General features: G+C 45.0%; 1 long non-coding RNA gene across 1 annotated transcript; it reads right to left on the reverse strand.

Annotated features, from left to right (window-relative positions):
* Positions 1-29072: 29072 nt before the first annotated feature.
* On the reverse strand, positions 29073-51665 carry LOC114486635 (uncharacterized). The gene is made up of 3 exons (XR_003680728.2): positions 51460-51665; positions 49343-49430; positions 29073-29740 (listed from the first exon to the last, which is right to left on the reverse strand). It is a non-coding gene; the product is annotated as an uncharacterized lncRNA (long non-coding RNA).
* Between the last annotated feature and the right edge of the window lie 16550 nt (positions 51666-68215).

Raw genomic sequence — 68215 nt, forward strand, 5'->3', positions numbered from 1 at the left:
CACTGTGATCTCATTGAGATTTCATTTTAAGTTCAAACCAGGGAGTATGCATCCAAAGAAGAGACATTTTGAAACAGTTTAATGCTGGGAGCAGTCCATAAAGGATAACTTAAAATGTCATTCTTGCCTCAAATATTCGCACAGCTCCTATACAAAGACCTGAGACTATAGTCATATTTACACGCATATGCTAGTTTAAAAATAGAAGTTGGATTTCAAACAATTGATCATCTTGAGACATAGCAACTGGTTTCTAACCTATGTGGGGTTGAATTCAACTTATTATTATTTTTTAAATAAATTTATTTATTTATTTATTTATTTATTTTTGGTTGTGTTGGGTCTTCATTGATGCGTGCGGGCTTTAGTTGCTGCAAGCGGCGCGCAGGCTTCTCTTTGCGGTGACTTCTCTTGTTGTGGAGCACGGCTCTAGGTGCACGGGCTTCAGTAGTTGTGGCACACGCGCTCAGTAGTTGTGGCTCGCGGGCTCTAGAGCGCAGGCTCGGTAGCTGTGGCTCACCCTCTTAGTTGCTCTGGGGCATGTGGGACCTTCCCTGACCAGGGCTTGAACCCGTGTCCCCTGCATTGGTAGGGGGGTTCTTAACCACTTTGCCACCAGGGAAGCTCCTCAACTTAACTTTTTAAAAGCCAAGTTTTCATGTTCAGCGTACAGCCTCCAGCCACGGGTTCAGATCTTGCTCTGTGCTGCCCCTCATCTGAGCGAGTCCCTCCTCAGCCTTTCCACTGTTCTCTCTGGAAACTTGTTCTCTTAAATAAATGCCCCTCTACCTGCAGCGTCGGTATGAACACCCCCCGCCCCCCCGCACTGCCTGGTTCTGCTATTCTTTTGAGCCTACTGGGTGGGTGACATCATTTTGCCCACTCCACGTGTGAGTAGGGTAGAAAGCAGGGTAGGGGAATGAGGGGTGCGGGTCCCAGGGCTGCAGAGTGAGGACCTATTCCTAGTGCCACCACCCCCCCCCCCACCAACACCCTTGCCCAGACAGGGCTTTTCCTTCCACGGGGAAAAGTCTGGTGTCATCCAGCTCTCCCACTCCTTGGTTGTCAGGTCCTGGTCAGCTCTCCTTCTGACTGGTCCTGCCTTCTCCCGTTAAGCTTACCTCCACCTGGCTCCATCCTTCCCTTCTTTCTCAGGGACTGCACTCTGGCTGCCTTTCCCCTTCATCAGGGACGTGGCACACAAAACATCAGCTCTTATTCCTGAATTTTCAACCTCCTTTACATTTTTAACTTTTTCCTCAGCATATAAATACATTTATTTTTCTACCGTCTTTCAGAGCCAGCTTCTGCCACCCTGCACTCCTCTCTCCACCCGTGACCGCCCTCCTCCCTTCTCATCAAGGATCCTAGACTCTAGTTCTAGCTCGTAGCCTCCCCAGCCTCCCTTCTCTCTCACTGTTATCCCTGCAGCCAGACTTCTGAATGCCCCTCCCTCTGTGAACAAATCAGATGGTCCCTCTTTTGTTCTTTCCTCTGTCAACATTTGTGAGGTTCTGACCACGTGCAGACTCCATCCTGGACATTCTCTCCTTCCTTAGCCCCCCTGGCGCCTCTTTTTCCTGACTTCCTCCAACCTCTCTGGTGACTTCTCAACATCTATCACGGGATTTTTTTTCCCGTGACCTACGCATTAAGGTTGCTGTCCCTGAAAGGTCTATCCATGCCCTTTTCCTCTTGTCACTCATCACCCACCACAGTGACTGGCGTCTGCATGAAGACCACCACCAAACCTGGTATCGTCAATCCCAAATTCTGTCCTGAGCTCCAGACCGTGGGCCTAGCCATCTCCACATGAAAGTCAGTAGGTCCCCATCTCTGCGAGGTGTCCTACCCCTGTCTTCCCAGGCTTAATGCGTCTTCCTCCACCCCACCACCGATCTCCTCCCTGCATCCCACAAGACACCAGGAACCATCAGACTTCCCTGTTATTCGAATCTCAGCCCCCTTTGTCATTGCCTTTGTGCAGGAGCTTCGAGGTTTTTGCTTTCACCTCCTTCAGTCTTGCCTCCCTCCAACCCATCAAGCACACTCCAGTCACATAGCCAAACAACCACGTCACCGAGAGAAAACTCCCAAAGGCTTCCTATTGCCTCCACCTCCGGAGAAACTCACGTGATTTGCTCCTGACCTATCCTCCTGCCTTATAACCTACAAGAAGTCAGCATCCCGTCCGTGATTCCCCTGCACGCAAAGCTGCACCAGTGCCATGAGCCCTCCATCCCTTTACACACACCGTCCCTGCACCAGAAGCATCACTCTTCCACCTCTCCATCCAGAGACCTCCTACATATGCATCCTTCAAGACTGCTCAATTCACCTGCTTCCAGAAACCCATCCTGACCCCTCCCTGTCCTTCTTGCCCCCTCCTGGAGCATTCAGCACAGCACTGTTGATACTGGATTATAGTGTCTCTTTATCTCTCTGCCCAACCCAGACTGTGCAAGTTTTGGAGGCAAAAACAGCATATTTTTTCTCTACTCACAGCATGTGGCACAATGCCTGCCATACAGAAATTCTTCAGGAAGCTATACATTACTAGTATAAGAAGAAGGAGGATATTAATAAAAATAACAACTCACATTTGAATAATACTTTAAGTCTCACAAAATGCTTTCTCAAACACTCGCTCATTTGATACCAAAAGCAATCCATGTAGGTAAGTAGGACTGAAAATGTTATTCTTGTAGCAAATGTGGATAATTCGTCTCAAAGAGAGGAAATGGTTTGGCCAAGGTGGCAGCTAGAGAGTGACAGAAACCTGTTCTCCTCACTCCTGCTTTGCTGCCTTGGATGCGTAACTGAATCTCTTAGGGCACAAGAAGCACAGGTCCCTTCCATCCTCCTGTCTACCAAACGGCAGAACTAATGCAATTGAAGCCAAGGTCGTTTTTACACGGAAAGTGTAATGATTCTCAATGGAAAAGAATTAAAAAAAAAAAAGAATATAGATATATACATAAATATATATGTATAACCGAATCACTTTGCTGTACGCTTGAAACTAACACAATATGTAAATCAACTATACTGCAGTAAAAAAATAAACAAACTGGGTGGAACAACAACAACAACAACAACAAAAAACTTAATGATTCTCAGCACAAATGAATTGCCAGGAACTTTTCAGAACCAAAAATTATAGAGAGAGAATGGGAAAATAAATCCTAAACTTTAAGAAGTAAGAAAAGTATCCAATTTTGAAGATCATATTTGTGTGGCTGGTGTGAGAGTCATTCTTTAATAGGTGAATGAGTCACACCATGACCCAGAGAAACCAGTGGTTTGCACCTAAGGGTGTAACAAGGGGTTCCGAAGCACCAGCCATGGGGGTGGCCACACCAGAACAGCTGCTAATAACAGGACGGCTATTTGCAACAAGATCAATACAGTCTCTGTAAGCAAAATGTCCCAGAGCCACGAAGCAGTTTCTGAATTTCCAGATATAGTTTGTTTGGGCTTTTCTTTCCTGTCTGTGACTGCCGGTGTTTGCATCCCAGTTTTGTGGTAGATCAAAATGAGCTAGAAGAGACAGTTTGTTGAGGTCACCTGCAGCTCAGGATGCGATACCGGAAGCCAGGGGCATCCGGCACCAGTGGGTCACCGGCCCACAGAATAGCTCTCCATTGCAGCTGGCTAGTCATTCACCAGGGATTCGTGTAGCACCTACTTTGTGCCAGGCGCTCTTCCAGGCACCAGTGTTTCTGCAGTGAACAATACAGGCAGGCCACGGCTCTCAGTGAGCACATATCCCACTGCGGAGAAGACAGTTAAAAAAAAGAAAAGAAATAAATAAGGGAGAGAACGTCAGCTCATGGTAAATACGATGAAGAAACTAAAATCCAGTGCTGTGATAAAAGGGACAGAAGTGTGGCTGGGGGTCTAATTTGGGATGGATGATCAGGGAAGACCTCACAGAGGAGGTGACTCCTGAAGCCAGGAAGGCCAGTAAAACAAAAAGCCCAGCCTGATTTTACAGGTGCAAAAATGTCACCTCTGGCCAGCCTGGGCAAGGTTTGTAAATGGCTGACTGTGGTGCCCGGGGCCACAAAGAGGACCAGTGTCATTTGCTGCTGTTTCATGAATACAATTACTAAAAACTTCTCCCAGTTTGCAAAGCACTTGAAATATTCGAGGTAGAAGCTAATTCAGAGAAAACGGATGCAATTCCTTTGTTTCCTGCAGGAAGAAGTGTGGTCTCTGGCACGAGCTTTGGTTTTGTATCCATGTGTTCATTCCATAGATAAACCTCTGGGCTTTCACCCTGTACATGGCGGTGGACTGGGAACCCTGGGGATGCAGTGATGAACAGACGTGAAGGCCTTTAGGAGGTCACAGTCTAGAGAGAGCCATGGTGTATGGACCGTATTGGAGGAAAAATGCTGAAAGCCGTCATCCCAACACCCCACCCCGGTATAGCCAGGGGCCCTTCTCCGTGGTTCTGTACTTCTCCATTCATTCATGTATAGAATATTTATTGTATACCCATTATGTGCCAAGCCTGGAGATACAAAGAAGAATAAGGCAGATGGGGGTCCCTGATTTCTCAGGACTTAAGTCGTAGCCAGGAGGAGAGAGACAATAAAACGTTAAACAAAGAAATTAAGAAGGTAATTTCTAAACTGATGAAGTCTTCTGAGGAACATAAAATAGGGCATGGGCTAGCATGTTGGTGGGGGAGGGAGGAGTCCTCTGGAGAAGATTGTGAAGGGTGGGAGGATCCAGCAAGTCAAAATCTCAGGAGAGAACATGACAGGCAGGGACACGGTGGGAGAAAGTCCAGCAGCAGGAAAGAGCAACGGCGTGCCGGGGGAACAGCAAGGCCAGCGTGCCTGAAACATGCTGACCAAGGGGAGTGGGGCCCTCACTCAGCCTCAGAAAGGCTGGCAGTTCACATGGGGCTTTGATGGTCTCAGTGAGGGATTTGGGTCCGACCCTAAGAGCAATGGGAAACCACTGGAGCCGCGATGCCCCATAGAGATCAAATGTGAGCCACGTGTGCGATTTAAAATGTTCTAGGAGCCACATTTTTTAAAAGTACAAAGAAACATTGATATTAATATTTTGTCTAACCCAATATATCCAAAATGTTACTTCAACATGTAATCCATGTGCAAAATTATTAATGGGATATTTTACATTCTATTTTGGGGAGCTAAGTCTTTGACATAGGTGTCTGTGTTATACTGACAGCAATTCTCAATTCAGACCAGCCACATTTCAAGTGCTCAGTAGACACCTGTGGCCAGTGGCTGCCATCCTGGCCAGAGCAGCATTGGAGGGTCTAATGATAATCGTCTTCCCAGATAGCCAGGCTCAGGGCTATCTTTCATGTCTCCCTTCCCCTCACACCTACCTGCCATCATCATCCACCAGGAACTTAGATGGTTGCATCTCAAACCACCACATCTATCCCAACAGCTACCCCAGCTCAACTGTCTTCAATATTTTGCACATCAGTTATTGCTACATCCTCAGAATCGGGCTTTTTGCCTTTGCTCTATCTCCACCAATCTCTTGCCGCCGGACTACGGATGTTTCTGCTAAAACACAGCTCCCTCTTCTCCCTTCTCCCCCCCAAATCTTCCATCTCTCCCACTGCTCTCATATAACACAGTTAAAACCCAGGTCCTACTTGGTCCACTTCATCTCACTTGCACCAGTGACTTATGCAAGTAATGAAAGTCATGTAATTTTATTTCCCAGAATATCCTTAAACACTATGAACAGTTGTAAAAACATTGAAAGCTTTCAGGCTTTTGTTTCCACTTATTATTTCCCTTTAATAGTAATTTTTCTCTCTGTACGGAAGTGTTCTCTATTTTTTCTTATTTGATAGTTTTTATTTTGCGAAGATTTTTTTTTTCTTTTAAAGGCAATTCCAGTGACCTGCAACATTTGGATATGAGTTGCCTACTTATTGCTTGAATTCTTGGTAGTTCTCATCCCACAAGCCAACTGCTAGCAAAGGTGATACATGGCAAATATACATCATCAGGATAATGTACGTAATCACATAGGATGTGTGTGTATATAAACATTTAAGCGAAAGTAAATTTAATTGTGTTTTGAGCCACCTATGACATCACTTGAAATTACAAGAATCTCTATGAACTATAACAAGTCCAGGCTGGGAATCTCTAAAACCTTCCTTGACTTTGGTTTTCACCTTATAAGAACAACTGAGCTGCCATCTTTGAAGTACGGTTGAAGGCCATTCCTCATGTTTCTCTCTTTCCCCTTGAAAACATTTAAGGAGCTGAATATGTAATTTTTGCAGACCTCACTCCAAAAGAGCCATCAAAACCAAAATTCACATAATGCCCACATGTCCACACAACTGGTCTTGACTATGGATGTGAGATATTAACTCCAGAAATAGACTGGATATGAATTGAGTCATAAATTGCTATTGAAGGAAGTTTGCACTTACATCCCTGGAAAGTAATATTAAAAGACCAGGGGTTCACAAGCCTGCTGCAGCTGGAGTCCCCGAAATCTTGTCTATCAACTTGATTTGGCTTGATTCTAATTTGGTTTGAGAGCCTACTTCTGTTCTTTGCATGTATTTGAGCATAAATGAAGGTCTAACAGTACTTTTTGCTTGTCTAACAGGCATATAAAGGCACTTCTCCTTGCCAGACCATGGGGTCCAGGGCTTTTCTGAGAAAATCCACCAACAAAGCTCGTAAAACTTGTGGCTCCCCAGGCTGCCTCGAGTTCTGGTCTCCAATTTTCGTATTTCCTCCCAACATTAAACTCTTACTGAGCACCTACTATGTGCGCGCACTGTGTCACTGTGGAGAGACGGATGAATGAGACACTGATCTCTCCATCTCTGGAGAATTTATGTATAAGTAAAATATTTTCAAAAGGGGGGCCCCTAAGGTGATTCAAACAAAATGAGCGCTTCTTTTTTGAAAGGCTGGGATGCCAGCCAGTTTGGCAGTTGAGAGCAGAGGGAGAAGTGAAGAGGTTAGAAGTACCAGGGCTGGGTGTGGTTTCCAGAGGGAGGGCAGAGAAAGGCCAGGTCTGACCGGTTTCATGTGCTAATGAGTCACAGCCATCAATCAGTCCTTGTCCATGAAAGCTGCCTCTTTAAATCCCCTGGAGGGGGCCAGGTGGAGCCAGAGCCTGACCCGGAGACCTCAGCAATGTCACTTGCCCTCATTTAACTCCAGTTTCTTTATCTGTAAAATGGGAACATTGGCTCATATGGTCCCAGGAGTCCTCCCAGTAGGCCTGTCCCCCTGAATGAGGGTCCATACATGTGGACAGTGTGAACTGTGGAAGTATTCATGCCAGATGTTGCAGTTAGATGGCTATGTTCCATGAGTTGCAAGTCTATGTTATCTGCACCCAGACACAGAGCCCCTTTCAATTGCTCTTTTCTCCACCCTCGTCCCAAATCTCTGCCCACTCTTATTTCTGCCTCGTTTGTTTCCCTCTACCCCCCTCTGTTTGGTTCATGTTTCATTCATTCATTCAACAGCTACGTTTAGCACCTTACTATGTAGTGGGCACTACATCGGGTACCCCTCTCTCTCCCAGCCCCACTCTGGGGTGAACTTCCAAGTGGAAAGGGAAGAAGAGAAGGCAGGGAGACTGGGCTGTCCTGCGCAGTCAGGCTGGTCCCAGGAACCTGATGTTGGGCTCCTGAGCTCCAGGGAGGGCCCTGCCACCCTGTGCGTGGGCCACGCGGCAGCAGCCATCCGTTTCCCGGATTCTCGCCAGATTCCCTAGAGGGTGAGGGGAGTTCCTGTTAACGGGGTCCTAGTACACTTCAGGCTCAGCCTTTCAAAATGAAACGGCCACCCGGTTCTTTTCCCTCTCCCGCGCGTTACAACCGGTTCAGGCCCTTTGGCCTCCTAACGCTTGAGGATATTTGGGTTTGTTGATGGGCCCAGAGAGGAGGCAAGTGACCCCAAGAAGTGGAAGGGTGAGTGTGGGCGTGACAAGCCTCAAGGAGAGGGCACTGGCCCCCCAGCAGAAGGTTAAAGCTGAGTTAGGAAGTTGTGCTGGGGGAGGGACATCCGATGGAGTGAGGCCCCTGGTGAGGCCTGACAGTAGCTGAGTAACTAGGCTTCGGGGTTCCGGTTACCTGACAGCAGCTGGCATTTCTCTGCCACCTCCAAGTCACCTGCTCTCCCCTCCCTGTGGCTTCTGTTTCTTTGAGCTGGGAGGGGCTGTTGTGGAATCTAGTTGAGACTCAGAGCTGGAGGACACCTCCCTCAAGGGAGCCAGGGCGAGCCCTTCTCCCCGCTCCATGGACCAAGTGGCGGGCCTGGGGCCCGCCCCACCCGGAGACTGACATCTCTGTGAGGGGAGCCATCACCTTTCCTTCTGTCCTGTGGGAGTCCCGTCTCATTTTTCTTGCTCCTGAAGGGTGTGCCTGCATGTAAGTAAAGAGGTGGTGAAGGCAGGAAGGGGCAGTGTCGAACCAGGGACCCAGGGCTGCCCAAAGTTGCTGCAACTTCCGAATGAAAGAAGAAAAAAAAATCTGAGTTGGGGTGAGGAGGGCTGTTTCAGAAAGAAATGAATTGGGATGAGGGTTGGGATGGTGGGTGTAGAGAGAGAGAGAGGGACAGGGAGTGAGAATGAGAGTGATTTATGGTATTCTGAGAGCAAAAAGTTAGACTCTGGTCCCTTGCCACAGCCTGAGAATCTCCGCATCTCCCTCTCTCTCACTTTCCTCGCTCCTCCTGCCCCACACCCCTCTCCCTCTCTGTCTTCTTTTGCTTCAGTGGTTTGTGTTATCATTTGCCAAGCTCCTTGGGACTTGGTGTGTACTTCAGCCCCAGCTCTAAGTCTTGCCCCGACTCCAGGAATGGTACACATAAACCACTGAGAACAGAGCCCTCCTCACCAGAAAGAGCACACGGGTTTCTGCTCAGCCTCTGTGGCCTTGGACCAGCTCCTGGCATGGGCTCCTGTCTGGAGACAGGCACCCACACAGCCTGCCTCACAGACGCTGGCCTGGCCGGCCTAGGGAGACTCTACCTCCCAGGGGAACTGGCAGGCCATGCCCACAGCCACCCCTCACCCCGGTCTAAGCCAGGTCCAAGGCACAAGGCTTCTCTCCCTGAGGACCAACCACACAACTCAGTGGCCTTGAGAAAGTTACTTTTGTCTCTACAGACTTCCCTTTCTCTGCTTCCAAATAGATCAGAGACTTAACGCTGCTTAATTCATAAAGAAGCTGCATGGAAAAAGACTGACCTGTCCTGAAGTGTTTTGGCTTCCTGAGAAGAGCCCAAGGTTCCAGGAAACCTCCTTGAGCCACATAGACGCATGCGTGCACAGATACATGCTCGTTGCACAGGTCAGCCCCCCCCACCCCCCGCCCCGTGCTCCCTTCGCACCACACCCATTCCCAGGCGGGACGGGGACGTCGGCGTTTGTACACTACTGGATCCCGTGCAAAGTAGTGCTTGGAATAAAGTTAATGATCAATAAATATGTATTGAATGAGTGAGCTTGACAAATACCGCCTGTGTCCCCTCCCTGTGTCAGTCACCATGCCCTCAAGTTGCTAGCGGTCCAGGAGAGAGACAAGCATGTAAACAAATACAGCCAACGCAGAGTGATAAGGGCCACCAGGAGAGAAGAGAATGCAGGGCACCGGAAGGCTCAGAAGAGAGAGTTTGGCTCTGCCCTGTGGGGGGCTGGGGAGACAGGGGTGTGGAGGTTCTGAGCATTGCAGGAAAGGTGGGATTTCATCAGTTGGACAAGAGGGGCAGGGGCTGGTGGCAGATATCTTCCAGCAGAGGGAAAACATGTTCAAAAGCACACAGCCCTGAACCAGCATGGAAGAGTCATGACACCCACAAATCGTCCCTCCCCGGAGCTGGACCACAGGAAGGAGGTAGAGCACTGGGAGGTGAGCAGGGGAGGCTAGAGGCTGGATAAGGAGGGCGGGATCCTGTAGGTCATTGTGTCTCAATACTTTCAAGTGATTCCTATACTAAACTTCAACATTCTTCTTGGACCCTTAAAATGTAATAGTTACTCATCTCTCTGCTGATTGAGAGACTGTCTAAACATGACGGGTGTACAAAACCTCCACAGTAACTCTGAGACTCCCCCGACCCCCGTGCCTGTCTCCACATCAGCGTCTGTATGTTGGAAAGCATTACTTAGGAGGACCGTTTAATTTATCATTCAAACTGGTTCGCTTTGGGGAGTGAAAGGGGTCGCTATGAATAACTGCACCACGGCAACAAGCAAGAACTAGGACCATTCTGGGCCAATCAGGATGTCAGTTCACCCTAGCTAAAGGTCTTAGGCTGCATTGAAGGGTTTTATAGAGGTAAACAGTGTGATCAGATTCGTGTTATTGGAATTGAGTTACTGTCTCACTTTCATTTCTTCACAGAACAGAGGGAGTAAGAGGATAAGGATGGTTCAGATGTTCTCGGAGGCCCTTTCCACCTTTGGCATTCTATAAATCTGTTTGGTAGGCATTTGAACAGTGAGAAGGGTTGGATCAAACATAACCTCAAGGAAGTTTTGGGGGTGGACTGCAATTCAACCTAAACTGTGAAGATCCATACCAATATCCTGTGTTTTTAGTTGAAACCCAATGAATGTACCCAAGAAAAACACTCCCAAGGAAACTCCACTCATCCCCCGATCCAGGAAGGGAAAGGCGATGCCCATGAAAACATTCCATTGAAATTAAAGCCCTGCTGCCAATCAACCTCTCCCACAAGTGCTAGCCCTCCCTCCCTCCTCCTTCTGACTCTGGTAGCAAGCAGGTGAGATGTCAGTGGATCTGTATAAGGATGTGAGCATGAAATGCTTCAGTTAGTGCGGTCGGCTCAACTGCCATAACAACCCTCTCCCTCTAAAAAACCCTGTCTCAGAGAAAAAATCTTCATGGCTCTTCATTGCCTAGAGAATTAAGCACAAACTCTTCAACTTCCATTTCAAGATCCTCTGCAGTATGAAGACAAGCCACTTTCTTCATGCACCTTTTCTTACAATCTAATTGGACTTTGTGATGAGCACACTTTATATTATTCTCTCTAGGTGCTAACTCAAGTTATCTACACCCTACTTATCAAAATTATATCATTAAATTTCATCTCTTCCATGAAGCTTGTCTTTCCTCTTCCCTCTCTTCCTTTCTTTCAAGTTACTTAAACACTTATCTTTCAAGATACGTATATACTATACTTCTAAATAAAGGTATAATTAATGAGTGCTGGTATCTATCTCTGAATCCTCTTTCCTAAGGAACTGACAACAAGTGTGGTTTAAAGAAGTTTAGATTCGCTTCTATGTGTCCCACAGTAGGCTATTTACGTCCAGTTTGGAGGTGCAAAGGAACTAGAATTAGCCAAAGACTTCTGAAAAAGAACAAAGTTGGAGGATTACAGTATCTGATTTCAAGACTTATTTGAATGCTACAGTAATCAAGACAATATGATATTTGTGTAGCAATGAGCAAATAGGTCAATGGAACAGAGAATCCAGAAGTAGACCCCACATATATAGTCAACTGATTTTTGACAGGCGAAAACAATTTAATGAGGAAATGTTGATCTATTCAACAAATTGTGCTGGAACAGTTGGATGAACCATGCAAAAAACAAAAAAAGACCTTTGACCTATACTTCACGTCACATTGAAGAAAGAACCCAAAACAGATCTTAGTCTAAATATAAAACCTAAAACTATAAAGCTTCTAGAAGAAATATAGGAGAAAATCCTTGTGGCCCAGGGTTAGGCAAAGATTTCTTAGATACAACACAAAAAAAGCATAGTAGATTGCAAAAAATTAATAAATTAGACTTCACCAAAATTAAGAATGTCTCCTCAAAAGACACTGTTTTGAGAAATTAAAAAAGAAAAACACTGGTGAAAAAGAGAAAAAAGAATTTGGAGAAACTATTTGCAAATCACAGATTTGAAAAGAGAACTGCACCCAGATTATATAAAGAACTTTCAAAACTCAATAATAAGAACAAACAAACCAATTACAAAATGGGCAAAAGAGTTAGACTCTTCATCCAAAAAGAATATGGATGGCAAACAAGCACATGAAAAGATGTATTCTTAGTCATCAGGGAAATGCCAATTAAAATCACAATGAGATATGCCCCCATGACACACCCACTAAAACCAGTCAAAAACTAAAAAGGCTGACTGTATTAAGTGTTGGAAAGGATGTGGAGTAACCAGAACTCTCACACACCACTGGAGAGAATGTAAAATGGTACAACCACTTTGGAAAACAGGTTTTTAGAAACTTAAACCTATGCCTAACATATGATCCAGCCATTCCACTTCTAGGTATTTACCAAGAGATAGGAAAGCATATGTCCTTACAAAGACTTATCCATAAATATTCAAGTCAGCTTTATTTGTAACAACCAAAAACTGAAAACAATACAAATGTCTATCGATAGGTGAATGGATAAACAAATTGTAGTATATCCATACAATAGACTACTGCTCAGCAAAAAAATGGGAAAACTTGTTGACCTATGCAACAACATGGATGAATCTCAGAATAGTTATGCTGAGTGAGAGAAGTCAGAAAAAGAAGAGTACATCCTCTATGATTCCACTTATATAAAATTCTACAAAATGCAAACTAATCTATAGTGACATAGGCAAATCAATAGCTGCCTAGAGACTGAGGGAGAGGGGCAGAGAGAGTGCTGGAGAGGACAGAGAGGGATCACAAAGGGAGAAGGGGAAACTTTTGAGGGTGATGGATATATTCACTATCTTGACTGTGGTGATGGTTTCCTGAGTGTACACATGTGTCAGAACTTACCAAATTGTACACTTTTTTACATACATTTTAAAAATTGAAGTATAGTTAATTTACAACATCGTGTTAGTTTCAAGTGTATAGCAAAGTGATTATATGATAGGAAACATATATATATGTTCTTTTTCATATTCTTTTCCATTATAGGTTATTATAAGATATTAAGTATAGTTCCCTGTGCTATACAGTAGGTCCTTGTTGGTTATCTATTTTATATATAGTAGTGTGTATCTGTGAATCCCAAACTCCTAACTTATCCCTCCCCCACCTTCCCCTTTGGTAACCATAAGTTTGTTTTCTATGTCTGTGAGTCTGTTTCTGTTTCATAGATAAGTTCATTTGTGTCACATTTTAGATGCCACAAATAAGTGACATCATATGATATTTGTCTTTCTCTGTCTGACTTACTTCACTTAGTATGATAATCTCTAGGTCCATCCATGTTGCTGCAAATGGCATTATCTCACTCTTTTTTATGTACCACATCTTTATCCATTCATCTGTTGATGGACATTTAAGTTGTTTCCATGTCTTGGCTATTGTAAATAGTACTGATATGAACCAAATTGTACACTTTTAATATGAGCTTATTTTATGTCAAGAATCCCTCAATAAAGCTGAATTTTCAAAAGGAGACATATTTCTAAAACCTAGGAGCTCAGAGTCATGGTCTCACTGAAGAGGCACCACCAGAAGAAGAGAAGAGTTTTCGTTTGTTTGTCTACTTTGTTTTCACTGCATCGAGTCCAGCATCCTCCACAATCTGGCCCAACAAACTTAAAATGGACTGCTGTTCCTACAAAGCTTCCATACCGGCTACTGGATCATCCGGGTGGGAGGAGGGGTAAATATCTAAGTCTGATTTCTTGAGACTTGCACCAAATGCTTCTGAACCACAAGTGGTCCCCTGGGATAGGATTGAAGGACTGGTCCCCAGGGCCTTAGAACTGAAAGGGGATTTTGGGGTCTTCTGGTCCCACCTCCATCCCATGTGGGAATCCCCTCCACTTTGGAATAACCATAATCTCCCCTCTGACAATATCTTCCAGGATGGAAAACTCCACTATTCATGAATAGGATGCAAGTAGCTATATTCCAACAGGAAGAAACCAGAGGAGGACAAGAGGAAGTGAGAGAGCTGTCCTCTTGATCCTGAAACCCATCAGGATCCCTATCCTTTCTTTCAATGTGGTTCCTTAGGAATCTTAAATTTGGGAGGAAATCAACATCTTTTCGATAGACAAATACATTTCCGTTGCCCTGTGATGGAAGAGGGATGGGGAGAAAGGGAGATAGATGGATTTGAAAAATGAGACTTGAGTTGCCAACAAATTCTTTTAAAAAGGAAAACAGTTTGCATTTCTGACCCAATGGGCTATTTCTGTTTTGTTGGAGCGGTTTATACGTTAGTTAGCTCCAAAGCATTTTGAGCACACCCCTTAATGCTTCATTGTCTTGGCTTTCCCAATTTTGTGCTTTTAGAATCAAGAGCCTGGGCTTGCCTTTCTCCTGCTCAGCGAGGCTCATAAGAACGCTGGGTCTGGGGAGAGAAAAAAGCTCTGAACAGAAAGACCAGGGCTGTGTCATTTCTATTTCTCCTTGACACCTTTTCAAGCTTGGTGATTTCGGCTACTCCTCTGAAGGGAATAATCTTTTAAGCTCTCCATCCAATCTGTTCTCAGACAGGAGTTTAAACTCTCTCCCTTTCAAAGTTTATCAGACAGATCTACAGAGACTTCCCGGGAGGATGTTTACAAAGGACTTTGAGTGTTGCCAAGAAAAGAGAGAACGAGAAAGGTAGGGTTTCCTCAGAGGCGGTGAGGTTAAAACATAAAAGGACCTTTCATTCTCTTACTAACAGGTTGTCCTAAGGCCAGCGGTGGGCAAATCAGTGTGCGACAGGGGCAGATGTCTTCCCTGTTGGAGAGGGTCCTCATCATCACTTGAGCCAGTGGAATTTGCTTCTTAGGGTGGACTTGCTCTCTCCTGTTGCAGAGTTGGAATTATTCCAGAGATGAAAGCTCATAGATCTATTTCCCCTCACTCCTCTGCTTCTTTTAGAATCACTTTATTTCTCTGGGGGATCTTATTAAAAGGCGATGTCATGCTTAGTAACAGAATCAGATCGACATGACTGTGTAGCAGTAATCGTGTAAGAATTCTCCTCCCACTGGGGAGAGGAGAATTCTAGAACACGGTAATCACCATATCCAATAAATCATGTGATTCAGGCACGGTGCATTTGGAGTATGGCTTCAGTAATATCAGAATTATTTAGAAATTGTGTACCTATTCAGGTATTTGCAACCCTGAAGGTCCCCAACTGTAGAAATCTAAATGCATTTGGTTTATTAAGTTTGGATTCATTATGTGAGAAATTTCTCCCCATATTTAAACATATGTTAATACAAAGTTAGGTCTGGAGAATAACTTCTTTTAATGTATTACTTAGGTGTTTAAAAAAAAATTCTATAAAAACAAACACTTCTACAGCCAGTCTTAAGAAACAATTTTTCTCTCTGATCAAGATGTCTTCATTTTATCCAGTAAAAGATAAGTTTTCATCATCATAATCAAGCAGAAGAGAAATGATTCCCAGTGAGCTGCACGGCAAGTTGGGTAATTGTAGTTAATTTTAATTAACAAGCTCTGTTTTTGAATTGTTCATCTCCATTCCTTTCATTTTAGTCAAGACAAAAACTAAATGGGTTTCCCCCCTCCCTCTTCAATGAACTATTACATTTCAAATGTCTTAGGAAAAGAAAATGAACTTATGCCATTCATCATAAAGCTGAGGTCTTCAACCGTAGGAAGAAAGACCTTGTTACGCATGGCAACGTCCTTGTGTGATGAAAAAGAAAACCTAAAAGATCTTCCAAAGAGTATCCACTGCAAAGTGAGTGGGTGGGAGGGCTGTGTGTTGGGAGAGAGGGGAGGAGGGTTGGCATTCAGCAGGAAATTTCCACGTGGACCCAATAGACAGGGAAATCATAATATTAGGTACAAAGCTCTAGCCTTCAAGACATGTAACATTAACATGAAAAGTTGGGAACCAAATTTTATGTCTCATGATACTGTTTTCAACACAGCATGTGCGCACGCGCGCACACACACACACACACACACACACACACACACACACACACACACACACTTTCTTTTTGGCCGCGCCATGGGCTTGCAAGATGTTAGTTACCTGACCAGGGACTGATCCCGGCCCTTAGTAGTGAAAGTGCAGAGTCCTAACCACTGGACTGCCAGGGAATTCACACACTTTTTTTTAATTAGTCTTTATTTCTTAGAGCACTTTGAGTTCAGAATATTTTTTTTTAAAGAAGAAAAACCACGGATCTCTACATATTGCCAAGAAAGACCTCTAAGAACAAAGAATAGCAGTAAGATTATTGAGAATTAAGCAAAATCCTAGAACAGGCTTCATCGATCTAAGTTACTTCTACCCGCCACTGGGTGGTAGTATGATTGAAACCTTCATTCCCAGGTAAACTGTCCTCAAATCTCCCCCACTCTCCTCAGGTCACTGATGTCACCAGCTGGGACGTGTGTTTGTGTGTGTCTGTGTGTGTGTGTTTCTTTTGAATCAACAGAATGCTGTCCTGATTGAATGTGATCTGCAGCCATCGTGACAGAGGGTATTGTTCTGCCCTTTTCAATCAATGGTTTTCCATCCAGAGGACAGAGGGGTGGCTTAGAAAGAGGTCACCACGGGGCATGTGGCCTGCACTATGGTCCTGGGCTTGTTTTATGACACCAGAAGATATGCATAGTCAGCCCAAAGGAAAGAAATCAAAGTCTCTCAATTAAATTTTAAACATACACATGTCAATGCCACTGGCCCACTGAAAGTCAAGAACCTTACAGTCACCTGGTGTAAAGGATCTCAAACTTGCATCAAACCCCTCTGAGCTACAAGTTTGGAAAGATTTTTGCCTGTCAATGTGCTACTTTCATTAAATCATAATTGGATTTCTCATTTTTCATTAATTAAAGCTACTAACAATAACAGCTGCCTTTAATCAAGGGCACACTATGGACCACCCCTAACAACTCTGTGAAGTGGATGTGATTATCGGCCTTATTTCACAGGCGAGGACACTGAGGTTCAGAGAGATCAAGGCGCTCCATCAAAGTCATCCGCTCAGGAAGTGGATGAGCACGGCGTGACCCCAGACCTGTCTTCCCGTCAAAGCCCAGGTGATTCATCACAATTCTATTTGGCCCAGCAGAGCCTCCGGTTGCAGGAAGCAGTCCCCGGTGCACCCACACGGCCAAGAGCAAAGGAAGGGGGCATCCTGTGGACACTACAACCCCTATCCAGGCAAATGCGGCATTCCCAGCAAGCTCTTGGAGATGCTGAAAATTGTTCACAGACCTCTTCTCATCTTCCCTGCCATTAACACCTTCGTCCCAGAAGTCTGTGGGCTCAGAGATAGAGAATCACTTGCTAAGTCCCATCCCCTCACCTAAGAGACAGTTTGATTTTCAGTGGGGCTCTGCAGTGGATATCTGTGCCAGGACACGGAAAGTGTGCCTCCCAGGCCCGTCCACTGTTGGAGACCCCCGGAAGAGGAGAAATGGTATACAGGCTTAGGCATGACATGACTCCTTATTTTCCTTATTATTATTATTTTTTTCCTCTGCAAAATTGCTTTCCCTGGGATGCTATTCCTCACTGCCCAAGAAGTAAAGTCTTCAGCCTTGACTAACAAATATCGGAGAATTCTACTGTTATTTTAAAAAATAATTCCTTCAGCTGTACGATGTTACGAGCGTGTGATCTGCTTGCTGTCTCTAAGATTTCGGAGATACCACATGCTGACTGGTGCTGGCCATTTTGAAACAATCTGGGACCTAAACCTACAGGCCAAGAAAGACAAAGAGAGAGCCGGGCTATCAATCATTAGCAGATGTCCTGAAGCTGCTTTCTCATACTGCAGAGGTGGGAGTGGGGTCGGGTAGAAGAATGGGAACATTTAAATAGATCTTACTGGGACTTAAAAAATGAATTAGTACCATTAGATCTTTGAGACAAGCTGAGTCGATGTTGAAAATAATATTTGAAGAACACCATGAACCCAGCTTCTCTTTCAGGTGAAATGGCCCAGGAGCTCACATTTCTGTTGACTGTTAGCTGCTGGGGGCCTGGCCTGAGCCCATTCATCTCCGTGGCCCCCAGTGCCTCATATACAACTTGGCAAGGAAATATGGGCTTTATTACTAAAAAGTCCAGAACCTCCAGAGTTGGCACTGGAAGAAGACTAGCTAGGGAGCAAGATGGGGGTCTGGGGAAGGCAGCTCCAGGTAACCTCATTCCACACAGGACTCGCCTTCTCCTTGGAGTGGTACCACTCTCACCTCCATGATGGTCTCAGGGAAGGGCTGAACTTCCTCTAACCTGTAGCCTCAACCACCTTTCTAGGCGAGGTCTGGAGCCTGCTGAGGGAGGCAGGAGCATTATAAAAGACTCCACCAGGGGAACAGAAAATCCACAAGAGGGAGGTAACTAGATCCAGCGAGTCTTGAGAATCTGGCTTTAAAACATGGCTTTACGTATCAACACCTTGCGGGTCACGGTGGGCCCTCTTCCCTGCCTCTGTGTGGCAGAGAACATATTTCACCCACATCTCCCAGCAGGGGTGCCTTAAGCCTCCAGAATTCTCCATGTCTGCTGCCCGAAGACATTCCACTTAAGTAATTCAGAAGTTTTACAAGCATTACAGTCAAATGTATACTTTTAATAATATAGTTAGAAATATTTTTAATGAAAGAAAGAATTATACTCTATTAGTACGTGGAATTATACTATACTAACACATCGGAGACCACTAACGGAAATGTATAACTCATTTTAGGGCTGACTTCAGAATAAAAGTTGCTACCTCTACATACTTGAGAAGTATCAACTGACGGCAAAGCCACCCTCAGAAAAATTTCCCATTTGCAACCTGGACATGATGTAACAAAATAAATTATGGAAATTTATCCAATGCAGAGGCTCATAAGACAGCAAATGGCACCCCATTCTCCAATTTCAAGATTTTATGTTAGTCAAGACAAACAGCCTCTTGTTGAGTTGATAATTAATGTCGTACATTTGAACATAGAAAATAGGTTTATACCAACGAAACACCACTTTTAGTTGTTTTATATATTGGGTTCCACCGCAGATTTTATTTTTTAAAAAGACTGCTGTGTCTTAAAAAGTTTGAGAGCCCCTCCCTAAAGCATTTAAAGGAGGCTGAGCCTTTTCGCCTGCTCCCAGGGGTCCTGAGAGTCACCTACTCACAGACTTGTCCCTATGCTTTGGAGGACTGAACAGGAAAACCGGGTCTCAAGGCAATTCAACCAGGAGGCACTTGAAGTGGGGAGGGAGCCGAGGGAGAGGGGGATGGTTCATGAAGTCCTTTGCTGACTCCCCACTTCTCTCCTTTACGGTGGTTTTCTTGGGTCTGGGGAACCATTTTTCTCTTCTAAAGCTGAAGGATGCTGTCGGTTGGTCCACCATACCCCAGCATAAACTGAGGGGGACAGCCATCAGAAATGCTTTAACGGATAAATTTCTTACACACAACAGCCCAGCAACTGCCGAGATTATGACAGCATCTTTGCACATCAGTGGCAAAGGGCCCTGCAGAGTGACCTAGACCAAGCCGGCATTTACCTACGAGGACACTGAGGCCCAGAGAGGGAAGCGACTCACCCAAGGTCACACCACGATGCTCCCTCCTCTTTCCATGATGCCCCATGTCCTCACTTGCGATGGGGATCAGCTCTGAGGTGAGAGGGTTAACCTTCATTCTGAAAGATGTTAGTAGTGATTTATACTTTTAAATGTGGCTAATGGTAGAAATAAAATGGTAATGAGAAAGCAATATAGGCTTTCAAAGTAACTGTTCACCAAAGCGAACATTAAACCTGATTTGATCACACCCATTAGAGATTTCAGCTGAACATTATAGGCATGTTTCTTGGGAATTTGTCTGATAGATGTGGCAGGGTCAGCTGCTAGGGATAAAGAACCATCTCTGAAATGTCCAACTAGATAAATTTTTATCAGTTACAGGTATAAGAGAATTTGAAATGCTACACATAAATCAAATTATTTCTAAAATGAAGCAGCTATTTTTAAAAATTCTTTTTTTATAATGCAAGCCATTTTATCTTTATTGGCCTGTGTAATAAGTAAAAAGGTGCTTGGGGAGGGTAGATTTTATTTATTAATTGTTTCAGATGTTGGGTTTTATAAAGTGAGAGACACCTATATGGAGAGCTTTAAGTCTGGAAGGTACCTTACAGACTATCTAGTCCAACTCCTTCATTTTCTGAATGAGGCAGCTGTGGTCCAGAGAGGGGAAGGGACTGTCCCAAGGTCACACAGCAATCAACATCAGAGGCAGCTCTACAAAAACACCTCCAGATCCAGGTCAAGGCGTTATTTGATTAATAGCCAGCAGAGCTTCCTGTGCTGTGAGTTGCAGGAACAAGATTTCAGAACTGAAAACACAAAGGCGTGTTCTACTTCCTTTATGTCATTTTTTTCACTTTTAAAAATGTAATATTTTTACTTATTCAATTTTCAAAAAATTTAAAAATGGTATGCAGTAAGGCACGTGCAATTAAACAAGAAAGGAAGTGGGGGGGGAAGAGGGAGGGAGGGAGGGAGGAAAAAGGAAGAAAGGAAAGAAAGAAAGCAGAAATAAGAACGTGTATATCATGCACACACTTATGTATGGTGTGTGTCTGGTCTTGGGTGGCGGTCAAGGAATACATATTTTGAGTGAAATCAAAACCTCTAATAAGATGGTCACTAAAATGGATTTAGATCTGAGTTTCCTGGTAATAAAGTTTTCATTCGTTTATTTATTTCCCAAGAAATCTTCAATAGAGGTATAACTAGAGATTCTCCCTTTCTCCCCTCCAATCCCATCACATCTCCCTACACACCAGCCTGAGAGCCATGGAACAGAGCTGCAGCACTTTGGAGCTAAAGCCTCCTTAGACACTAAGGCCATCCCTCCAGCTGACAGAGGGACAACTGGAAGCCCAGGGAGGGAGGGAGTTTCCTATAGTGATGGTGGAGTCCAACAAAACTTATGTCTGAGTTTCAGGGACGTTAATGCTTTTTAAAAAATTTTTTAGACTTGTTTTTACAAATATCCCCAGGTGCAGAGCAATAGACAGCATCCCTGATCCCTAGCCACCTCCCCAAGAACCTTGAGCCTGATGGTCACCGAACGCTTTACTCCCATGGTGTTTTAGTTACAACATTCTTTCATGCCTGGCATGTTCCATGGAACCACAGCTGATCTCTGTGAGGCGAGAGGACAGAAGAGGAAATTGGGCCTCGAAGAGTCAGATTCCACCCAAGTCAAGCTGCTGGTGGATCAGCTCCGGGCTGTGACTCAGGCTCCTGAAGGCAAGTCCACTCTTTGCTCTCCACCCTGTGGCCTCGGTGAAAAAACAAACAGCAGACAGTGACAGAGGAACCAGGGCACCTCACTGCCCACCGACAGAGCCCTGATTAGGACACTGGGATAGCTAGTTAGGGCGCCAGCTCTATGGTCCAAGTACCATGTCTTATAAGCATTAAACATCTAGTACAAGGGGATTTAAGTGAAATGGTTGTTTTAAAGGGATATGGTATTTTTTCAAGGTAGAGGATTCAAGGACCTCGTGCTTGAAGTTTTACAGAACACTAAGGGTACCTCAACAGATGACTGGCAAACCTCATGATCACCCAGGGGCTTCTGGGAATCAGATTAACACTGTTCATGATTCAAGGGAATTAAGAGAAATTTCAAAATGAGATTCACCAGGTGTTGAGGAGGTAAGAACCGAGGGAGGTGTAGGGAAAAGTAAAGCAATTGTCAAGCATGGAAAACAAAAAAAGGAATAATTCTGTAGTCAGGATCCTACTTCTGGACCTGAGCCATAAGGTTTATAATAATAATAATAATAGCCATAGTAGTAATAGTAATAATAACCTGGCATCCTGATTCAATTTAAGTATGAAAGCCAGTGTCCACAGGCAGCTTCTGAGCTAGGCGCATCCTGCCGGGGCATCCATGAACACATTGTCAGAGACGCAGGATAACTGGAAGCAGAGAGGGCCCAGCTGGGCCATCCCCCCCACCCCCACCCAGCCCCTGTTTGAATTTGCAATGCCAGCGGTTAGAAAAAGTGTCTCCATCTTGTAAACACAGCAAATTTGATCTGGAAATCATTGAGAAAACATAAACACGGAGCCTCATGTGGTCATGTTTACACTGTTCCAGCCCTGGTGAAAGATGAGCCCGTTATGGAAGGACTGGTTTTTTTCAAAGGCTCTTTTCTTTTTAAAATGAAAATCCCAAGTACACATTACCATGAAGACCAAAGTCCTAACAGAGACACCATAAGTGTGTGAACAAGTGTTGCTTAAGCAGGTAATGTCACATTTATGCATGTCTTCTGCAATTGCAGAAACTCTCCTTTTCCAAAAATCAATTATTTTTGAAGTGGAAATTTACATTACAGTACTGGAGCAGTTTCTAAACTATATCTTTAGTTAAGAATATGGTTTCATGGGGGACTTCCCTGGTGGCGCAGTAGTTAAGAATCTGCCTCCCAATGCAGGGGACACGGGTTCGATCCCTGGTCCAGGAAGATCCCACATGCCGTGGAGCAACTAAACCCGTGCGCCACAACTACTGAGCCTGAGCTCTAGAGGCCGCAACCCACAACCACTGAGCCCACGAGCCACAACTACTGAAGCCCACGTGCTGCCACTACTGAAGCCCACGTGCCTAGAGCCTTCGCACCACAATGAAGAGTAGCCCCCGCTCACCACAACTAGAGAAAGCCCACGTGCAGCAACAAAGACCCAAGACAGCAAAAAAAAAAAAAAAAAAAAAGAAAATGGTTTCATGACTATTTCATGTTTCCCAAATCCATTCTAAATTTGCAGTAACATGGACCAGGAATTTAGTCCAGTTCCTTCATTTAACCAATAAATAGAGACACAGATGGAGAAAGTGACTTATTTAAGGTTACAGAGATTTTTAGTGCCAGAAGCAAAAATAAGACAGTGATTTCCTGATTTCTACTGGTTCTTTCAGGATATGTCTCTTTCAGGTGTCGCTATTTATGTAACATTTTTGTCCAAGGGCATTTATTAGATATTGTGTTCTATATGGGGCAGGTAATAGATTTTATTCCACAAACATGGTCATGAAAGAAATGCCACATGATTTTCTAAAAACAAATGAATTCTGATTAGGAGCATCCAGTTCATTAGCTTGGTGGAGAAATTTACCCATTCGGTCATGAGTGAATGGCATTGGGACCATCCACCTGGGGGCCATGGAAGGGGCCCAAGGTCTGGAAGTGGAGCAGCTGTAAGGGCCTCTGGTGATTGACGTCTTCACAGTCCAAGGTCCCTACAGGCTGTCAGCTCACCTGCTCCTGGGCTGTGGCCTCTGCAGAAGATGGGGGACCCTGGGCTCACCGAGGCTCTGCCTCTACCCCGGGGCCCTAGGAGAGAAGAGAATAGGGGCCCAGAACCCCAAACCGCTTCTCTTCTAGGTCTGGGAGAACCTCTCCAGCCCACTCTCCCCTCCCGTCCCCTTCTCTCCCCTTCTGCTCCCCAGCCTCCCCTGCTGCCTCCTTCTCCTGTTAGCACAATCCTCTCTAAAGTCAGGCTAGAAATGGGGAGAGAATGATCTTGAAGAACTCCTGGTTTCAATCCTACAGCCCAAAGAGTCCTGAAACAAGGAAACGCAAAGGCTTAATTATCTACCTAGAATGAGAGGGGGAAAAACACAGTAAGAACAAAGTCCAAGTGGATATCTCAGTAAATTTTCCTGCCATTTGTACATACCAACTTTACCGTGCAGAATTCCAATCCTTTCGCAATGAAAACAATAACGCACTTGTACAACATCTGACGGTCTACAGGGCACTTCATACTCACTAGCTTGTTGCATCCTCAAACACTACAAGGTGGGTCTTAGTCAACCCATTTTACAGGTGAGGAGACCAAGGCTCAGTGAAGTGATGAGATATTTGTGGTTCTTTTTTTCCTGGTCCTGAGAAGAGGGTGGCAAGCCATGCATGTCAAATATCCTCTGAAGTTGGCAGAACTCTCAGTAAACCCACACCTGTCAATACCACTCCATGATATATTTCCTCCTCCCCCTCTAAACAGCCGAATGAACTTGGGTGAAATACCAAGGCTTTCAACATTCTTCTGGGGTGAGCTCCATTGTTTTTGTTCATTCAGCTTCAAGGTTAAAAAAAACAAAAGACCAAAGATCATAAACAATCTCCCTATTTTTGTTCCTCCTCAGCATTTGAAGGTTTTGAAAAGAAATCCAGTGAATGGTAAAAAGAATTGTTAAATTCCCTAAGGCTGTTTGGTTGAGGTCTTTGTGCCCTGGTACCAAGACACCTGAGACTGTGTCCTCAATCTCTATCTGTTTCCACATGCCCAGCCAGATTCACACCTCCAACAGGGCCGTGGCACTGACTGGTGTCAGCTCCCTCATCTCCCTGGAGAAACAGGCTGCAAACCTACGAGAGCTTCCTCAGTCACTTATATGTTCTGAATGTTTGTGTCCCCCCAAAATTCACATGTTGAATCCCTAACGCCCAATGTGATGGTATGAGGAGGTGTGGGGCCTTTGGGAGGTGATTAGGTCATGAGGGTGGAGCCCTCGTGAATGGGATTGGTGCCTTGATAAAAGGGACCTGGGAGTGTGCCCTTGCCTCTTCCTCCATGTGAGGACACAGTAAGAAGATGACCATCTATGAACCAGGAAGCAAGCCCTCACTAGACACCAGATCTGCTGGTGCCTTGATCTCAAACTTCCAGCCTCCAGAACTGTGAGAAATAAACTTGTTTGTTAGCCTCCCAGTTGGTGGTGTTCTGTTTTTAGTGGCCAGACCAAACTAAGAGAGTCATTCATAGCGTCCAGTCACTCAGCAAACATTTACCGAGCAGCGCGATGTGCCAGGCATTGTTCTCGGCATGTGGATATGGTCACAGCCAAAACCAAGTCCCTGCCCTCGTGGAGCTCCTGTTCTGGGAGAGGGAGGGCATGACAGACGGTGAATAGAAAGAAATAAATAATACCCCAAGCGATGATAGAGGCATGAAGAAAATACAGCAGGGTAAGGGGGGGCGGATCTTCTTCTAGAGAATAATGTCCCCAGAAGGGCCTGGGTACATTTAGCAAGGACTCAGACCCCATCTCTGCTAGGTGTGTGAGCAGGCAGGGAGCATGCAGTATTAGCACAGATGTGCCCTGGCAGCTGTAGAGGGCTGTGCCCATCCACAAAACTGCCAGGACCCAGAGGCCATCCAGCCTGGGGCAGGTGGGCGAGGGGTGCAGCTCCAGGTTGAAGGTCACAGCCATTTCGCCATCCCCCACCCACTCTCAGTGTGGCCTTCCCTACCTCACTTCACCTCCCCAGATCCAAGGGTCCTCGTTTATGAAATGGGACACGGCAGGCTGAAAGGTCTCTCTTCCATTCATCATCTTCCCCTAGGACTGCATTCTCTGAGACTTTTAGTCCACTTTCTGTCATTTTATTTTTGATTCTAACTAGTTAAATCCGAAAATGACCCAATGAATGACCGGTAGGCCTGGTCAAAGATCTGCCTCTGGAAAGGATGGGACATCCCTTCTCCAGCAGAGGATGAAATCGGCCATCTAGAAATCAGAGCTTTTTGCACAAACTCTGGGAGGGACAATGTAAGAAAGCAGCCGAGAGAATTTTGAAAAAGAACGATGAAGAAAAGCTTATCTCACCAAACACCACAACATCACAACGTAGCTAGGACATTTTCAACCATCTCTCTGTAATGGTGCAGGAATAGGTAGACACCCATGAACTCAAGTACCTCCATAACAGCTGGGAAATGGCTACTGACCCGAACTCCCTGTGTGCCCTGCCCACCCAGCCCCCCATCCTCTCCTTTGGGACCCCAAAGACCCTGCTTCAACACTGCAGGCTGATGGCCAGCATGTGTGCTGATTGGCAGATGTCATTTAATATGTTTAATATCTCATCACCCCCGCCACACCCAGCACTCCCAAACTCTGTTGGTGGTGGTTTGTCCTTTTGAAAGTGTAATATAATTTGGCAGTTTCTAGCAAAGTAAAAGTATGCATACGTTTCGGCCCAGCAATTTCACTTCAGTTATTTTTTTCTACAACATATTTTACATATATGAAACACTACAGAGATGTTTCTTGCAGTCTGATTTATAATAACAAACAACAAATAAAAACACCACAGAAATCATCTTAAAGGCCAACAATGGAAGCCTGGTTAAGTAGTAGTTCATCCAGGGAATACTGTGCAGCTATTTCAGTGAAGACCCCAACAAACAGCCCTAAACTCTGCAGCAGTTCATTGGCTTATTTAGTGAAGAAGTCCACACGGAGGGAGGGTTTCGGATTCTGTGTTTCTATTATTCTCTTAGCTCACCCTCCTCCATGCATTACCTTCATCCTCTGCTGGCTTCTCTCAGAGCCGACAAACTTCAATAGCCCTCCCGGACCTGACATCTGCACACAGAGCAGCTCAGACAGAGGGACAGAGGGGTCTGCTCTTCCTGCGGTCACCCAGGAACATCTTGCCCCTCCCCGAGATTGGAGTGATCCTGAGCTCACCGCTGAGGCTGATACCAACCAGGCTCATCCCTAGAACTAGGGACGAGGTCAACCCCAACCAAATGCCAAGGATCCTCCCCAAGGGGGAAGGGGCAGAGTGGATGGGCGGGGGCAACCACAGTACCTAGCATGGCAGCCATGAAAAAGAAGAAGGTGCATCTCTACTTGTAATGACATTGGAAGCTCTTCATAATATATCATTAGGTGAGAAGATCAAGGTGCAGAACAACATGCAGGGTATGATCCCACTTAAAGTAAAAATGTTACTAACTAGGATATAGCCAAACCATTGATAGAGGTGTCATCTGGGAGTGGAGTGAGCAGGGTAAGATTGTGGTTAGGGTAGGGGAAAGGGAAGGGCGGGGCTTTTGTTTCCAACTATAAATTTATATTTTGTTCAAATTTTTAAAATTAAATAATCGTATATTGTAGAGATTTAAAGTTAAACAAAAAGCAGTATTACTTGGCTAGGCCATGGCTGTCTTTTCACTAAAGTTTCAACTCTAGCGTCCCTCTAGGATGTGACCTTGTCTGACTCTCTAACATCTGCTCCAGGGCCTCCACGTTCAGGCAGGCAGGCTGTGCACTGCACAACTCAAGGGGGAACCATCACACAGTGCCCTCTTGATAGTGAAAGCTGGGACTCGTCCTCTCCAGAAACTCTTCTCCACCACTGACCTCATGCCATCACATGTTCTCTGTTCACCAATTCTTTTTTTTTTTTTTTTTAATTTATTTTGGGCTGCGTCGGGTCTTCGCTGCTGTGTGCAGGCTTCCTCTAGCTGCAGTGAGCAAGGGCTACTCTTCGCTGCAGTATGCGGGCTTCTCATTGCGGTGGCTTCTATTGTGGTGGAGCACGGGCTCTAGGCATTCAGTAGCTGTGGCACGCAGGCTCAGTAGTTGTGGCTCATGGGCTTAGTTGCTCCGTGGCATGTGGGATCTTCCCAGACCAGGGCTCAAACCTGTGTCCCCTGCATTGGCAAGCAGATTCTTAACCACTGCGCCACCAGGAAAGTCCTGTTCACCATTTCTGAGATACGCAATGTCCTTTTGTTCCCCTTTACATACACCGTCCCTCTCTTAGGAAAGTATCTCTTCACTCTCTCCAGCCGTAAACTCTTACTCTTTCAAGACCCAGTTCAAGGGGACTTCCCCGGAGGTCCAGTGGTTAAGACTCAGCGCTTCCACTGCAGGGGGCGTGGGTTCGATCCCTGGTCGGGGGACCACGATCCCACATGCTGTGTGGCATGGCCAAAAGATTTTAAAAATAAAATAAAATATGTCCACAAGTTAAAAAAAAAAAAAAGGACCCAGTTCAAATATCTCTCTTCTTCAAAGGTCCCCCAGCACAATTTCTTTATTTTGTCCCTACCACTATGACTTCTCCTACCATATTGATTTGTAATTTTCCCAGTGAACTCCTGGGGACAAAAACTTAATGTTATATTCATTTGGTTTCCTCAGAGTGCATTGTGTATAACATGAACAAGGGGATCAATGAACGAACACCAGTAGCAACCCTAGAACCTTGGTTTTTAGCTTGATTGTCCAAAAGGCTTTCACTATTTGACTGAGGCTTCTCAAACTGTTCTGCAAAACATATCCCTTAAAAGGTTAATCTGAATTTTAAGATGAGATTCAATGGACAAATAGTAGGAGAATGTTGCATTATGGTAAGAGTTTCTTTACCTACTCAGAGGTTTTAATATGCTAATGATTATTTTGAATCACCAAGGAGGGGAAATAGGAAACCAGTTCCAAACTTCCTTGATCACTGACCTACTTTTTCACAAATACCTATTCTCTCAAGAGATCTATTGTTATATTGGGTTGGCCCAAAAGTTCGTTCAGGTTTTTCTGTAAGATGTTATGGAAAAAGCCAAACGAACTTTCGGGCCAGCCCAACACTTTCTCTATACCTAGTTTCCATACTCCCTAACCAAGCAAAAGCAAACCAATGGTTTCATACATTAGTAAAAGTAAAGACAGAGGGAAGGTTGGGGCCAAACATTGGAGGACTCACAACATCGAACTAAGGATGGGTTCTAGTTGGTTGGCAGTAGGGAGACCCTGGAAAATGTCAAGTTGAGGCTTTGTGTTTTAGAAAGTCACCCTGAAAAGGATTGTTAGGGAGCGGGGGTGGATGAAGCAGGAAGACAAGTTAGGAGGCTGTTGATGTATCCTGGCGAGAAGCAGTAGTGGCCTCATATGGAGTGGTGGCAGCGGAATTGAGAGAGGGACAGAGAGACAGAGACAGAGAGACCCTCAGAAAAAGTTGTAAGGTGGAATTTGCAGGATTTAGGACTTGGTCGCCAACCAAATTGCCTCAGAGAGTTGGGAGGGGTTTAGGCGAAGTTGAGACCAGTGTGCAAAACTGAAGGAAGAGCCAAAAAAACTCAGTAATCAAGATAAACACCATTTTTATGCCATATTTTTAAAATAAAAATTAATGCAAAACATTCATGATGTATAAAATATGAAAAGTTTCAATAAAGACAAGATATCTTACAGAGTTTTTCCTTCTGGTTCCATCTGCAATACAGCCGAGCAGTCACACTGAAGGTGGGAGGGCTCCCAGTTTACACAATTGTGGTGCTTTTAAAAAGTTAGTGGAGGGCTTCCCTGGTGGCGCAGTGGTTGAGAGTCCGCCTGCCGATGCAGGGGACACGGGTTCGTGCCCCGGTCCGGGAAGATCCCACATGCCGCGGAGCGGCTGGGCCCGTGAGCCATGGCCGCTGGGCCTGCGCGTCCGGAGCCTGTGCTCCGCAACGGGAGAGGCCACAACAGTGAGAGGCCCGTGTACCACAAAAAAAAAAAAAAAAAAGTTAGTGGAGAAGAAATTGGTTTGGAGTAGAAGTTAGTGGGTGTCATTTTGGCTGATACTGGTATGTTCGGACCCCTCAAGCTGCAGCTGAGGTCCATCCAGTGTAGGAAGAAAAAGCCATCTCTGAGACTGCGCGGTGGAAGAGGGAGAAGAGAGTTTCGATTCAGCATGAAGACCATCAAATTCACTCTCTTCTCAAAATGAACTGTAACCTTTACTTTGCTTCCCACATCAAACGGAATGAGTCGGGAGGAAGTTCCCTGGCAGAGCCCATTGCTTCAGAAGTTCAAATTGTGCAACACACCATCCCAGACCTTCACTCCAGTGTCCTAACCAGGGCTGTGATCATCACAATGACACTCTTGTATTCGTTCATTCACCAGTTTCTGCTTCTCCTTTCCTCTTCCCTCCCCCCTCCTTCTCCGGCTGCTGCCAGCTCTAGGGTAGGAGATGAGAAAGACGAGGAGGAGGAGGGAGAGAAACGTGACAACAGTGGAGGATGAAGGGAAGAGACAGGTTGACAGGAAGAAAGGAGAGAAAAGAAAAAGAAGATGGGAAAAAAAGAAGGTGAGAAAGAAGCAACGATACAAAGGTCACTGGTTTTCTAAATTATACATAAACTATTTCCTGTGCATGTTAGAGCTGAAAACTGCATCCCCCGGCCCCACAGACTACAGTGACAAACAGAGGAGTGAACCAGATTAAACTTTTTTAAAAAATCCAGGGCACAGAGCTGCCCTCAACCAATGCTCCTAACAAAGCACCCTGACTAGAGGGCACAGACGTGGTGCTTTTGCACTTAGCTTCGCAGCTCCTCAGCTAAATTCTACAGACGCTCATGAAGTTCCAGTGAGGACAAATATTCTAAGGATTAGTGACTAAAAGAAATAACTGCTTTCTCTTCTTTGAAAAAGAGAGAGGAAGGGAGGAAGGAAGGGAAGGCAAGGGAGGGAAGGAGGAAGGGGAAAGAACGAGTTCACCAGTAATGACATCGTTGCTACTGTGAATCTCAAATTTAGCTATAACGACCAATCTTGGACAAACACACCAGACAAGAGAAATGAGCTGGAGGACGCTGAGCCAGATGGAGCGAGTTGGGCAAGGAACTGAGTTTCTTCCAAGTGAGGTTTTGGTGACGTGAATGCGGCTGCCAGTAAGAGGCAGCTTCCCTGTAATACCAGTGTGCTGCCACTCCCTGTCACTGCGGGGCCATTCCTCAGCCCTGAGGTCAGAATCTCACACATACAGCTCCGGGCGAAAGGTCCCAGTCTTTGTCTTGGACTCAGGAGACAACCCCCCCCACACACCCCGCACCCCGCCTAACTTATCAGATGACCTTGAACAGACCATGACCTCTTTCGGGAGTTCAGTTTTACATCTACACATTGAGGGTGATGATGTGGCAGTAGATTTCCACATCCTGTGGTTCCCAGATATATATCCACCAAGCAGCCATATCAGATTCACCAAAGGTGGGATGAGGGTAAGGGGCACTTAAACACACCTTCGGGTCCAACCCCCTAAGTCTGATTGCACAGGTCCCGGAGCCACCAGGCTGGTGCTGATAACTAGCCATGTTAGGTAATGGCTAAACTTAAATGATCCCTGCGTCCCTTCCGGTCCAGAGACAACCACTGAAAAAGGCTACTGTAAATTACATCAAAGTCATTGGGGATGGAACTTCCTTTCAAAGGGTATGGAAAAAGAGGACAGGACAGCTCACAGATTTAAGAAGATTAAAAAAAATAATGCTCATCATGGGAAATCCAATCCACATAAACAAACAGAGTGGAAAAGGCAATTTTTAAAAAACATTTCCCCTCAACTTCAACTCCTTAAATCTAATCTATGTGCTGTGTAGGAGGGTCAAAGAGGGAGGCAAATCTCTATCTTGAAAGTGATTTATTGCGGAGGTCACAGCGGGCCCCTGTTTGGGCCTGTTACAGTTCGCTAAGCTCCACTAAGCTTAGGTATTAAGGGAGCCTTCCTTGCAACATTTGTGTAGGAAGAAGGGAGGAGGCTTTTTTCTTTTTTTTTTTTTTTAGCTCTGGAGCTGCCTGAGGCCTCCTCTAAATCTTGGGACCCAACACTGTTTGTCTTCCTTTTCTATCCGCATCGCTGATGGCCCAGGCCTTCTCTGCCCCATTGCTCAGTGTTTGTTTATGGCAGCGAAGTAGAAAATTGTAATGTCTGTCATTGTTATTGGTTTGCTGATTGTGTGACCACCTGGTTTGCTGGCTCCAGGACAAAGGCAGTAAGTCCCCCTTTAAAGCCCAAGCTGTGTGCTTTAGGAGTAGGAAGAGGGGAAGGGAATGGTCTGCCTGTCTTTTGTTTGTGTCTGTGTGTTGTTTTGTAAAGAATCATTCAAAGCTGAAATTAGTTTAATTAAAACAATAAATCCCCTTTAGCACACTTTTCGTGGCACAAGTTTGCACTAGAAGGCCTTCTTTTTTGCAAGGAATTGCCCTGAAACTGAGGAATTCCTCCATAAACAACTTTATCCTTGATAGGTCGTGTTGGAGTTAGATGTGTTGTTTCCAGATGTCTTCCAAAGGGCCCTGTGCCCTAGGGTCCACTAACTGCTTTGAGACATCCCTCTGGTCTGCAGAGACCCCACAGCTGTTTGAGCAGAAAATTATTTTCTTTTAATTTCATATACTGCCACATTCAACATATGCACCTTTCATCCAGAGAGGCCGCTAAGATGTTCAAAGGATTCAGAATTACCAACCCACCCCCCTACCCTCTGGAGCCATACACACCAAATATTTAACATCTGTACTGCTGTACCACCCAAAAGTTTTAAATTGAAGGAAGATGTGTTTCTTGCACTAAGTTACCAAAGGAATTTTCAGAGTAGAGCTCAGTTACCTAGGCTGGCCAGGACATCACTGCAGGAAAACCTTTCTATTGGGTTTTCCTTCTAATATTTTTCTAAGCGCTGGAGGACTGTGAATGGTCAGCCCTTCCCTCTGCATCTTGCCCAGAGACACCACAAGCAATATCTGGTTGCTAGCATTTAACTGGCTCTGGTATGGTAATACCAATAATAACTGGTTTCATTGGGCACTTACTATACACCAGGCCTTGAGTCCAATGCTTAATGTAAATGATTTCATTTAATTCTCATAGCAACATTATTAGGACTGTATAGTAGCAATATCTATTTTATAGAAGAAAAAAATATATGAGACTCCGAGAGTTTGGGTGTCTAGTGAAAGATCACAAAAGCTGGTAAGGTAGAGTTTGAATCCAGGTTTGTCTGACTCGGTGCTCACAGTCTCAGCCATTAGGCCCTGTTGTCCTAATGCTACATGTCACTGAGGTCAGCTGCCTTGTCACCCAGTGCAGTGCATCTTACCAAGAAAGAACCTGCCATGTACAGAGCTGTGGAGTCGGGTCAGAAGTAAGGTAGAGAGATGAATAACTAATGCCTGGCCCTTGCTAAATTTGCTAACAGTGACCAGCAGTCCCAGGCTTTCATCCCAGATGTAATAGGCAGAATTCTAGGAGGACTCCCCAAATTCCAAGCCCCTGCTGTACACACAGCCTCACCCAGTTATTCAATCAAACATTAAATTTAGGTATTGCTATGAGGGGATTTGGCAGGTGTAAATAAATTGACTTTAAGATAGGGAGATTAGCTGCGTGGGCCTGACCTTATCAAAGGAGCCCTTTAAATCCAGGTCTGGAGGTCAGAGATGAAGTCAGAAAGATTTGAATTACAAGAGGATCCAATAAGGCTTTGAAGACGGAGGGATCCCATGGCAAGGAATATGGATAACCTCTAGGAGCTGAGTGGCCTGATCTCAGCCCTGCACTGCAAGAAACTGAGTTCTGCCAGCAATCTGCATGAGCTTTGAAAATGGAGCTTTACCCAGAGCCTCCAGGTGAGAACTCAGCCTGGTGGACACCTGAATTTCAGCCTTTGAGACTGAGCAGAGGGCCCGGCCATGCCATGCCATGCCTGGACTTCTACCCATGGAGCCGTAAGCCAATATGGGTGTTATTCTCAGCAGCTAAGTTTGTGGTGATTTGTTCTGCAGCAATAGAAATGCAATCCACCAGGAAATGCTTTAGTTCCCCATCACCGTCATGCCCCATCCCCACCCCCAGGCAAACTGGGACAACTGGTCACCCTAGATGAGTGTAGGCCCACATGATGTGTGTTGCTGGGGGGACCTGTCCAGTTTTCATGGAGGAAGTGGCCTGTCCCTTGGGTAGGATTTATACAAGGGGGAAGGGGTCAAAAGGTCCTTTAGAAGGAGAATGCAGCATAAACAAAGACAGAGAGGTGGGAATATGCAAAGGGTGTCAACTGAGATGCCACCAGTGCACCAGCTAAATCCTTGAGGGGGTTAAGTGTTTGGGGGCAGAGGCTTTGTAACTTCAGCATTTGAAAGAGTTTGCTCCAGGGTCATGAAAATGGCAGTGAGATTAGCAGGCTGTGGTTGCGTGTTTCTGTTTCTGTCATCCTGACACTGCTGCAAGTCATCCTCCTGGAGGAAACTCTGCACTCCTTGAAGGCAGGGATGTGGCGTATTCAGCGTGTTACCCTCATGCCCACTGCAAGGTCTCACACATCATTGCATGTTCAGCAAATGCTAAATAAAGATATGGATGATGGTTTAATGTGGACAAAACAATACCACTTTCAGGCAAATATGTAGCCATGCTGTCCCTGGAAATACTAAGAGGTTAGCAAGGCTGACCCATCCCACTCTCCCCTATCCTCCTCCAGGATATGACCCTTCTGCTATGTACAGGAGCCTCCCGTGTCCTCCTGCTCAGGACCTGGGACTCTGAGGTCTGACAGCCCATCTCAGTGTTCTCCACACCAGCTGTTTGATAACTGGACAAGGAACTTAATTTTTCTGTGTCTCAGTTTCCTCGTGTGTAAGAAGGGCACACTAGGACCCGCCTCACCAGGGGATCATAAGGATTAGGTGAGTCAATACAACACACAAAGCCCTCAGCACAGAGCCCAGCAAAGGGTAAATTTCAATAAATTGAGTTGTTGTTATGATGAATTTTATTTTAAATAGCAATGACATATTTCCTGCCCAAATTCAGGTGGAGACCCTTTCTGTACCCCATCCCAACCCAAGGGCATTTTCATTCTACTAGAAGAGTCTTGAAATAAAAAAAAAATTTGAACCCCAGTGGAAGGACTGCCCGATGGAGGTGGGTCAGAGGGGGCCCTCCTCTAGTCAGCCACGCCCTCTATAAAGCCGCTTCTCAAAACTTAGTCGGTGGAGAAGCAGAGTCCCAGCCCTCCTCCAGACCACCTGAGTCTGAATCTGTGTTTTCACAAGCTCCCTGGGAGAAGCAGTGGTCTAGATGCACTCCTATCAGCCCTACTGGCAGCACAGCATCACTCTGACCTTTCCTGACAATTTGCTTTAAAAGTTAAGGTCTGGCTTAACTCAAGCATAGAGGCGAGCCAGACCACAAAACTCTAGCTGGCAGGAGAGAACCTCATTTCTAGGGACGGTTGGCTTTCTGCATGTTTCAACAAACTGGCATTATCCAAGAGCTCTAATGGTCTGAAGTCAGGCTTAAAACTCAGCAAAAATAAACTTTCCAGGAAATTTCTGGCACTCCCACTTTTCAAACCCATCATCTCAGGAATGTTATCCAAGCAGTGGCCTCTTTCCCCACATTTAACTCCATTTCCCAGTTTAGGACCGTTCTCTTTCTGGCCTTGAACTGACAAATTACACACATACACACAAAGGAGAGAAAACAGGGAGGCCACCCTTAGTGTGGGGCTTTAGATAAGTCTTTGGGAAAGTCCATGATCTCATTTTGGCACAATTAGTGTTCTACTTCTTAAGGCAAATATTATTTTCAAAGTGCATCTTAAATCTGAGGTATATCTGCTCCTGGTCACTGGGGTTCAAAGAGGCCTATTTGTAAGCAAAAGAAGCAGAACCCACAGTCTGCCTTTATGAGGTCAACAATGCAATGGTCTCCATTTCTTATTTCCCAAGTGAGCAGAATGCGCAAATCTTCCTTGAGGACCAAAACTCAAATCAGTCACATCTTTTGGAACCATTCACAAATATTCATGAATGGACTGTTGTGTGATAGCAGCTCTAGGGAAGATAATAAGGCATGATCCCTTCACTACAGGAAACTCACAGTTCAGAAGGGAGAGCTGTTTGTATACCATATCCGTCAGGGTCTGCTCTAGTAATCAATTGTTGCATTAACAATTCACTCCAATTTTAGCAGCTTAAAACAACAATCATTTTAGTATCTTTCGTAGTATGTATGGGACAGGAATTCAGGAAAGGCTCAGCTGGGCAATTCTGGAAGGGGGATCTCCTGTAGTTGCAGCCAGATAGGGTTTGCTGAAGCAGCTGGAGGCTGGCCAGGCATCTCTGTTCATATAGTTTCAGGGCCTCTCAATGTTCTCTCTCTGAGTGGGCCAGCTTGGGCTTCCTCACAACATGGCAGCCTTAGGATAAACTGTTTACATGACAGGTCTCAGATCCAAAGGTAAGATTCCCAAGAGACTCAGGCAGAAGCTGTATCACCTTTTACGAGTAGTTCAGAAGTCACAGTGTCATTTCCTCTCAAGGGAGAGTTGTCAAAGTCATATCATAAGATAAGAAGAACATGCGGAATGGGAGATGTTGTTTTAACCATCTTTGGAAAACATAATCTGCAGGAGTGTTCCAGCAGAAAACAGATGTCACAACCAAATTAGGATAATTCAAGGAAGCTTAACAAAGGCACTAGTTATGAAGATATAGACAGGGCATAGGGAAACAAGAAATAAGTGTGATATCCTGACGTGCCTGGTAACAGAGAAATTGCTACCCATACCTACTGGAAGGAACAAGAAGAAGGAGAGGTTGCAGGAACTCAGGAAAGAAGAGTTCAGGAAGGGCTCCCTTGAAAGCACAGCTGGGGGAATAAATGCCCTGACCTCACTCTTCCCATCCTTCTAATCTCCTGCCAGGCTCCCCATTGGCTGAACTCAACAGGAAGTCCAAAGCCCTACAGCCCACACTGACCAGCCTCTGGGGAAGAGAGCAGAGTGGAGAAGAGCAGAGAGTGTATCTGGAGAGGCAAACAGAAGACATCCAGCAGTAAGAAATATCTACAACACAAGGGAGATCATCATCTGATGCCAGTAGAAAAGTATATGTAACAGGAGTATATCTCTTTCTGCAAGAGAGAAATTTTGAGCTATTTCCATGTAATCTCACAGAAGTATAGATATGGTGAAGAGAAGTTCACCAGCAGCCCTCTGGATACCTGAGATGCCACCCTTCATCCTGGGGCAGTTGGAAAGGGAGTTGTCCACATAGGCAAGCCAGATAGGGACTGTGCAACTCTCTGGGCATTGACAGGAGTGGTTCCTGATTGTCCATGGCAGTGGTCCAACAGGAAGGACAGCGGCTGGGGCTCCTCGACACCCACAATGTGGTGGGATGGAGACTGGCTGGGATGGAGACGGGGTGGTCTGCAGAACCACTCTGGCTGCCAGTGCCTGTGCCCACCAGAGCAGAGACTGCCTGATCCCTGGAGGCTGATTCCTCTTCTGTCTCAGTGGTCCCTCCAGGCCTGGTTCTCTCACCCCAAATCCCTTTGAAACAGGAGGGAAGGGGGCAGGGCATAACCTTTGAAAGAATGACATAGCCCTTGAGGACGTGACAGAAACTGGTTAGAACCAACTAGGTCCAAGATTGTGGAAGATTCAACTTCCAGTAGACCTGGAGCCTCATTATATACAGATTGTAATATATTAGCATATGCTAAGTGGCACACCCACAGGTGCCATGACAGTTCCGAGGCCAACCATAAAAGGCCAAAAAGTGGGTGGTGGCCCAATTCCTGGAAATCTCCACTCCTTCTCCAAAATAGTTGAAATAATCCTCCCACTCATTAGCCTATGAAATAACCCAGACTATAAAAACTAACCACCCCATATTCTGGGCCTCTTGCCTTCTGAGATGGCCCACACTCTGTCTGTGGAGTGTGTTTCTCCCAGAGTCGTTCTCACCTTTTGAGATGGACAACATTCTGTCTATGGAATGTGTTATCTCTCTAAATAAATCCACTTCTTACCTATCATTTTGTCTCTCACTGAATTCTTGCTGCGATGAGACATAAAGAACCTGAGCTTCATTAAGTCCTGAGACCAGGTGTGTGATCTCAGTTAAAAGACAATGGGTTCAAGTCCCAATCTGAGTTGTGCAGTTTCACCATAAACCTCCCTCCCTCATCAAGTTTCCTCCAACTCTCCCCTCCCCCAGTCTGAAGACTCTTCATCTAAACTAGGGGTAAGGAAACCTGGTTTTTAATCTAGTCTTCCAAATCAATTACATATATAAAACACAAACTCAAAATCCAGCTTCTCGTAACTCCACAACCTCGACTTTTGAAACTCAAATATAAGACCTGACCTACTTGCTCTCTGCATTCTACACAGGTGTCCCTTCCTTGAGGCACAAAGTGTGAAAATTTGGGGTGCTGGAGAGGGTGTCACAAGGTGTGTGATGATGGTGGTGGGTGTCACAGAGCAAAAGTACTATCACAATTTAAACTAAAAGGTCTAAGAATCCAACGGATCACTTATGGGGGTGGCCAGGAAAGATTTCATTTGATTCTTGGAAGAATAGATAACATTTCAGCAGGAAGAGATGGAAGAAGCATTCCAAGAAGACAGAAGAGAATGAGCACGAGAATTAAAACAGTCAAGAAAGGACAGTTGAATTTATAAGAAATGTAGGAGTATTTGCAAGCCGAGGTAGGGTAATTGGGTCTCAGTGGTGCTTTAGAAAGATTAATACAGTGACAGCACGTAGGACGCAGACCCTATGGTTAAAGCGTTGGATGTTCATTTAGGCATAAACTCATCGGAACCACCTGCCTTCAGCTTCCATCACCATATGGTTTGCGAGTCCGCATGTTTGGCTGTGGGCCCTCCTGACCCCAAACCTGGGTTTCCAACTCCCCACAGGGCTTGTCCACCTGCATGTCCCACAAACTCCTTAAATGCGCCACAGCTGAACTTGCCATTCCTTCTCACCCTACCCCCAACCCCTGTACCACATCCTGCCACCTCCCTCTGTCCCCATATTCCCCTGGATATGCTGTAGTCCCCAGGCCAGAATTCTCATTTTCAACTTCCCTCCCTCATTTCCTCTCCCCGGCCTCACAGATGCCTGCACTCTCCACACCCAGCATAGCCAGTTCCTTCCAATCCTCCCTTCTATTTTTTTCCCTATTGAATCCATCTCCCTTTTATCCTCATTGGAACTGCCCCAGGTCAAGCCATCAGCACCTCTCCCTCTGCAATTACCTCTACAACAGGTTGGTATTGGCCTCCCTACTGCTAACTCTGCTACCCCTATCTACTGTGCAACCACAGTCTATTCTAAACACTAAATGTGATCATGGTGTTCCCACTTTAAAGACTTCCTCTGGCCATCCCAGTCCTATAGGATCAAGAAAGCACTCTTTCATTCAGCATTTAAAGTCCTCATAAGCTGACCCTGGTTACTCTTCCATCTTTGTCCCTTGCTTTTCCCTAGTGACATGCAGGATTGATGCGTGGCTCTCTGCGTTTGTCTGAGACACCCTTCCTGAAAGCATTGAGTGATGGGATTAGGCCCCAGCTGTTTGGACCAGAGAGGAAGGGCCTGGGGCAGAAGGAAATCTCAGCTGTTCATATGTCTGCTGGAGATGGAGACAGGAGGGGAATGAGAATATAGCAGTCAATTCTTCAAAAATATTATCCGCCACCCAGTCAAATAAAGAGGCATATGCTACCCAAGGAATGTTTGAACTGTCTTATGTTTAAAGACTGGAAAAAAAGGCTTCAAAAGAAAAGCAGATTTGGATAAGATCTTACTCTCTGAGGAGCTGCTGTGGTGAGACCTCAAGTAGGTGTTTTTATAGGTTCCTCTTGAGACAAAGTAGAAGATTAGAGTTTCTTCCTCTTGCAAGACTCAAAGTTTCAGAGAGAATGGGAGGCCAGTTGAACCTTAATAAACACTCTTCAGAGAAAAAAAAGGGGAGAAGGAATTGAAGGCCAATTGGTGAATCATAACTAATTAAATTGTTTTGTCTTCCCTGACTCTCTGTGTTTATTAAATAAACATAGATGATCTTAATAAAATAAGTTTTGGCTAACTTTACAGTGTCCTGTTACCAGCCCTGGAGCCAGGAGACCTGGGTTCCAATTTCAGGTACGTCTTTAACTAGCTGTGTGATCTCGGGCAGTCCTGACCCTTCTCTGAGCCTCAGCTCCCTTGTTGATATAACCAGAGGACTGAACTCATTGGCACAAGTCCCTATATACTCAAGTCTACATTTCCTCAATTTTAGACCAGTAAAATATTTCTCCTCTTTCTATTTCTCTACCTCTGAATTTTACTTTTCGAATTGCTTCAATCCTCATCTTCTCTTTATTTATTTTTTCTTCTCATTCTATCTGCTCAGTCAAGCAAGACGTAGTACTTGTCCGGCCGTTTTCCAGACTCTTGACTTAGGTTTACAGAGGACGTTCTGCCCACTGAATCTGTTCAGGAATTGAACTTCCTTGGCGAGGACTCCAGCAGCCAACAGATCTTGGACCCTGTGCTGTCGAGGATCCTTTCCAGACCCTAAGGAGATGAGACCCAGGACTCCGATGCATGAGCTGTCGTGCTAACTGTTGCCCAACTGCAGCATCCTCTCTCAATGTTTCCCATTTGAATGATCCTATTAATGAAAATAATTTTTCACAAGGGAAAGTAAATCTAACAGTAATGTAAGCTGTCCTAAAAATAACAAAACAAACAAACAAACAAAAAACAGTGACCAAGCTAAGACCATGGCAGTCGTTCTGATGGAAAGGAAATCATTCAATCAGTCCCCTAGCTCAGCAGTCTTTGTACAGTCTCATCATTTTATATATTCTTTGATGCCTTCAAATTAATGGACTCCATGATAAGGACTTTATGTTACCAAAGGTCAGGGTTTCTACTCCTCAGAGACAAAACATGTGGATGAATGACTGAGTTTTCCACTTAAGAAATGATGTCTTGACATCACCTTAGCTCAGATGAGATAATGAAGCACCCAACAACAACACCCCAGGCACTCCTGAACGAGTGGCTAGGAGTACATGGTAGGTTCTTCTCCATCAGCCTGTGAAGATGCTTATGATGTTAAAATTCTGTCAGAGATCAGAGATGGCCAGACACCAGCTAAATAGAGAAGAAGTCAGAAAACTAATACAAACTGAAAATACTGTATCCAATGGAGATGTGCTACCCTGTTAGCTTTACCTTATTCACCGGCCTCAGATGACATGGGAAAGGACCCCTGAAGAACGTTTTCAGTCAGACTGTTTGAAATCTTTTTCTCCCGGTAGAAGTCCTTTCTTAGTATATGAGTGTTCTGTTTCATTCATCAGCCCAGCCTTTCAATCACCTGAGGACAGAGATGTTGTCAGCACCTCGGACCTCTTCATTTGACAACATTCACTGAGTCCCTGTTATTTGCCAGGCCCTGAGTCAGGATGGCACGAAACTGGACAAGACACAGTGCTGACCTGGGAGGGCTCATGGTCTAGTCAGAGAAAACTACACTTAACAAAGAATGGCAAATAATGAGGTGTGTGCCAGGAAGAGAGTTCGCATGGAAAGTGAACTCAGCCCTGTAAGGAATCAAAGAGAATGGCTTGGTTTTCTCAGTAAGCCATAGATATCAGTGCCAGGAAGGACTTTACAGGTTATCTGTTCCAACCCTCCCCTCCCCGTCCATTTTATAAATGGAGAGACAGAGAGGAAAAGTGGTCACAGAGTTTTAAAGCCGGAGCCAATAGATAAATTCTTTCTCCTTTCCTGTCTGTTAACTTATTGTATGTTTCTCAAATAGTTTTTGAAAGTAGGTGAAATGAAATCATAAATATACGACTGAAAGAAATTCATTTTCTTTCCAACTAAAAATATACAAGATATATCTCATCAATATTTGTTAAGCCAGAAGAGAATTACTCTCCCAAGATTACTAAACTCAATTCATGGTCATTTACCTTGTCTGTTTGTTTTAAAGTTGTTCCTTTATCCCAGCATCCTACCTCTACTCTTAACCATTATGGTCCTTCATAGAAAGCTCATCATTTTGATTGTATTCTCTACATTTGCACAGCACTTTGGAGTTTAAAAATTATTTTAAAGCCCACTGTCTCTATTTTGAGAATCAACTTGTAGGCTTTAAGCTTTAGAGGGACATGAAAAGTGGGAGGAGGTTCAGAATGGAGCTAAGCTAATGATTACGTTGGGAATCCAGTCCTACAAAGCCAAGTGATGGGAGCCAGGATGCCCGAGTCCACTCCTGTGGGTCAGACAAGCAGAGAAGTTCAGGAGAATGGAGTCAAGGCCATGAAGTCTGGTGGACTGGAAAGAAGCAAGTCAATAAACACTTACTGAATAACTCCTGTGTGTCGGGCACCACGCTGAGTGGATTCAAAGATGAATAAGCAAGTCACCCCCTTCAAAGAATGTTTGGATTGTTGTACAACCTCCTTAAACCCCAGGGAGTGGAAGGCATGAGTAAGCAGAAGCCACAGGACCGAGAGGAGAAGTAGGGGTGCCGAACTCCTGAGGTGTGGCCTCAGCTCCTCCCGTGGGTTTGGACCCATCCCAGCTAGTGACACTGGGAAGGAAGAAAGGTGCCAAAGACGGTGCACATGACGACTGGACACATTCGGGCAGAGGTGGAGGGTGACCTGCCACACGAATGGTAGACTTGAGCCTCTTCCCACGAGCACCTTGTAGGTTGAACTTTTGAACAGTGCTTCATTTTAAAGACATTAAGTGGATTCTCATGAGTGAGTCTATTCAGTTTATAGACAATGGGATTTTAATAATGTTTACATAGGCTGAGAGGCCAGAAGGACCATTTGCGTGATATTTAAAACGTGGGGCTCCATGGCTGAGTGCTACTGGGGGCGCAGAGGAGCAGCTAGGGCGAATGAGAGGGTGATCACAGAGCTGGGACAGGGAGGTTCCCAGTAAGTTATTAACCATCTGCAAATCTATGAAGAGTACTGAGAACTCTCAAATCAAAATTAGGAGATAGCGCTTCCCTGGTGGCGCAGTGGTTGAGAATCTGCCTGCCAATGCAGGGGACACGGGTTCGAGCCCTGGTCTGGGAGGATCCCACATGCCACGGAGCAACTAGGCCCGTGAGCCACAATTACTGAGCCTGCGCCTCTGGAGCCTGTGCTCCACAACAAGAGAGGCTGCGATAGTGAGAGGCCCGCACACCGCGGGGAAGAGTGGCCCCGGGGAGATAGCGCTTCCCTGGTGGCGCAGTGGTTGAGAATCTGCCTGCCAATGCAGGGGACACGGGTTCGAGCCCTGGTCTGGGAGGATCCCACATGCCACGGAGCAACTAGGCCCGTGAGCCACAATTACTGAGCCTGCGCCTCTGGAGCCTGTGCTCCACAGCAAGAGAGGCCGCGATAGTGAGAGGCCCGCACACCGCGATGAAGAGTGGCCCCGGCTTGCCACAACTAGAGAAAGCCCTCGCACAGAAGCAAGACCCAACACAGCCATAAATAAATAAATTAATAAATAAACTCCTATTCAACATCTTAAAAAAAAAAAAATTAGGAGATAATGGTGGGGGCGTGAGAAGGGGGATGTGGGAGCCGGAGCAGAGGATTGTTAGAAACCGACAGTGAAGACAGAAACCTCAGAAAGGAGGGACAAGTTTGGAACTCAATTAACAGAGACATGAAGCTAGTAGTTAGAGCGTCAGCCCTACTAGGCTCAGCTTCAACCATCTGGACTGCAGGTTCTTCTTGATCATTTAAACTAGCCTCTGTCAGTGCTTACCAGATTGGCCGCATCCTCCAGGCAGATAGCTGGACCCTCCATGAGCTGGCCCCGCCTCACCTCCCAGCCTCCTTTCCCTTGGCTGGTACCTGTCCCCCTTCTCCCCGCTGGTTCTAGCCTCTATCTGGATCCCTCCCCAATGATCTGTTGATATCCTCCCCCCATCCTTCAAGACTCATCTTCTATAAGATGCCTTCCTGAACCATCCTCCATAGCACGTCCTGCTTCTTGAAGACACTGTTGTTCATCCTGCATTATAGTAACTTGTGTGCTTGTCTGAGCTCCTACCTCCACCCCTCCCTACAGAGCTTCGAGGATGGAGACCCGATCGCTTTCATTCATGCACTGGAAGCACTGGGAGCAGGAACTAGTGTGCCATAGACCCTCAGTTACAGCCAATGCACACCTGGGACAAAGCTTCTGTGACCCTTTAGAGGTGGCGAGCTGAGCTCTGGAATCAGCCAGCTCAGGCTAACACTTGCCTCCATCACCAGGTAGGTGACCTGGGGCAACTTACTTGATCTCTGTGCCTCAGTTTTCTCATCTGTAAAATGAGCATAATAGGACCTTAAAGGGATTTTGTGGTAGTCTCTGGAAAGCCCCTAGCATGCTGTGTAGACACATTGAGCGCTCAGTAGATACAGGGAATGACTAAGAACATGGGATAATAGGGCTGCAATCTCCTTTTGTTCTCCGAGGGGGCTCTGACTCATTTGCTCTGTATTTCCACCTGGAGGTCTTTGTCTTCTTCAAAGTTCATATCTGCACATAGCGGCTCTCTATCATTTAAATGCTGACTGCGTATGCCCAGGAATGTTAGTAGGCAATTTGTTAACAAAAATTCAAAATAACCAAGTCAAAGACATATTCCTTAAAGCAATTTACCAATTCATCCACCCATCAAATTTGTGCCACTATGAGCTGTGTAAGGCCTACAAAAAGGAAAATGAAATGAACAAGACAAAATCCCTGCTCTCCTGCTGTACCAGTCTCCCCAGGGCAGAAGTTGTCAATATCTAGATAGGGCTACAAAGAAGGGCTGTGAGCATCCAGAATGGAAGGCAACCGTCATGTGCATAGCGAGGGGAGTGGGGGCATCAGGAACGTCCACAGGCTTCACCGAAGAGGGAACTGCACCCTACCAGGTGGGTAGGAAGTTTGTCGGAGAGAGGAAGGTGGAAGCTACTCCAGGTATAAAGAACAGCATGTGCAAAGGGATGGAGTCCTAACAGTCCACATTCAGAAAACAGTGAGGTCCCAAAGTCTAAAAGGCCCTGAAAATCAATCCCTGTTATTCTAATACTCAAGTGGACTTTATCTAAAACAGAAACATTTCCACCAAATGAGTTATGCATTCCAGGAGAGACCATCTTATTGCTAAAATAAGTGTACCTTCTCTATTTCTTCCCAAACGATTTAATGGTTACTTTTCTGAAGTCTGTTTCTGATTTCTGTCGGACAACAGGTGCCTTCAGGAAGTCTATTTGGTTGAACTTATTTACAAAACAGAAATACTCACAGACATAGAAAACAAACTTACGGTTACCAAAGGGGAAAGTGGGGGAGGGATAAATCGGGAATTCAGGATTAACAGATACACTTCTGTATATAAAATAGATAAACAATAAGGACCTACTGTATAGCACAGGGAACTATATTCAATGTCTTGTAATAACTTATAATGGAAAAGAATATATATAATACATATACATATATATATAAACTGCTGTACACCTGAATCATTGTACATCAACTACACTTCAATTTTTAAAAATAATTTTAAAATTAAAAAAAAAAAAGTCCATTTGGACCTAGGAAATAAAACTCAAAGGCAGCCCAGGACCAGCACTACTTAGTGAGCTGGTCCAAGGCACAAACTCTTCGTATTCTCTGAACTATTCCAACAAATGGAGTGATTTCAGCTCTTCAAAGCCAGCAAGGAGACAACTTAGGGCTTCTAAATTCAAGACGGACAGGCACAGAACTCATTATACCCTGTTTCACTTGTTCCTCCAGTTACCCTCTGAGGACCATGGAAGAAGAATGCAGCCAGAGGCCGCTTTGATAAGAGCACAGGTAGAGGAGGAGATTTTGTTAATGGCTTCCTGGGAGGCTGTTTGGCCAAACACAGTGACTGTAGATCAGAAAATACTACTTTTTCTCTCCGGTGCAGAGAGGAGGTGAGACAAAGACTTCGACCCAGAAGAAAGAATCTCAATCTCTCCCTCTCTCTTCATGTCAAATTAGACATAACTTTCACTTCTTGTGGTGGGAATTGTAGTCCTACTGAAATTAGAGAGGCAAAGCTAGGGTCCTATTACACTGTGCTCTATCTGTCAGTGATACGTGGTCCCTGGGGAACTAGCTGTTTAAGCACCTTTGCATGTCCAGAATTTATGATCTGAGCAGCTTTTTTTTTTTTTTTCCCCCTCAAAAGGCAACACAGCCTGATGGGATGAGGACTGTTGTTTATTTGATGGTTTTCCCTTTGGTCTCAGGGCCTGGGTGGGGCTGGGGTCCTGGAGCACTGGCCGCAGTGGAGGGATGGGACAGGATTGACCCCGAGGCCTTTGAGTCCTGGTTCCAGTTGTCCTGTGGGCCACCTCATCCTATGGTTGCTTGCTCAAGCCAATACCTTCTCTCTGATACTTTATATGTGTCAAAAAGAAAGAGAACTGGGCTGTGTCCATGGGGCTTGAATAAATTACTTCTCCTTCCTAGGCTTCAGTTTTCTCATCTGTTAAAAGGAGTTGGGGCAGGGTGGAAGTAGGGGACTAGGAAAATCCTGATATTCTCAAAATTTTCCCATTTAATTGATATGGAAATGGGATTCTTCCTACCATTTTGGTTTAGGGATGTTTTGTGGAGGCAGGGGAATTGTGGTTCCTTGAGTTCCTTAGTGGGGGACCACGGTGATTACCGGGCAGTGAGTGTTAAGCTGGCAGCAGTCAAAGACTGCTGTGTAGAGACCATGCCTGCTTTCCAGAACCAGGGGCTTCACAGGTGTTAAACCTGTATCTTGGAGGCATGCCGTTTAGGAAAGAGCACAAGACAGAATAGAAATCCTAGCAAGATGAGCATCTAGCCACTAGACTAGCTCACTGAGATTGTGACCAGGGCACATCCCCATCTTAGGGCCTCAGTTTATTTGTGGGTGAAATGAATGTGGTGGACAGACTCTAAGGAGAGCCCCATGGTTCACACCTTCTGGTATCCACACTCTTGTGTGATCCCCTCCCTTCAAGTGTGGACGGGGCTGTGGCTTGTTCCTGACCAACAGAATACAGCAAAGAGGATGGGATGTCACTCCCATGATGACACCATACAAAACTGTAACACTCGCCTTCCTAGCACACTCTCTGTATTGACTGTCTCCCTCGCTGGCTCTGATGGAGTAAGAGAGGTCCACAGGGCAAGGAACTGAGGGTGGCCTCTGGCCGATGGCCTGGAAGGAGCCGAGGCCCTCAGTCCAACAACCCCCAAGGAACTGTGCACAACCACATGAGCTTGGAAGTGGATCCTTCCCCAGTCAAGCTGAAGATGAGACCCCAGCCCTGGCTGACTCCTGGATTAAAGCCTGTGAGAGACCCTGAAACGGGGGACCCAGCCAATCTGTCCCTAGACTCCTGACCCACAGAAACTGTGGGATAACAAATGGGTGTTGTTCTACTCCACAAAATTTGTGGTAACTTATTATGCAGTAATAGATAACTAATACAATGAAGCAGTTGGAATCTTCTTTACCTGACATCCTGTGAGTATGATAATTATATTCTTGTGCTCTCAGCATCACACTGCTACATCATGACATAGACAAACGCACGGTAAGTTGCCGTCTCTTTGCTAGGGGGAGAATAATTTCTCTTCCTAGAACTCCTAGGGTACTTGTTCTATATTTAGACTCTCATTTACTCAGGCCTCATCTCCAGGCTTTGCGCTGCTGATTGCAAACACCTTACTCACAGGCACAGGCCCACCTTCACACACACGGGTCCCAAGTTACACTGAATTTAATTAGGGATCAGCTTGAAATAGAACGGCTCCAACAGGAAAGAGGACTCCCCTGAGACAGAGTCTAAGGGCACATAACACGAGGCTTTGGTACTATTATTTGGTAGTGTTGGTTCTGTGACAAAGGGTCAAGTAAAAGAATCTGCCAACTCAGCCATAAAAAAGAATGAAATAATGCCATTTGCAGCAATATGGATGGATCTAGAGATTATCATACTAAGTGAAGTAAATCACAGAAAGACAAATATTCTATGATAGCGCTTATATGTGGAATCTTAAAAAATGATACAAATGAACTTATTTACAAAACAGAAACAACTCACAGACTTTGAAAACAAACTTATGGTTACCAAAGGGGAAAGGTATGGTTACCAAACCTTAGGAGGTTTGGATTAACATTTACACACTACTATATATAAAATAGATAGTCAACAAGGACCTACAGTATAGAACAGGGAACCCTACTCAATACTCTATAATAATCTATATGGGAAAATAATCTGAAAAAGAATAGATATATGTATAATTAAATCACTTTGCTGTACACCTGAAACGAATTCAACATTGTAAATCAACTATACTCCAATAAAAAAAAAATAAAAAAGAATCTGCCCAAAAGAATTAAGCCAGAAGAAGAATTAATCTAGCAGGGGAGCCCCATATCTATAATTTCTTCAAAAAATGGCCACTTGTATTTTAATAGCAGCTAAAGACATCAGACTTCTTTTTAGGTACAGATTTGCTCAAAGAGAGTGTGGAAAGAGCCTTAGTAAGCTGTGTGTTAGTTAACACATTTTGTTCCTTTCCGAGAGTTTGCTTTCCTGGAATCCTGACATCCTCTACAAATATTCTAAAATCAACGTTATGGACGGCCTCATTTTGGACATGAACGAAATGAGACTGAAGTTTGGCTAGTGTCTGAGGTACTGGCCGTCGGAACATTCCAGAGTGGTGCTGAGGAAATCTGGCCCACACACATCTTCAAGTTTGAGGAGAAGCAAATCTGTGCTTTTACCAGCAGGGCTTTCTAGGCTGATGGGGGAACCAGACACTGTAGAGTTTGGGAGGTGCTGCTACTGTAGCTGACTTAGGAGCAAGATGTGACAGGAGCCAGAGGAGGTGAAAACATCCTGAGATCAGCACAGGGCTGGGGGTTCAGTGAGCAGCGCTCGGGAAATATTTTTGAATGAGTGAATGAATGAACAAAACATTAATTGCTGCCCTTAGAGGCCTAGCAGCTACATTTCCCCAGGGTTTCCCCTAGCACTTCAGCTTTGTCACCAAGGATAGAATAAGGTCCACCACTTCCCTTCAAGAAACTTACAGACAGGACAAGACTCGGAAATGACTGAAGAGAATCCGATAAATAAAGACAAGGGAGGGCCCAGCCCATTGAGTCGGGAGGAATCTGGGGAAATTTCAGGGAATTTCTGGTGATTCCTCCCAAACCATAGCAAAAGGCTGAATTAGGCGAAGGGTTGGGTACATTTCTTGATGAACTGATTGAAACTTTAGAAGTCCCCTGCTGCTTGTGGCTCTAACAGAAGGCCCTTGGAGTTCCAGAATGAAGACAGTTGGTGTCCTGGGACTCAGGCCCTCTGCAGCCGGCCCAGCAGCGGGGCAGGCGGACAGCCCTGAGCCCCGGGCCGGCCTTTGTGCTCCGGCGGCCGCTTTTGTGCGCCCCAGGCCCGTGCGCCCCGCCGGGCGGCCGCCTCTGCACGGATCAACCCCGCCGTGCACCGTACCTGGCCCTTTGTCACCAGCTGCCAAAGAATTCAGAAAACCAAATTTATTTCCCGATTACCGCCGGGGCGCCCCTTTGTGCGGCGAGGTCTCTTTAACCGTTGCGATTCCAGCCGAGTCTGTGGAGGCCTTTAAGAAAAGCCGCCGCCTCCCGGCCCGCGCCCAGCGCCCCGCTGACTCCCGGCCCCTGTGGGAACTCGCCGCTGCGCAGTCTTCTCGCAGTAAAGATGCTAACGAGCCCCAAGGCATGGGCTTCTCAAGGGTCCTGCCTGCTAACGGGGATAAATCAATAGGCATTTTGAGTTCGGATGGTGTGTTTCCTTTTTCCCCCGGCTTAGGAATGCATGGATGGACGTTAACTCCATGTCTTACCAGCCCAGCACCGTCCTCAGCCCTAGGGCAAGTCCAGTTTCACCCTCTGAGCGTTCCCTCTTACCAGCTCCTGGCCAGTGCCCGTCTGCCCGAAGCCACAGGCCGATCTTAAAATGCTTCTCTTCGGCCGGATTCTCAGGTGTCTTGGGCACCTGAAGATGAAAAATGGTACCATTATTTTCCTTGATTAGGTTGAGATTTCCAGAAATTAATACAAAATACTGCCTTGTCTTGCCAAGTTTTGGCGGCAGTGGGGGTGGGGGAGTGTGGTTTTTGGTTGTTTTTTGGTTATTGTGTGGGGAAATACATGTTTTTCTTTGAAAGAAAACCAGTTTTTTTAAAGGTAACGTAGGGCTTCCCTGGTGGCGCAGTGGTTAAGAATCCGCCTGCCATGGGAACATATGTATATGTATAACTGATTCACGTTGTTGTAAAGCAGAAACTAACACACCATTGTAAAGCAATTATACTCCAATAAAGATGTTAAAAAAATAAAATAAAATAAATTAAAAGAATCCGCCTGACAATGCAGGGGACACAGGTTCGAGCCCTGGTCTGGGAAGATCCCACATGCCGCGGAGCAACTAAGCCCGTGCACCAAAACTACTGACTCTAGAGCCCACGAGCCACAACTATTGAGCCAGCAAGCTACCTACAGCTTCTACGGAAGCCCACGTGCCTGGAGCCTGTGCTCCGCAACAAGAGAAGCCACTGCCTGCACACCACAGCGAAGAGTAGCCCCTGCTTGCTGCAACTAGAGAAAGCCCCCTGCGCAGCAACGGAACCCGATGCAGCCAAAAATAAATAAAATAAATAAATTTAAAAAAATAATAATCTGCCATCAATTTAAAAAAAAGAGAAAAGGTAATGTAGAGTAGGCCCACCCCTACAACATATATCACCTCCACTTTTTTTGTCCACTCATAAATTAATGTGTAGGAGAGATGGATGCACAAATTCACCAACCCATCAGCATCATTCCAATAATACCCTCGAATGAAAACAGTTTCAAACACCATCATAATTCATACATTCATTATAAAATAATATATAGTGCTCTAATTTGAATTATATAGTCATGAAGCAAATAAATCCATAGGAGAATTAAATCCAATAGGAGAATTTGGTCCATTGATTGTAAATTATGCATGTTCTAAATCTTTTGCAAACACTAAAAAAAAGGTAATGTTATATAGCACTTAGCAGGAGTCTTTTTTTTTTCTGCTACCTCTTTTTTTTTTTTATTGTGAGAATTTGGAGATGCCACTCAGTTACTCTGTGACTAAAGGAAGGGAGTATAAATCAATGCCACATTTGCTAACGAACAGCATTCCTCTCTTTATCCACATCTGTGTGTCTCCACACACACACACACACACACACACACACACACACACACCACAAGCGCTTGGCCCCCTCAGCTTCCCCATAATTTCGCAAAAGAGTGACTCTAATGTTTTCTGCTTTGTAGGGAGCCAGTGGGCACAGCAGTGAATTGGATACCTACACCAGAGAAGGCCTGAGAGGCGTAATCAAATAAGGGAGCCACTTGAACTGAGCTCCCAGCAGGAGCAACACACACACACACACACACACACACACACACACACACACACACACACCACAAGCGCTTGGCCCCCTCAGCTTCCCCATAATTTCGCAAAAGAGTGACTCTAATGTTTTCTGCTTTGTAGGGAGCCAGTGGGCACAGCAGTGAATTGGATACCTACACCAGAGAAGGCCTGAGAGGCGTAATCAAATAAGGGAGCCACTTGAACTGAGCTCCCAGCAGGAGCAGGAGGGAGGCCTGGAGAGGTTACAGGTACTTTTTATCTAGCCTCGCAGGAGAGCATCAACTTCCTGCTGTTAGAAATTTGTCTGCAAATTTTTTCCTCATTCAGACAGAGAGCCGGGGTCCAGGACACACTGGGTTGATATGATAACTTGATTAAGGCTGGGACAGATGACATGGGAGCACCAAGTCAGCTCAAAGGAATCTGTGTTCCCCTCTTTAACCTCTCCTTGGGAGCCTACAAATTATATCTATTAATGTATCAGCCCCCTGGCATCGCACAAATATGCCTTCTGCTTAAATGTATGTCAATCATTCACAGGAGCCTTTGTGGAATACCCACCACGCTTTCATTTGTCTTCTCCCTTAAAAAACAAAAAAAGTTTAACCTGTTGGGTTGTGCAGACAAAGGCTCGTAGCCTGTCTCCTCCTGCTGCAATCACTTGGGAAGTAGAAGTCGAGTTGTCAGCCCAAGCGTTCAGAGAATCATTTAAATGGGCCCCCGGGCAGCTGGATCGGATCCAGGGGAGGGACACTCCGAGGAGGAAGGATTTGGAAACCATGTTCAGTGAAGCACGAATGGAAGAAACTGAGGATTAGCCTGGAGAAGAGAAAAAGCAGAGAGAACTTGAGATCTGAAGAAGTGCTGAAGGAAGAAGGATGAGCGTCTTGCATGGGCCCCAGGAGAGCCCAGGGAGAGATGGGTGTTCCCAGAGAGCCAGCAAAGTGCCTGGATGAGAAATGGGCCACGTGCTGGAGCCACCCCAGGCGGATGTGAGGAAATCTGCAGTGTGGTCGCAGCTGCGGAAATCACAGCTTCCCCTCCCAGTATCTGAGCCGGGAGACAGCCAACCATTGAAAGGCTAAGAAAACTTCAGCTCCAAGTACTGGGGGGAGAGGAGGTGAACTGAGGGTTAATTTAGCAAACAATACATTGGACAGATTTTTTAAGTGTACAGTTCAATGAGTTTTGACAAATGGAACCTAAGTAACTACCAGCCCAGTCAAGATAGAAAACATAACCATCACACCAGAGAGAGGTTCCCTTTGTACCCTTTCCAGTCAAACTGCCCCACCCCACCCCTACCCTGGCAATCACTGCTCTGATTTCTCTCACTCTAGATCCATTTTGTCTGTTTTGGAACTGCATTTAAATGGAATCATTCAGTATGGACTCTTTTGTGTCTGGCTTCTTTCACTTTATGTGCTTTTAAGATCCATCCATATGGTTTGCTCCTTTTTATTGCCTAGTAGTTTTTCCAATAAGGATACAGCATATTTTGTTTGCCCATTCTCCTGCTGATGGACATTGGGGTGTTTCCAGTTTGAGACTATTCTTAATGCAGCTGCTACTAACGGCATCTCACAATTTTTCATTGCTGGCTCAGAGGGTATATTCCAAATGCCATTTCAGATAGGACTGCAAAGCATGGAAAAGCCTGAAGCCGTAAGGTATGGTCTTAGTCAAGACAGGGAAGAGTTTCTGGGACTTGACAGTTTCCGGTTTGCACATCTTCCCCGGAAAGTACAAATTGCACCCCTCTTCCTCCCACTGGTGGGCAGCAGACATCCACCAGGACTGATCTGGGCAAGCTGGGGTCCTTCATGAGTGAGAATATCTATCTCAACAAAGTTGGTGTTGGCCATCATTTAAGTCTTCTCCAAATGTTGGAATTCTCATCTACTGAGCTCCTACCATGTGTCAGGCCCTGTGGGTGTGCTCGGGGGGGGCTATGGGAAGGGAGAGAGGACTTTGGTGAGCCTCTTTTAAAGTGCTTGCAGTCTAAAAGGAGGATTAAATGAGGCGCAAACTATGAGACCATAATTCGGTGTTCCACAGACCTTCACAGGTCAGCTGCTGTGCTGGTGTGAACCTGGAACAGGTATTGAGAGCCCGGATCTGCTGTGTCACCTTGGCACATGGAACCCGTCCATGCTGAGTGTCCCCATGTCTATGCCTCTCCTCTTTCAGATGGTCCTGAAGGTGACATTGACAATGAGGCTTTGAAAGTCACATCAAAGCCATCAAAACACAGAATGTTGGTGCTGGATGGCCCTTTAGAGTTCATGGTCCACTCCATTCCAAGGACAAATGGAGAAACTGAGGTCCATGCTAAGAGAAGTTCCTCCCCCAAGGTCATGGGCAGAAATGTTTTCCCTCCCAGTACAGCCATTATTCTACAGTATCAGTCTACCATTTATGACAAAGTCCTCACTATATGACAGAGAACTATTTATAATGCTGGTATTGGAGGGATATGATTAGTACATTTGCTGTGGTCTCAGCGGGTTGATCAATCAGACTTGGCCTGTGAGCAGTTGTTACATTTAGAGAAACATGTTTGAATCCAGAAGTTATCCAAACTGTGTGATAAAAAAAAGTAGACCATGTTATGATAGAACCCTATGTGATTAGGGTTCATTTGTCCTCTGTACCAAGTTGTTGATCTAATTGTTGGGCTTTTGGTTTATTTCCTTGTCATTTGTCTATACACAGGTTTGACAGCTGTGTAAAAACTACACAGTAGTATAAACTACTTTATATTTTGCTTTTTTTGCTGTTTTTCTATAGGGTAAAACTTTGCTAACTTCTGCCAAACCACTCTTGCCTTTAAAAACATCGATGTGTATTGCATGTCTACAAAGGGGGACAAAAGGTTGTGAATATATTGAAGTTCCATACTCTCTTCCAAACAGTTATTAACAGATTTGTGTCAAAGAAAAAAAGAAATGAATTTGGATTTATGCAAACTTGGCAGGAATTCATTCAAAATTAATTTGCAAATCAGAGGGGACAAAGACAGCAGTGTTCATGATTCCTGCTTTGTGGTTTTTAAATAATACCAAAAATTATAAAGTACTTTATCCACGCACAACACTTTACAGTTTTCAAAATACCTTTATATCCATTCTTTTACTGGAACCCCTGACCAATGGGCAAAGCATGTGTTATTGCCATTTTGGAGATTAAGAAAACAGCCTCAGTATCTCATAATAACCCATAATGGAGAAGGATCTGAAAAAGAATATGTGTATGTGTATGTGTGTGTGTGTGTGTGTGTGTGTGTGTGTGTGTATAACTGAATCACTTTGCTGTACACTTGAAACTAACACAACATGGTAAATCAACTATACCTCAATAAAAATAAATAAATAAATAAAATAGAAAAGAAGACATCCTGCGATAAGCCACTTATCCACGTTCATGTAGGAAATACATCCACGTGGCCTACACGACACCACCCTCCACCCACAGATCATCACAGCACATGCCCAGCCCCACACAGCACCCAAATAAAACACAAGGCTCTGCAGCATTCACAGAGCAGTTCTTGAGTGAATCGTGAGATCTGTGATCATGGAACATTTTTTTTAAAACACCTAGTATTCACTTTCTATGTGTCTTCTGTCAGAAACAGAACTGCCTAGGTAATCTGGAGGACCCAGTGCAAAATGAAAGTAGAGAGACCCTTGTTCGAAAGGAAGAAGGTGCCATTAAAAGTCCTAAAATATAAAGTTTTTTCCTTTCTTCTGTAGTCTCGCTCTCAACTTGTCAGGGTGTTTTTTTGTTTTGTTTTGTTTTTTAACATCTTTATTGGAGTATAACTGCATTACCATGTTGTGTTAGTTTCTGCTGTATAACAAAGTGAATCAGCTACATGTATACATACATCCCCATATACCCTCCCTCTTGCATCTCCCTCCCACCCTCCTATCCCACCCCTCTAGGTGGTCACAAAGCACCGAGCTGTTCTCCCTGTGCCATGCGGCTGCTTCCCACTAGCTATCTACGTTACATTTGGTAGTGTATATATGTCCATGCCACTCTCTCACTTCGTCCCAGCTTACCCTTCCCACTCCCCGTGTCCTCAGGTCCGTTCTCTACGTCTGCGTCTTTATTCCTGTCCTGCCCCTAGGTTCTTCAGAACCATTTTTTTTTTTTTTTTAATTCCATATATATATCTTAGCATACAGTATTTGTTTTTCTCTTTCGGACTTACTTCACTCTGTATGACAGACTCTAGGTCCATCCACCTCACTACAAATAACTCAGTTTCGTTTTTTTTATGGCTGAGTAATATTCCATTGTATATATGTGTCACATCTTCTTTATCCATTCATCTGTCGATGGACACTTAGGTTGCTTCCATGTCCTGGCTATTGTAAATAGTGCTGCAATAAACATTGTGGTACATGTCTCTTTTTGAATTATGTTTTTTTCAGGGTATATGCCCAGTAGTGGGATTGCTGGGTCATATAGTAGTTCTATTTTTAGTTTTCTAAGGAACCTCCATACTATTCTCCATAGCAGCTGTTATCAATTTACATTCCCACCAACAGTGCAAGAAGGTTCCCTTTTCTCCACACCCTCTCCAGCATTTACTGTTTGTAGATTTTTTGATGATGGCCATTCTGACCGGTGTGAGGTGATACCTCATTGTAGTTTTGATTTGCATTTCTCTAATAATTAATGATGTTGAGCATCCTTTCATGTGTGTGTTGGCAATCTGTATATATTCTCTGGAGAAATGTCTATTTAGACTTCTGCCCATTTTTGGATTGGGTTGTTTTTCTGATATTGAGCTGCATGAGCTGCTTGTATATTTTGGAGATTAATCCTTTGTCAGTTGCTTCATTTGCAAATATTTTCTCCCATTCTGAAGGTTGTCTTTTCGTCTTGTTTATGGTTTCCTTTGCTGTGCAAAATCTTTTAAGTTTCATTAGGTCCCATTTGTTTATTTTTGTTTTTATTTCCATTTCTCTAGGAGGTGGGTCAAATAGGCTCATGGTGGTTTTGATTTGCTATTTACTGTCATTCTAACTAAAGTGAAATGACATTTTTAAATGATTAGCATGAGCTTTACTGTTCATCTTTAGATTGTACAATGCCAGTTTTGAATGCAAATAGAAGAGCGTTTAACTCCTATGCAGAATCACCAAAATTACAGAATTCTGATTTCGTATCCTATACGTACATATTTTTTTGTTCTTACCAGAACAGCAGAAGTGCCACTCAAAACTAACTCAACTGTTTTTATTTCACTTCATAGTATACACCTGTTCCCCGAGTGCACTCTGCCTTTGGTTTACTGAGGAGACTGCTGAAAAGGACAAGCAACTCTGCATCCTCCTCTCTCTCCCTTTCCTTCCGTCGTCATTTTCAGTGTAAATGATTGGTCAATATGGGGAAGTCCCATGAGTAAAAAAGGATATGATGGGGTTCTTTGGTCAGTCATGTTTCTTAGAAAACCACTGTCTTCTTTCTGCATTCTTCCATTCTGGTTTGAACAGAAAGCATGGCCTCTTGGGGCCACCAGAGACTCAGTTGTAGACATAGCGTACCTACCTTGCTTTGAGTGTCACTAAACTCCCTTGACTGTGGGCCCACGGGGACTCTGTTCTCCTGGGTCATGAACAGGAATCAAGGAATTGCAATGGACAGGCACATCGCATGCCTCTCCCTTGCTCCATAGTTTCATTGGACTTCATTTTACAAAATGAAAGTTCAGAGATGAAATCATTAAGCATGTCAACACAATGACAGCAGGGCATGAAACCAAGCACAGGGCCCTTCTGAGCACGGAGTCCTGCACAACTGCACAGGTCAAATGCCCGTGAAGCTGGTCAGAAGTCAAAGGCATCTTTGATTATTACTAGTCTAGAGGCTTTGAGGGTATAGATATGTCTCTCAGGCCTGAACTGTAGCCCAACTTCTGGACGAGTTCCAGGGTGGAACCCCTTCCTCACAACACACCCCACTGGTGAGGCTCAGAGAAGCGCCATCCCATAGGGAAGATGAAACACCCAGTACTGCTCCACTGAACAGCCATGTGCCTGTAGCTGGGTGACTTGGGGGTGAGGAAGGAAGCGGGGGTACAAATCACCTGGGCACAGCTAAGGTACAGTGAAAGGAGAAGTCTTGTCCAGGAAACGCTATCATGCCCAGAAATTAAGGGGGAAATCCAAACTGTCACCATAATCTTGTGGTGCCCTTCTTTCTCCAAAAAATAATGTGTTTAAGCAACTCATCAGTGAAGATATCTCTCTGGCACACACATCTACATGATCTCCAATCCCAGGAACATCTGTGATAGAGTGGAAAAAGCCAGAGAGATCCAAGTTCTGGGTCACAGCTCTGATTCTTTCTTGCCGTATGATTCTGGGCAGGCCACCTAACTTCTCTGCAGCTCAGTTCTCTTAGTTGTAAACTGAGAGCAACTGATTCCTCATCCAGCGGTAGGTGCCTGTGAGAATTAAACTAGACAATGGCCATAAAGTGGGGTGTAAGCTGGAAATCACTGTGTACGTGGGAAGGCGCGTTGGTATCCAGTGTATAATGGTATATATCACACACAGACCCCATCAGGAAATTTCACTCTGGGGCAGAGTGATTTACAAAGCCTTCTCAGAAGTGGAGTCAATTAAGGTCAGCTTTCTATGTTGCTAAACAACAGGGGATTCTGGGTTCAGTAACGTTGAAAGGCAGGCCCAACACACCCCTTGAAACCCGGCTTTTGAGTGGGTTCAAAGGAACGCGAAACAAAAGCCTCTCTTTGTGATGTTTTCCCTCTCCCTTCATTGTCCCCTTTTACCCTCCAAGGGCCTTCGTTTAAAGAAAGGGGCTGCTAATGTGGCGAGTGGGAGTTTAAAATCGTCCTGGGCCAACAATGTTGGCACATTCTGCCCGGCCTCATTACAGAATCATCTGAAATGCTTGAGAAGTGTTTCCCACTCATTAGCATAAATAGCAGAAAAACTCTTTCACAAACAAAGCAGGTTCCATCTGCCCCCAGTATGTCCTCACCTTGACTTCAAATGGCCAGTCCCTCCCCCAGCACAATACCAGGGGCGCCGGCCTCGGAGGCCCCAAGCACCCCACTTCAGAACGGCATTCAGTGAAATATCAACACGGTAACCTGCATGTTTATTCATTGGCCGGCCCCCTCCTTTTAATGGAGTCCCTTCCCCATTGTGGCCACTTGATGCTTTCACAGACCTAAAGGGAGAGGCTTCCTTTCCAAGCTGTTGGGATCCTTAGCAACCCACACCTTGTGAGTGGATCGGCCAGGCTAATTAGGTTTGTTCTGCCTTTTTGGCCCAAGCGTACTTTGTCAGGTATTCTGCTGTGGGATTAAAGAGTCATTAATCACTCCGACCTGACGCTGACAAGGTGGCTTTTACAATGAAGTCCACTTCCTTGGTGCTGGCTGGAGCCAAGGCCAGATCTGTTTTGCATTACACTGCAGAAGAATGTACCCGCTTCTCCCCAGTCAACCTCAGGACACCTACCACAGCCCCAGTCTTGTAGAAGCCGGTGCCAGGGCCAGAGACAGCATCTCTCTGTAGGCAAACTATGCTCACAGCAGCTGGGTGCAGTCGGTTCTGGGAAGGACATGTCACAGAACCAGATTCTAGCATGACAGAGTTGGGGTTGGGGAGGGACCTGAGTCACCATCCATGTAACCCCACATTTTACTGAAGAAAGCACTGAGGCTCAGAGAGGGGGAGGGACTTGCGAAGGGCACACAGCGAGTCACGTGGAAAGCCAAGATTAGAATGGGCATCTCACCATGCTTCAGAATCCAAATCTAAGCTTTTAAACCATTTTCAACACAGTTGATATTGCTGTGTTTGGCAATTCGGAGAGCCCTGAGCCCTTGAGAAAGAAGGGAAGTCATTTTCATTCACCAAGTGCTGCAACAGGCTAGGCACTGAGCTAGGTATTTTGCATGCAAATGGTTTAATTGAATTGAATTTAAATGTCATTTTGATGGGATGACAGGTGAAAGTGCTCAGCAACTATTAGTTTTCACTCAACACCACAGTTTTCCTAGGAAAGTATTATCATCCATATTTTTTATGGATGGAAAAACAGAGACACGGAAAGGTTAGGTGATCCATAGTCACAGCCTATATTCTTTCCCCTGTGCCAGACTGCCTTTGGAAAAGATGAGAAGAGTTTCCTAAATCCAGGGGTTCTTGTGAACTTTCATTATTACTTATGTAAATCATAAATTAAAAGTTTAGGTCAGTCATTTAACATCAGGTTATCAGCATCTATTGTTTCCTTTTCATCTCTTAGATGTGTGATAACTTTTTCTCTGCTGATGTTTTCCTGTCTTCCTTTCTTCCTTTATCCTTTCATCAACTTAACAAACATTCATCCAGCACCTATGATGCCAAGTGCTGGGAATGCTGAGATTAAAAACGCATGGCGGCAGGTCCCCTTTCTCATGAAGTTACTGGGAAATGAGCTCCTCACAAATTCAAGAGTAAACCGAGAAAGAAGAAGACATGGATGCAGGAAGCAGGAGCTCCAACCGGGAAAGAAAGGAACCCCAGGGTGCTGCAGGGGTACCAGGAGGAACACCAGGCGTGGAGGCCCCACCCCCAGCACTGCAGGGCAGAACTCTGGGAGGGGCTTCACACAGAGATGAGTTTGATAGAAGACCTGATCCTTCAAATAACTGTGCAGGGGATTTAGATCTTTGGCAGAGTTTGAACTTTATTTATTGCTTAATACAAAGGAATTAAGGAATGCTAGACTGGATACTGCCTGATTCATGAATCATTGAATAGATCCAGCAAGCTCTTTAACATTTACTAGGTTGAATTTTGTTTTTAACAATGTAAACACAGAATTCTGAATAAACTACATTAGTATTTAACAATCTTGGGAGGATGTGGAATGGAAGAGGAGTGTGCACGTAAGGGGGGATAGTGTCCTGGCTAGGGAAGAGAATGAAAGAGCAAAACTCATCTTTCCTAGTGGGAATTCCAGAGTCAGTGCTTAAAACTGGAAAATCCGAAGAGAAACACAAGCATATTAAAGGCAACCCTCATAGAATGATTTGACTCTCCACATTATGTGCATGTAAAACTTTGATACATACAAAAACTAAAAAGTCATCGACTGATGTAATTTGAAAAATAGACTTTGCGTTGTTGTCTAGGGGTTAACAACATCCTTGGGAGACTGTCAGGTGAAGAAATATTTGTTGTATACCTGGGATGCTCTGGCCCTGCTGGGCTGCTGAGAGATGAGGGAAAGGAGCAGGAAGTTTACAGCCAATGCCTTGGCAGCTGCAGCTGAGAAAGGGGAGGAGTCCTGAGGGATGGGTCCCATGAACGGTGGAAGTTTGGAAGCAGAAGAAAGAGGTAGAGCATTGGAGAGAGAATCCTCAGGCCCTGTCTGGTGAGGGGGACTGGACAGGACAGTTGGCCTGAGCCAGGCCCAGTTTAAATCCCAGCTTCTGTACTTACAGGTCACATGACTTTGGACAAGCTACTTAACCTCTCTGATCCTCATTTTCTACATCTAGAACAGAGAAAAATAGTCCCCCTCCCTCCCAAAAAACTTGTTGTTGGTCTAAGAACCCCCAGTAGGTTTTAGGTTTCCAGTTAAACAATAGGATCAGAAGTGTCATATTCATGTTCATTCTAGAAACATTCTTTTAAATACTGCCTATGTTCCACCTAATACACTATATTGCTAGAGTTGCTTCTGTTTTCCCTAGCTATACAGTTTTAAAATTATTCTTATTAAACATCCTTTGACCATCTATTTATCAGTCACTTTGAATTTTCCTCGTTTAAAATATTAGCAACCCTTTTCAACTTATTGTTAACTACAAACCAGTAGGCATGCTTGCCTTTCTACTACTTCAGTTCAAGCACAGAGAAAGAAAGAAAGAAAGAAAGAAAGAAAGAAAGAAAGAAAGAAAGGAGGAAGGAAGGAAGGAAGGAAGGAAGGGAAGGGAGAAAGAAAGGAAGAAACAAAGATAACGTCTCCCACACAGTATTATTTTTAGGGTTGATTCAGACACATTTATAAAACCTCTACTAAATATTTAACACATATCAGGCACTAAATAAAAGCTAGTCCTCAAACATATTATCAGCAGAACCCTTAAAGTCAATGTTTTTTCTTGTTTCTTTAAAGTATAGAAAATACATGCAGAGATGATCTAGTCCAATCTACAGAACGACTCAAAATCAGAAAGAAATCAGCCTTACTATGCATTTAATTCCTGAATGAAATTTCCTGGGTCTGGCTTTCAATTTGGAAAGATGCAACTAACTCATCCATTAAGGCCATTTTCCTTATACACACTTTTTTTTCCTCATGTCAAATATGTTCTTAGTTTAGTCGGAAAAGTACACAGGCAGTCTGGCCTTGTGTCATTTTTGCCAGGTCCTCATCTGGTGGATCTGTCCCTCTCTGTCTCTCTCTCCTCAGGCTCGGGGATCCTCCCCTTCTCGCCTCCTTCCCTTCTCTCTGAGGTTCATCCTTTGCCCAAGCTCACAAATGGAAGCCTTGCTCTCCTCCTGGCTCCACCCTTCTGTCATCAGCGTGTGCACACAGCCCGTGTCAGAGTCTGTCCTAAAGACTTGAGCCTGTTTTTCAAAAAGATTTAAGATTGCCGCAACAAACAAAAATTTGACTTAGCATTAGGAAAAATTATAATCAGAGGCTGGGCTCCCAGACTTTCAGGGGGTGGAAATGGGCTCCCCAGAGGGTAGGTGGAAAAAAAATCAATATAAATGATATTTACTTGCAGTATTTTGGAGGGGAAGAGAGGGTAAAGGGAAGAAAAAAAAAATCTGTCTGAACAAGAGAGGTATAGTTCAGAAGCTGCCACAAGGAAAGTAGGAACCTCCAAGGACAGATCATCATTCTTTATGATTTGACAAGGTTGACGGGAGAAGTCGTGACTCGACTTGCACCTGCTCTTCAGGGAGCATGAAAACACGGCCGGCCTCGCCAAGCCCTGTTCACAGTCCAGGGTAGGTGGAAAAGGCTTAGCAGCACTGGAAAGACCACCTTCCATAAAACCTATATGATCACTAAGCTAGGGGATCATAATTAACAGCATATTTTATAACTATAACTAACATCATATATTATTAAAATCATAGCTAATATTTATTGAGCATCTGCCATGTGTCAGACCCTGTGCTAAGTATTTTGCATGCAAATATATTTGCATATATTAAATATATTGCATATATATCCACGAAGGGGTCTCTACTACAATTTTCCCTAATTTACAGATGAGGAATGAGGCTTAAAGCGGTGGCGATTTGCCCAGGTAAAGTCAAGACTCAGACAGATGCAGATTTTCCCTGATTGCAGAGCCTCAGTCTTATGGCAGGACAATTTTTAAAGTATAAATTTGTACGCATTTTTCCTGAGTTTCCACAAGCTCTCCAAGCAGAGAGACAGTCCTGCTTCAGGGATTTCTGCAGGCAGTAAGCAACAAAGCCTGAAAATTGAGTCTCTTGCTGTCTTTTGTAGAAGTCAAAGCACAGAGAGATGCCAGGTGTCCTGGAGGGACCTTTGAAAGCAGCCTAGGAGAGAAGAGAGGTGAGAACTTTCTCCAGACTTGGAGAGAGGTCCCTGGAGTCCTGTGTGGTCTCAGCCATTCGGGAAGGTGGCCGAGGCTCCTCGGGATGGGTCCATGGTGCCCCAGAAAGGCCAAGCCTGGGAGGGCTGGGGAATCTCAGCCTCCCCTGGGACCCGTTGGGGAAAGTGGAGGAGAGAGCCCAGTAATGACTGGGATTGAGTTCCTCCACCTGAAAGGATGGGGGCATAGAGGAAGATTCAAGATCATTTTAAACAAAATAAAGTAATATTTCTTGCACAAATAAATTTACATACCAAGATCCACACCCACCACAAAATCACACACTGAGTAGGGGAGGAATGTACAGTCCCTCCACCCCCAACTTCTATTTACTGCCTGTGGGCATTTGGCCAGGTGGGGTCAGGGGACTGCCATAAAAAGTTGAAAAAACGCCAAGTTTCACCTTCACCTGTGGCATAGAGGAAAACCAGTCTTCACACTGCAGAGAACTTCTCCCTAGCCACCCTCGGCCCAGAGATGACCCACTGAGCACACCCTCCTGGCTCCAGGAGGACCCCGCATGCCATGTACCAGGAACTGTGGGATTCATCACTGCAATGGAGAAAGCATCTGCCCAGATGCACAGCCCACGATCAGGGACTCAGTCAGAAACTCTCCCCCAAGCCACCTGGTCCCCTCCCCCAAAGTTTGAATATTTTTAATATTAAGAAAATATCTCTTTGCGGGGAGTAGGTCCATCTGACCTTACAATCCCCACAAGGTGCTCATTTATCACCTCTCATTGAATCTTTTACTTCCCCTTCCCAACACAATTTGTATGACATGCTTATTTGTGTAACTATTTGTCTAATCTCTGTCTTCTATGTTAGAAGTTCCATGAGGAGAAGGACTGTGCCTTGTCCTTTGCTGTATTCCTAGAATGTCATACAGTTTTGGGAGCTCAGTAGGTGCTCGGCTATTACTTCCTGAATGAACATGGAGCAATCACAGGTGGCCAAAACCTTAGTGATCATCTAGCCCAAGTCTCTGAGAGGCTAAGGCCCAGAGGGGTTGAAGCACTTGCCTGAAATTTCAAACTTGGTTGAAAAAAATCCAAGGACTCCGGGCAGACCTTTGAGTGAACTTCTTCTTTTTTGACTCTAGGATCTTCAGTCTCTAAATTTATCATGGCTGAACCAAGACCAAATCCTGGACCACCTGTCCAGTCACCCATCCTCATCCTTCCTTTATGCTCTTAAGCTCACCCATTACAATATTACCTTAGGCTTCACCTACCTATATTTTGGATGCCCTCTGTCCCTACAGTGTCTCGGTCTTCCCAAGACCTTAAAAAAAAGGTGACCTTTCTTCTTGCAAAGAGTTTTGGTTTTTAATATGAGATTAAAGGCTTAAGACTTGTCCTTATTCAACAGATATTCACTGAATACCTATAAATATGGACCCTGTTCTAGGGTAGGGGCTGCAGCAATAAGCAATATAAGCCTTCATGACACATACATTCTGCTGTGAAGACAGATAATAAAGGTAAACTAATGAGTAAAATAATTTCCAATAGTGAAAAGTGCTATGAAGAAAATAAACATGGTAAGGACTTAGAGACTGGAGGGCAGGGCTATTTTTGATCAAGAGTTAGAGAAGACTTCTGTGAGAAGGACATATTTAAGTTAAACCTGAATAATAAGAAAAAGTCAGCCTGCAGAATTCTCGGGGTAGGTATTTCGGACTTGACTACTGCGATGGTCCTGAGGACCCAGTCAGTTGCTGAGCAGAGAGAACAAAGCTTGCAAGAAGTCCGTGAGGCAGGCAAAGGGCAGATCCCATAGAGTCTCGTAGGCCCCAGAGGAAGACTGAATTTTATTCTTTGGCATCAGGAAGCCATTAGAGGTTTTTAAGTTGGGGAGTGTTATGATCTTTTCACATTTCAGATGACCAAAAAGACTTGGCTGCCAAGTAGAAAGCAGCAGGGAGACAAACTTATAGGCTACCGCAGTGGTCCAACTAAGAGAGGAGGCTTCAAGGACTAGGCCGATAGCAGTGGAAACTGTGTGAGAAGTGACTGGACTTGGAATGTAATTTGGAGACAGAGCTGACATGAGTTACCGCTGGATTGGATGTGGGCTGTGAAGGAAAGAGATGAAATAAACATGACTCGTAAATTTTGGCTTGAGAAGAGGTGAATGGTGGTACATTTCCCAATATGGAGAAGATTGGGTAAGAGGCAAATTCATAGGGGTGGAGGTAACCAAGAATTGATTTTAAATGCTTTAAGTTCAAGAGGTCTATTAGACAGCCCATGGAGATGCCAATTAAGCAACTGGGTGTACAATCCAAGGAATATACAATAATCAAGGAATTTCTGAAATCTAACAGAAAGACTTGGGCCAAGGCTGGGGGTAGGGAATGGGAAAGGAGAGGCTCCTAGTTCTTCTTAAGTCTCACCACCCAGCCATTTATAGGTGACACTCCCCAGTGGTTTCCATACACGAACCTCTTTAACTTAGTCTTCCAGAAAAAGGGCCCTGGTCTAATGTCTCAGCTGCAGGGATTGGGGGTTAATTTCACAGCAGATGTCTAATGAATGGCTTAGCATTTCTGAACTATGAAGGTTTACCACTACGTCAATGAACTGGGGAACAATTGCAATTCAAAACTTTTCTTTAATTAGTGAAAATGTATGTTCTTTCTTAATCCCACTGTCTACAAGGACAGCCTGCAACTGTGGGGTCAGTTCTGGAGGCGCCTGTTGCGAGGCTCCTTGTTAGGTGCTGCAATGAATGTTCTTATTCTTAAAACTGCTTAGAATTGGGTATTCCCTTCCCTTCCTTCCATATACTTAGGTTTCCCATGCAGCTCACCCCTTCACGCATAAGAACTCCTTTGTTCTAACCACTCCACTTATCCATTCATCCTGCCATGTACTGGGCACTCAGTAAAACATGGTGAAGAAATAGACCGTCCTGGTGGTGCCCGTCTTCGTGTGTCTAAGAGTCTGGTGTGGAGACAGACTTTACTCAGGTAAATGACTAAACGTATCATTATAAATTGTGACCAGTGCACCTCTGCTGGGAAAGGAAGGTGAGCTAGGAGAAGACAGCCTTCAGATCTAATCATCTGAGAAGGCCTCTCTGAGGAGGTGACATTTAAACTAAGACCCAAAGGATGACAAGGATCCAGATGTGGAAAAGAGGGCAGTGGAGCATTTCAGCAGGGGGGAACAAGCAAAGTGCTATGTGCTTCCATCTCCTCCATCTCCATCTAAACAGAAGCTCCTGCACATCACATATCCTCTTCCTTCTGACTTAGTGTCGCCGCTCTGAATCTGAATGATCTTAGGACCCAGGAGATGGAAGGGATGTTTGAGCCCCTTCACTAAGCATCCTGTGGTTGCCATATCCTGAGTGATACCAGCACCAACCAGCCAGACTCCATCACCTGTGTGCCATTTACAAAGCTTTTAAGCAATCCTGTTCTTGCCCTCGAGCAAATAAAACCAAGAACAATAAAGTTCCTTCCCCTTGGAGTTTGTCCAGGAAGGCTTTTTTTTTCCCTTTGCTTTTTTTGGAGGCACCTTTAGATTCCCCTTCTGAGGGGAATGAGATTAATGCTGGAAAATAGTACTCAAGGTTTCCTTCGTAGTGTTACTCCTACCCTCCCTGGTGGCTGATCCTGGTCAGGGGAGCTGGCCTTCAGAAACCAGTGTCAATTCCGGGGATCCAGAGTCAGGCAAGCCATGATAGACTTATCTAAAAATCAATCAGAGAAAGATTTCACCTTGTTTTGGTAAGACGTCACCATGGCATGATGGTGATGTAGACAGACAGACCTGGGTTTGAATTTAGATTCAGCATTATGACTTTGGGTACATCACTTAATCTCTCCAAGCCTCAGTTTCTTCATCTATAAAGTAAAGATCATAATTTCTACCTTATAAGAATTAACCTCGATTATCCGTGAAAGGCACCCAGCCTGACATGTAGTCGATACTCAGGAAATGTTGTGTCCCTTCCTTTCAAGGCCTGGCCCTTCAGTTGGCTAATTACATCTTTCGAGGCATTCAAATGGGGTCACAGCCAGTGCCACTTGGAGAACATTTCAATTACAGGTGCCTAAGTGGTGCCCTCTCAGCTGGAAATTTGTAATTAAATCAGCAATGGCCGCAGGCTGCTCAGGTGTGTCAGAACAGCTCCCATCCAGCTCACCTTTCCTCCTAGCTACCCCATCAAGTCAAATCCAAAGTCAAGGGGAGCTATAGGAATAAAAATCCTTTAACACATCAAATATTGAGCAGTTTGCAAAGTGATCTTACCCTCAGGGCAACATTGGTGCTGGCGTTGTTATTGTCCCATTACAACAGGAAGGGGGAAATTGAGGTCTAGAAAAGGGAAGCGATGTACTCAAAGTCTCAGAAGCTGCAATGCCAAGTCTTTGACTAAAAATCCAGTGCTCCTGCCACACCGCTGCATCCTGACAAGAGCAATTTTGTCCTTTGGTGGAAAAGTTCACTACCAGCAACTGTCCTGCCTCTCGATCAGCAGCAAAGAATCCGCCCCCTAGATTGCCCTTCCTGCCCCATGCCCTCCCTTGCTCCGGTTCTGCCAGCTTTCTTAGACCGAGGTCAATTGCTTACTCTCTGGTCTGGAAGAGTCCGGCTTTATTCTAGGGCTCTGACTTGCATTTCTCATCTCTGGCGTTGTGCAATGACAGGTGATGACAGGCCACTTTGGAACCCTCTCACCAGAACTTGTGACCTTTCCTCTAAGGCAGGTATGGGAAGAATCAGTCTGACTTTGATCTGAACCTGGTTCTGGTGATGGCTTGAGGGTAATGAGCACTGGGTCATGTAACCCACCCACTTACCCAAGGCTGACACAGGTAAATTAAGGGCCACTCTGTTCTGCCTTCAGAAAAGGACCCAAACTGAAGAAATGGGAAATAAAACTCCATCCTCAGAAAGTCAGGATGGAACTCAAGCAAAGCTCTAATATTTGCCTTAATTTCTTCAAAATAGAAGACAAGGGTCAGAGCTGGCAGAACTCTTCTGATTCAATGATCTCATTTCACACAGTGGGAGACTGGGGAATGGAGAGGAAAGTGGCCCATTGGAGGCCATACGGCTATTGGAGGCAGGGCTAGGCCCCAGGCCCCAGGACTCCACTTCTTTTTTCTTACTGAATCATGCAGTTCACTCAAGAGCCCTAAGCATATTTGATCTGGGTGATCCAGCTGATCTCTACCCCACCGCTTCCCTGCCTCTACCTGCCACTCCCAGAAGGTTTACACTGCAGTGGATGCATGTCATGAACTTGGATGATGTGGACCTATATCTATGAGATTCTGATCCAGGGAGAGCTGTTTCCAACAAGGGCTATCCGAGCAGCCCTCAGCTGGGAGTGACCACCACACAAAACCTGCCCAGAGAAGCAGGAGGAAAAGATCTACATACACCTGGGTGAAACCAAGGATTCATGGGATAAGCTTTTGAGTCTTTCCAGCTTGTGGGGTCTGCTGAGACAGGATGATGGAAGCACAGACAGCAGCTGGTTCTTGTTTTCAGTAACTCTGCTCACCCTTCACCTCCTCCTCCACCACCATCACCTCCCACACCACCTCTTTACTTCCTTTTCCACTTCCTTTATATATACCATCACCACCAACTCCACCACCACCACCACCACCACCATCACCATCACCACCAACTCCACCACCACCACCACCACCACCATCATCATCACCACCAACTCCACCACCACCACCATCACCATCACCACCACCACCA

The sequence above is a fragment of the Physeter macrocephalus genome, chromosome 1 (assembly GCF_002837175.3).
Source record: "Physeter macrocephalus isolate SW-GA chromosome 1, ASM283717v5, whole genome shotgun sequence".
In the NCBI taxonomy this organism is placed as follows: domain Eukaryota; kingdom Metazoa; phylum Chordata; class Mammalia; order Artiodactyla; family Physeteridae; genus Physeter; species Physeter macrocephalus.